Source organism: Leptosomus discolor, chromosome 8, assembly GCF_034619465.1.
Source record: "Leptosomus discolor isolate bLepDis1 chromosome 8, bLepDis1.hap2, whole genome shotgun sequence".
NCBI classification, from domain to species: domain Eukaryota; kingdom Metazoa; phylum Chordata; class Aves; order Leptosomiformes; family Leptosomidae; genus Leptosomus; species Leptosomus discolor.
This window is the reverse complement of record NC_141398.1, coordinates 58999339-59066329: the sequence shown is the minus strand read 5'-3', so window position 1 is coordinate 59066329 and position 66991 is coordinate 58999339. Positions and strand designations below refer to the sequence as shown.

Sequence of the window (66991 nt, the reverse complement as noted above, 5' to 3'; positions counted from 1 at the left end):
CCCGCCGCCGGTCCTCGCCGCTGGCGCTGCAAGAGAGAGGCGAGGGTTACGGGAAGCGACGGTGGGAGGAAGGAGAGCGAACTCGCTCGGCTTGCTAGAAGCACGCACCTATACGTACATATCTATAGGCGCCCGGGGTGCCTGGGCATAACAGGAAGCATGGCTGCTCGCTACCAAAACCCGCTGGTGATGTCACGGTGTTTTGGTGACTCAATCTCAGCCGCTGAGTTTCGGGAGGAACTTTTTGGGAGGGTGAAGGAGCCTGTGGTTGAGTGTGTATATGTGTGTGTGTGTGCGGGGGGGGGGGGGGGGGGGGTGTCACATCCCGGCTTCAATCCTGGGGGTCAGCGCTACGACTGTTTGGAGGGGAGAAGGTCACGAGCAGGAGGAATTAGGTGGTTGTTTACGAAGGCAACCAGCGTTTTCAGGAGAAAACCCCGAGCCCACGCGGAGGAAACCGAGAGATGCTGGGCCGCAGCACCGCCCCCCCCCCCCCCCCCCGGGACTGCCTCCCTCGGGGGCAGTTGGGGAACGCGCCGTCCCGCTCCGTTTGGGCATCCCCGACACCCCGAGAGCTTTCAGGTGGATAAAGCCCCACGTGGGACACGGCTTTTTTCATCAGCTGAACACGATTCTGGGTAAAAAAAAAAACAAAAACCACCTTACTGGGAAATTTGCATCCCTCCTGCCCGCAGCTGCTGGGAAAAGCTTATAGGGGTGAGGGTCAGCGACGCGTTTCGGCTCTTCCCAGCTCCGGGTGCCGGCAGAGCCGAGCAAACCCTCTGCTCCTCCTGCCCGAGCTCCGCCACGGCTTGACTTCGCTTTTCCAACCTGCCCTGAGGTTGCAGCCAGCAAGGGGAAGCGGGAACTCGCCATCGCCGATTTTAATTCTGCCTTTTTTTTTTATCAGCTCCCCACAGACACCCTGAACCGTGACACCCCCACGGGCGGGAGCGGAACCCCGCCGGCCCCCCACTTCACCGCTATTACTGCCTAAACACCCAAGAACCTGTTTTGAGGCGAGTTCTCTTTTTTCGGGGCACCTACCAGTGGCTTCCACCACCAGTCGCTCGAGTTGGGTTGGGCCGAGGAGACTCAGCCCCCCGGTGCAGGGAGGGGGGTGTCTCCTTTGGGACCCCCGTGGCCAAGCCCTTGAAGGACACGGCAGCCCCACCGCCACCGCCAAACCCCAGCGCCCCTTGCTCCCAGCGCCCGGCGAGAGGCTTGGGCGGAGAAATCCCCGTTCCAGCGCACGCCACCGCAGAGGATTTCTGGTGGCCGGTGCTGGGGCTTCAACTTTGCTCCCGTGCCAGCATCAGGCCCAGAAGTATTTGCATTCTTGATGAGTTCACGCTCCAAAAACCCCCCAGACACTCATGGCAAGTGTCACCGGAGCGGTGGCCGCGCTGCCCGGGCGGCGGAGCTACGGCAGAGGGGGGATGCGGGGCTGGGGGTGCACCGGGGAGGGGGCGGGGAGTGGGGCCAAAACTGGCTGCTGTGCTCCGAGGGGGGGGGGCACACACACTTACCCGGTCCTGAGAGCCGGAGGGACGACACCCGCCGTCTCATCCCACCTCCCCCGGCTGCTCTCGGAGGCAGGAGGGGAGCGGGAGGCTGGGTGTGCGTGGGGGCAAGGAGGGGGGTTCCCCACTGAGGACCAGCCGTGCCCTGGGAGGAGGTTGTGGCGAGAGGGCTTGGGTTTTTGCGAGGTTGGTTCCTAACCTGGGGAATCAGGTTAGCGGAATCCCGGCTCCTCCCATTCATCCCCCCCTCCCTCCAGCCCCATCCAAGCCCAGCAAAGCCCTTGGGTGATGAGGAGATGCTGCTTTACTCTCACCCCGCCGCACAATCCAGCCTGGTACTGAGAGAGAGAGGAGCAGGAACGATCCTGGCCTGCAACCGAAACCCCCGGACCACCGAGCACCCCTACAAGCAGTCAGAGTGGCTACCGAGTGCCTAGAAAGGCAAGTACCAGTTTGGTACGAGGGTCCCACACCAAGCTGGGGCAGGACCCATCGGCATCCCTGAGGTCCTAACGTGCAGAGAGCAGCGACGCTTCCACTTTCCCCTTCTCCAGCTTCCAGAAAGGGTCTTTTTCCCCCTCCTCTCTGACCTGCCAGCCCAAAAAATCAGCCCAGCACCAGGCAGAAGGTTGCCCAGGGTGAGAGCTCCGGGCTGGGTACCACCTTCCCGCTGCGAGGATGCCTGGGTGAAGGCTCTGCCTCCGCAGCAGCCGCCTTTGCCTGCTCTAAAAGCAGCCAGAGGTTTTTCACGTTTCGCCTCCTCCGCAATTAAGAGGGGAGGCCCCGAGACGGTTCCTTTTCAGACAGAGCTGAAAAGCAGCGGTTCACATCCAGGGCGCCGGCGTGCGGGGAATTAAACACCCCGTGGCTGCAGGCAGGAACGAAGGGAAAGCTTTGAACTTCGCCTGGGAGATGGGAAGGAACTCATCCCAGGAGCTTGGGAGGTCTCCGGCGAGATCAGAGCCCCACGGGTGAGACCAAGCCCTGCTGGGATGGGTGTAAAGGGGAGCAGGGAGGGGAAATGGGTGGGTTTGCTTCAGTTTCTGCTGTCCAGGTCCTGGCATCTTTGGGGAAAGTCACAAATATGGATAGGGTTGGTTTCCTTCCCAACCTGGCTCCTCTGATTTATCAAGTAACTGAGTTGTTGGAAAGCTTGAAGCTCAAGAGCTGGACAGACAGCACGGGGGAAAGGCAGCAGCCCCAGCTGCAGGCACGGGTCCTGGACACAGACACCAGGGCAGACGTTTGCAACCTGTGGCTCTAGTTTTGCCCCAGAAAAACAGACAAATTAAGTGATTCACGTGGGTTTTTCTTTGTTTTCCTGTTCAGCTGCAAACTCCAAGAGCTAGAGGATGAGGTCTGAGCCAGAGCACGGCAAGCCTGGTCCTCCCAGATCCCATCCCAACCTCAGTGCACGCGGCATCCCGCGGGGCTGGGGACCCCTCACCGGCTGCCCCGACGCTGCAGCGCAAATCCAGCCTGAGCCGCGTCGATTCCTCTCTCCAAAACTACCTGTTCGCTGCTGTTGGGGGGAGAACAAACGGCCCCAAACCCAAGAGGGCTGGAATTAGCCTGGTGGGGACCGGCAGCTGTTGCTAAAACCCTGAGCGACCGAAAGGGAGGGCTTGCTGCAGCAGGGAGGTAAACACAACCATCAGCTTGCTAAAATAACCGTGGTTAGCTCTGCGGGCTGCAGCACGGCTCCAGCTGGGGTGGCAGCACCCGACAGGCGCAAACACAGCATCACACACCCCTTCCTCTCCTCCCCACCGGGCTGGGAAGCAGAGACACCCTTGGGCAAGTTCACAGAGTGGGGGTTGGCCACCTCGAGGTGGCTGGGTACGGCCCGGAGCCCGTCCAGTGCGGAGGGCTGTTGGCTACTGGAGCGAGCCGCTGGATGAGTGGCAGATCGGAGTCCTGAGCAGCCCCAAGGGCCGGACATTTCCCTTCCCAGGGGCACTGCGAGGCCCCCCCCACGCAGCCTTGCCTCTGATCCGCATCCCTTCCCGGAGCTCCCGCTGCCCGGGGCGGGGGCCGTGATAAGCCCAGCATCGCATCAGGGCAACGGGTTAAACCCCACCGAGAGCCAGAAGACCAGAAGGAAGGAGAAGATGGGCTCATCAAGCTTCCTTGGTGGGTTGGTATGGAGCTGGCTGAGCTCTCCAGGGGAAAGCTTCTCCCTCCAGCCCAGGCAACCACCCTCCAATGCGGCCGGTGACTGGTTTCCAGTTCCAGAGCTGGGCTGCTCCTCTCCCCAGGCTCAGCGCTCCCCCAACCCTCCTGCCGAGGAAGGGCGGAGGGGGCTGAAGCAGCGAGGAGGACGGAGGGCAACTTCACTGGAAGGGGAAGGGTGAGCTCACGGCTTCCCAGACGCCAGAGGAGCCGCAGGGAGAGGGGTGTGTTTGGCAAACACCGGCCACGAGAAAAGCTTCGGCAGAGGAAAGCCCCGAGAGCTGCTCCGGCAGCGAAGGAGCTGCTCCTGCAAACCCCAGCTGGGCTGGGTTTAGAAAGGAAGGAGGGGAAGCAGCTTTCTGGGTCACAGAGTCCCCTGGCCTGCCAACGCAGGTGACACGTCATCCTGGCTCCGCGCTAACGGAGCGACGAGGCCGCCTGCTCCTCCCTTCTGGCCCGTGCAGGGGAACGGGCTGGTCCCGGCCAAGAAATTGCCCCCAAAGGGGGCTCGCTGAAGGTGGCAACCAGGCAGGAGATGCCAGGAAGGGAGAAGAAACCCCCTTCCCAGAACGCCACGCCGGGGAAGGCTCGCAGCCATCCGGGGCAGAGGAGCGGGACCCGGAGGGGCCGTCAGGTGTGGGAAGGGAGGAGGATGTCACGAGGAAGCCGCCGAAGATGCAGGCTCCGGGGAAAACTGGAGCAGCTCCAGCATTCCCCAAGCACAGGCTCTTGGCAGGACTGGCAGCCCGAAGAACCGCACAGGCAGAAAACACCCCCACGGAAAATCCATGGGGTGGTGGCGGCGGCGGCCGTGCCGAGCCAGCCAGGAGCTGCTGCGGCGGCGAGGAACCGGGGGCGGGGGCGGGGGGGGGGAATAGGAAGCGAAGCGTGAAGCGAGCACGTACCTGAAAGCCCAAAAGCAGAGCGTGCCGGGCTCTCCTGCCAGAGCAAACCCCCCTCCCTGCCGGGCATGGATTCAGCAGGCGTCTGGGAGGCCGTGGCTGGGAATTGGCTTAGGGACCTGGCCACGGCCGCCGCGCTTCTCGGCTCGCTGAGCTCCAGGATAATCTCGGCCCAGCTTTCCCTTTTATCCCTGGGTACAACCTCGATACGTATTTTCAATTAGGTCCATCTTTTAAGCTCCAGAGCGCACTTCTAGGAAGGGCGGCGTTGTTTCTCTTGGCCCTCAACGGGTTGATGCTGCGCAGAGCAGGACATGCCTGGCACCGGTCCTGCCCGCAGCCAGCTAAAGTGCTGCCGCGCTGCAGCCGGTGTGGCGCTGCCTGGAAGCACTCAAGGAGTTCCCCCGTTCCCCCCCCCCCAGCCCACCTACCGGGTGTTTGTTAAGAGCAGCACTCCCCCTTGGCCTCATCACAGCTCCGGCGGAGTTGCAAAGCGCCAGGCTCACCGGGAGCACGGATGGCTTTCGCCTTTCCTGGTGAAACACACACCCCCCCCCGCCACCACGAGCAACCTGCCTCCGTCCTCTGCGAAGCCACGTCTGCCGCCTTTCGCGGCCGAAAAGCCAAGGAAAACATGCGGCTAGGGTGTACTTTTGGATGAGAAGGCTGGGTTTAAAAATGTGGTCTAAAAGCGACAGTAAAAAAAAAAAAAAGAAGAAAAAACAACAAAAGAAATCGATGAAATCCTCAGCGGACACTTCAGCACAGTGAGATCGCTGCCTGCTGCGGGGCGCTGGGTAAAGCCAACGAGGAGTTTGCAGCGCAGCAGCACGATGGGGTGAGAGGTTTAACTCCAGTTGGGAGTCCAGGGAGCCTCCCGGGCAGGATGGAAAGGAAGCAGCTTGCCCAGCCTGGTTTGCCCGATCCGGACCACGTCCTACGGTGGGCGACCCAGCTCCGCTCCAGGAGCTGAATTCGACCCCCGCCAAAGCGGCAGAGCAGCTCGCAAACGCCCGCCGAGCGCCCTGGAGGCCGTTTCCCCAAGCTGCAGCCGACCGCAAGTCCACCCCACTAACAGCCTCCTCCATTAGCATCCGCCTGCTCTTTCCGTCTCGGCGATGCCCTCCGCCCCGAGAGGGTTCCCAAATAGCAGCAGAGTGCAGCGATTAGGCCTCCAGCCAGGCAGCAAAGAGACCCGGCTTTGCTTCCCGCATCTGTCACTGTCACCTCTTCCTCGGCGGGCATCTCTGCCGCTTCGGTACGAAATTCTCGAGGGCAGGGCTCCCCACATCTCTCTGCCCCCCCCGGGCTGCAGCTGGGTGGGGCGAAGAGGTTGCGGCTCCTCCGTCCCGTCAGCTCTAATGAGCCCAAACACATTCCAAGGGTTTTTTTTTCAGTCGTTTTCACGCCGAGGTAGGCTCAGGAACATCCCGTGAGCAGCTCAGCCGGCAGATGGGAGCGGGGAAAGGGGGGGAAAAACTCCTGCTTCACTTGCTGAATGAAGAAGAAAACACCTCCCCAAGCCCTCATATACGCAATCAGCCGTGAGCTCAGGGAGCACAGGGCACCAGTATGTTCCCCAGCAAGAGGCATCTCCCTTGTGGGCGCGAACAGCTGATCGAAGGCACCCCTGGGCTCTTGCCACCCGGCTGCCCTTTCCCACTCGTGAGGCCACACAAGCCAGGGGGAGCAGAAGCGGCTTCCACCGTGCCTCTAGCCCCAACGGGCCACCGATTTCTCTGAGCCATTTTAAGGCAGTCTCGTTTCTCGGGGAAAAAATCACGCCTACAGGCCCCCCCCCCCAAACTCTCTCCTCCCTTCTGGGTTTCTCAAACCAACCTGTACGTGGAGGTTTTGAGCATAGCTGGGAAGTGCCCTGGCTGGTGGCACACCTGGGGACGTGCCTCGTGGCTCTCAGGTCACTCTGATCCTTAGTTTCGAACTGAAGAGGTGCTTGAAGCAACACAAGGCTCTTCGCTCCCCCCCCTTGTGACTAAAGGATTCGGGGTGAGCACCCACGTGTGGATCCAGCAAAGAGCAGCGTGTGTCCTCCCACTCAGAAACCCAAGCACTTTGTTACTGGTATTTTCAGTTTGTGTATTGCTGTTTTGAAATATTAGGGTTGAGAGTGGGGAAAAAAAAAAAAAAAAGAGAATCCCACACGGCAATAATTTCTCATTTCCAAGTGCCTGAGGTCCTACGGATGAGGTAAAGACCTGGGAGTCAAAACGTCTGGGCAAGCAAATGCCAAATCTCCAAATTTTGTTGAATAGGGGAAAAAAACCCACCATCTTGCATGTCATTAACTGCTAAAAAACCAATCAAACAACAACAACAAAAAAGAGTAGGACACCCGCTCCCACTGCTGTCTTCCCAGCTATCACGAGGGCTCCAGCAGCGGAGACACAGATGCCTTCCCCACGATTTTTTCTCCCCAAAGTTTTAGAAGGAGTTACCTTGAATTCCTCCAGCGGATCCAACGGCTGGGCCGGCCAGGAAAGCAGCATTTGCTCCTGCAGGCGGGTTCAGTACATCAGCAGGGAAGGGGAAAACAGCCTTTGCTGAGCCTGGCAGCTTCCTCATTCTTTCACAGGAGGCCCGGCGGCTGCGGGCTGCCCCGGCTTTATGAAATCGCTGCCTTTTGTCCAGCCTTCAACGCAAACAGGCCAGGGGAGATAAGATCTGATCATCGCAGCGCTCGTCCTTTGTGCTTCAAGCCAGCCTGGGCTGCTACGGGTGGTAAAACACTCCCGCACGGGCCTCATTTAAAAGCAAAGAGAAGATAAAAAAGGGAAAAACAAAAGCATTAAAAAGCTGCTCGCCCTTCCAGCGAGCCGGTTAGTCACAGGGAGCGTTTCCATCAGGTTACAGACTGATGATATTTTGCTGTTTCAGCAGGGTGAGGGGGGGGGAGTATCGCAAATTTAGACCGTATTAGCACATAGACCATCAAAGCTTGATTATGACATCTTGTTATAAAGAATAATAAATACATTTCCTGCGGCTCAGGAGACACACCAGCTTACAGGGGCAGCGTGGGCTGACAATCTCGCCTACCTAATGTAACCCGGCTGGCCAAGATAACATCTGCCCCTGGAACAAGAGGTTAGATTTCGTGAGGCGTTTGTACCAAAGGAAGACAACAGTCCTCTTCCTGCAGCAGCCGCGATTTGCAGCGTTGATGTTTCCCGGTGTATCTTTTCCTACAGCTGTGGGTGGGTGGTTAAACAACGCGTTTGTCTCGCTGCTTGTCAGCTAGAGAGAGGTTTCCATTCCACAAGCGAACCCGTTTTCCCTTCCTGCAAGCCCATCTGACGCTTAGGGAAGGCTACGGATGAAGCGCCGGTCCCTTCCGTAAGGCCCATCGCACCTTCCCAGGGCCCAGCAGGGAGCCAAACCCAACTGCTGGCTTCCAACCTTCGGCTCCTCCTCGGACAGGGAGCTGAACCTCGGGGCCTCGTGGCGGGGCGGAAGCTGAACTGCAGGGAACTCCACAGCGGGGCCCAACGGGAGGCAGCCTGGTTCTGTTCGCCGCTCCAGGCGGGGATTTGAGCCTTACCCCAGACTTGAGCTTATTTAAACAGAGGCAGAAGCAGACCAAGAGGTTTTGACAATCCCTCACGTTTGAAAAGGAGAGCACTAAGCAAAAAGCAGGAACTTGGAAAGAGGTGGGTCATTTGGTGGACCATGTAAAAACATTTTTGGGTAGGAAGAGCAGGAAATCTAGAGAAACTGCTGCAGGTTGAGGCTACGTTTCAGTACGGTTTGAGCAGCGATCGTGAGGAGTGAGGCAACAAGACCTGCAAAGAACTGTACCAGTTAGATAGAAAGCTTCATTATTCTCAGGAACAAGCATTAATTAGAAAGACAGACAGAAGCTGAGCTAGACTGTATCGAGGCTCCTTGACTCTTATCGCTTGCCTTCGGCTTGGAGGGATAAAGTTTTATCCCTCCTGAAACGGATACCGTAGGAACCAGTTGAAAACGAGATCTGCTTATAAACCCCCCAAAAGTCTGCATAAAATTAATCAGGTATTTCACTCAACAGACACCAAACTGGTTTAGAACTGTCATTGAAACTCCTCTGTGGGCTTCCAGGCCTTTCTACAAATCATCAGGTGGCCGGTTTGACCTTGGGTTTCACATATTCGAGCAATAACCGTGGGTGCAGGCCCAAGGAGAGCGGGAATCGCCGCAGCATTTGGGAATACTGCTTCACCACGTCCTCTGCAGCTGTGTCGTGCTAAACCACTGCAAAACAGGTGACACGTGAGCACGGAACAGGGTCCTCAGCCGTCTGCATTTTACTGTGCCGGCAGCATGGCAGAAGAAACCGTTAACCTCACGTTTTATGTATTTCACCTTAAAATTTCTCGTCTGAGGACGAGACTGATTGGTTTTGATTTTTTTTTTGGAAAGGTGTTTCCATAAAGCACGACAAAGCAATCTCTCTAAAGATCAGAAAAGCTCAGTTAAAACTTCGCAATACGAACGGTCGGGCCAAGCAGAAGTAGTTCTGGTTTCGAAGGAACAGGAACGTTCACTACCACCGGGAAGGCGCCCACGAGGACAGCTGTAACTGACAGTTTGCAGCTTTTCCAAGGAATCTCACCAAAAAAAAAAAAAAATAAGGATTCAGCGGCTTACGGACACATCACGGCAATGTGACATGCCACTCCTTTTTTAATCAGTCAGCTTTCCACGCAAGGTACTGCATATTATTCTATTTACATTCAAAAATAGCGTTTTTTTTTGGTTTTTTGGGGTTTTTTTTGTCTCTTCAGTACACAGTGGGAATGCCCGTAAATTAGTCAGTAGAAACCCCTCTAACACAGGTGGAGGACAGCTTTGTTGATCTCTGGGTTTGTCCAGTCGTTCCGGATATCATCCAGGTGATTATCAAAATCTACCAGCGTCTCGTAGGACTTGCTGTCCAAGAGAGAGGCAGCGATTCTCTGGGCTTCGATCCAATCTTCACAAAAATCACTAGGACACAAAATAACCAGGAATAAATAGGAATCACAAAGAAAATCTCCACCGCCTCTGGAAATGAAGCCACGCTCTCTGCAGCGTCACGCCACCGCCCGGCTGTTCTCTCTGACGACAGGAATAAACAGCTTTAAAAATCGCTGTCAGCTACACCCGCTGCCCTGTGTCACTCCTCCCCACCAGAGCTTTGCCCTCAACCAGGCGACCTGTTTTTCCTGAAGACCCAGACGCAAATAAACTCCGAAGTTTACTCACACGTGCGGGTCTTTGCACCTCCACTTGTTCTCATGCAGCTCGTACACGTGAATGGCGGGCTCGACGCACTCCATCGTAAACCTGGCGTTGTCAACCTGGTTGCACGACAGAAAAACACCACCTCAGGCTCCTCCTCCAGACCCCCAAGTCTCCTCCAGACCCCAAGTAAAGAGCCGAAATAAAAAACAAAGCCAGCTTTCACAAACAGGGCGCCTCACACGGGACTCGCCCGCCGTTCTCCCTTCACACGAGCCAAATTTTACACGGTCGAAGCTTCACCGCAAGGAGGCAAAGCGCCGTTGGGTTCATAAAAGACGAGAGCTTGGGTCAGAGGAGGGGGTCTGAAGCCGTGAATGCGCTGCCCTCGCTCGAGCCTCGCCAGCAGAGGAGCCCCCTGCAGCTTTTGGGAGGGCAGAGCGCTAAGTGCGGGCTCTCCGCAGGCCGACTGAGAACTTCCCCGGCTACAGGTCATCGCGTCTCTTCCCCAGAGCGTTGGGAGGGAAAGAGAAACCGAGTTACTTCGCTGCTAAAGGGCGCAGAGACCGGCCAGTCCAGCGCCACAGTCGTAATATCCACAATACAGAAAGAAAAGGGGGGGGGGGGAAATGGAGTAATTTACCATTATGAGCGCTGTATCGTTAAAGCCCTCTGCAATTCTGGAGGCCACCTTCTCCGCCACCTGGGTGGGACTGCAGCAGGAGGTAAAAAGTAACCCCGTTAGAGCAACCACGACGCTTCAGGTGAAACCAGCAGGAAACTGGCTTGAAGAGAGGGGAAAACTACAAACAGGACCACGCTCTCAGGCGGATGCCACCCTCGAGGGAAGCCAGAAGGCCAAGAAAAGCCCAGCTCCTCCCTTCAGCGCAAGAGCTGGAGCTCAGCTGCGCTCAGGCAACGGCCAAAATGCTCCCTGACGTGGAATCCACGTCTCGCAGCCTCCCACCTCCTCCCACCAGACCAAAGACCGCAGCCTCCAGGTGTTGGAAAAAGAAACCCGAGTTCGCTTCCCCCCTAATCTGCATCTGAACCCACTCGCTGCCCAGCTTCTCTATCAGATAATCTTTTAAAGGGAAACCTTCACTGTGCTTCAAAGATGACAATCTCTACGTGATGCCTTCAGAAATGGAGTTTAAAAACCCACCCAAGCCGGCGAAACTCTTTCAAACCTCAAACCGAATAGACAAACTGTGTCTTCTCCTTAAAAAAGGGCTCCAGCAGGTTTATTTCCCTTGTAAGGCAGGGACAAATAACGCCCTTATCCCTGTTGAGATACCTTAGCAGTCACAAGGGTTACCTAAAAAAGATACCGAAGGATATCCACGGACAAAACCAGCTGGAATACAGGATAATGCTTCAAACAAACCCTTTGTATTTATTTCAAACGCACGTATGACGTACTCTCGTTAGTGCTGACACTGGATTTGCCTAACAGATACAGGGGAAAATATTTGATACACATCTCTAAACCCATGTCGTGGCAGCACAGGAAAGCCCCTTTATTGCTTACTGAGTACGTTGAGTTAGCCAGCAGGGAAGAAAAAATGACTAATCCTGGGGAAAACGAGTGAAAAAGAGATATTTCTGCTCGCCTGACATCGTCTTCCATCTCAAAAGCGTCCCTTTGCCACGCACCAAAACGCTTCAGTGAAACTCGGGAGACAATTAAGCAGTTTAGTAAGAATTAGGTCACTCCTGAAAGATTTTCCAAAAGATACTCGGAGTCATTCAAGCCTACAAGATACGCGCTGCGCCGCAAAAATAGCGGATTTTGGCGATTTCCCTGACAACTGTAATTAAACTGGTTGGCAGCCGTTCAAGGGCTGGCCTTTGAGAGGATCCACTAAAGTGAAGCGGTTCTGGAAAGACTGGGGTTTCTGCACCTGAACAAAGGCCGTATCCACCAGCGCCACGAAGACAATGTGAAACCAGACGCCAGTTGTCAAAGTGAATCAACACGCCTGATTTATGGGGATGATTTCTGCTGGCAGAGCACAAAGTACCACAGGAAAGAGCAAACAGAAGGAAATATTGCACCAACACACCTGGCATCTTTCACGCGTTCGTTTGCCTGGTAATATCCAGCTATCACGTAGCTATTCTCTTTGCACCAAGAGTCAATCTGAAAAAGGAATTGGAACAATTAAACCCAGGGGAAAAAAAAAAAAAGAAAAAGAAAAAAGAAAAAAAAAAAAACAACCCACAACCGAGGAAATCTCGTGTCTGTCCTGCAAATAAAACAGCAATCAAAGCACTACGGTATCTCTGCCAACTGCTGCTTTAAATATACACATATTTATCTATATTTACGGGCGCGCTCGCACACAGAGTTGGGCTGGTTTAACTAGAACAGAGAAAAACCAAGCTGAGGATTTGGAGAATGAGGGAAGCCATTAACCAAAAGAGCAAGAAGTGACCTCAGTCAAAGCCTGGCCTAAATTTGACTGACAGGACTAGCAAAGAGCTTCAGCAACGCTGAAGGGAGAGGAGCCTCGGTCCGTTTGTGGCTTTTTTCCGCCAGCGTTCACCCGACCGAGACACTTTACCAAACACCCGCCGTGGGGACGTGTGTCTGTCCCGGCATTGCAAAAAAAAAGAGCGTGTGGGTTTTAGTGCTAAAGTCCCATTTCCAGGCTAAAGCACCATTTCCAGGCTAAAGCACAACCTAAGCATTTTTCACCTTAATTAGCAAATAAAGCTCAAAGCAAAGGCCAGGCAGACAAAGCCCGTCCCGCTTCTCCTTTTAGCAACCCGCCCTGGGACAAAAAGGCTTTTGTGATAAAATTCTTTTATCTTTGAGAGTTCCCCTGCAAGGGTAACTATCCACTGGGGTAACTTCTCAAACCACGTGGGTGGATTCTCCCGTTTTCTCTTTGAAATCTGTCAATTAAAACTGCTTTTCTTATTAAAAAAAAAAAGCCTCTCCAGCTCGGTGACAAGAGAAGGGCTGGATGAAAGAACTATGGGGGGAAATTCTCTCATCTCTGTTACAGACGTGGTCAGCCCAGGCAGCTCCTCCTTGTTTAACACCTGTATGTAAATCAGTACATGTACAGATTTCTTTGCATCGATACACACAACTTTTGAGGACTACAGAAGTTTATGGAAGTGTTGGGGTTTTTCTTTTCAGGGCAGTTCCAGCGTGCACACGCTGTCCTTTCTGCTTTACGCCGGATCCGAGTTCCTCCTGCTGAGCCTGCCTTGCTTTGAACGTACAGCTACACGAGATGTTTCTCCTTATAATTGAGGAGATCAAGCCAGCGTGATACAGATCCCTGAAAGACAGAGGTGGAGAAAGCAGCTAGAACGTTCCTTCGCAGTCCCTAGAGAGCAAGCATCAAAAACCTCAACGGCTGCATTAAGAGGGAGTCCAAAAATACATCTGCTGCTGACCTGTCGCGTCCTCTAAGTCAAACCAATCTCATTTTTAGCAATAATTATGGCATTAGACTGCATAAACAAAAAAAAAATAAGAAAGCCATGTCAATAATCCCTCCTTTACAAGGGATGACACGGATTTATGTGATAAAAAAAAAAAAAGCCTGTGTAGCCCTGCTATAGCTGAGGGCCAACTGCTGTTTCAATTACAAACCCATTTCCAGGGCTTACGACGAGGGTTTTAATTGTCAGTGGCTTGAAAGCTTGGCATTAAAGCCAGAAGCCCAGCTACTACGATTAATAATAATTAAAAAAAAAAAAAAGTCTTCTCTATTTAAAAATCAAAACCCTGAGTTTTAAATCCATTTTTGCCATGTACTGAAAACAGTCTTTGAAAAAAAAAAGGGGAAAAGTACGATTTTTAAGTTCTCGCTTCCCCAAGTGGTAATTAAAACCTGCTTCCATCGGAAAAAAAGGGAAAAAAAAAGATATCTTTTTGGAATTAAAGCTGTTTCCAGCTGCAATTTCACTCTCTGACCACAGGCAGCCTCAGTGTCAATTAGCCCCCGGTTGGTTTTAGTCCCGTCTAGCCCTGACAAGCGCCAGCCAACGGGGGGGGGGACACACGACAAACCGTGTCTCGCTTCCACACGGTGCCCGTCACCCCTGAAAACCCAAAAATGGCCCATTCCCCTGATCTGCTGCGTCGGGGCAGGGGGTTTGGAAGAGCCCTGCGGAGGAGAAAGGCTGCAACCTGCTGCCACCTGACCACTGGCCCAGGCTGGAAGTGCTGCTGGGTTGGGTTGTTGGTTTGTTTTGGGGTTTTTTTTTGAGAAGATGCGGTTGCAAAACCACATCAATGAGCTGAGAAATCCAAAGGCATAAACCCCCGCCGTGTGAAACTGAATTCATTTTCTCTTTAATGACTCCGTTTTCGAGCGGGACTCCAAACTGACAAGCCAAAGTGCAAATGAAACGCTCTCTCCTCCAGAGCTACACCCCTTCGAGCGCTCCTGTGCGATTAATAAACCCCAAAACGTTGGTTCCTTGTGCCCAGGCGGCTGCTAAAGCCGTTTTTAGAAGTTACCTCAGGGAGAAGCCCCGTTTGAAAGTGCCTCCCCCTGTTTTCAGGCTCCAACTGGAGACTGCTGCTCCCCTTTCGCACTCTGGGACAACTCAGGGCAGAGAAGAGGAGCTGAAACTCGTGGGGTTGGTGCTCGAAACCCCTCACACGTACCACCAGGCCTCAGGCTTGGCCCAGAATCAGCAGTGATTGGGCTGGGAGAGCAGCAGATCCCCTCAAAACCCACCAAAGCTTCGAAATCCTTTAGAAACAGAGGCGCTTCGCTACAAAAATCGACTTCCAACCACGCTGCCCTCGCTGATTTACTCAGGAACCACGTGCTGCGCCGCACGGAAGGGGCGAGAGCGCCCTCCTTGTCCACCTGACAGCAATAAAATCCGATTTTCAGAGCCGCTGGGCCAGCATTTATGGACGCCTTTGCCTTTGTTTCCACAAAGAACAGGAGCAAAAGGCCTCGGGCTCTTGCCCAGCGCTGTGTTTTGAAGCTGCTGAGTATCTCAGGCGCGACTGCGCGCCACGACGCGATGTCACGAGTCCTCACTACGGTGGGGAACGCCAGGGGTTCCCGACCTGTAACTCTCTGTATCAAAACCCAAGAGCAAATGCGTAAGACACAGCCATTTCCTTGGTCCCATAAGGATTTGCTCGCTGTGGGTGTGGTAAGATACGTCAGATGTTGCAAGAAATGGGATTTCTTTCCTAATAATCTGATCCCGTAGCAAGAAAACTACACGGAAGGCCTGAAGTTCATGAAAACTCACCGCCAGCGACCCTGCAGAAGGACACCTAACCCTGAGTTAACAACAAACCCTACCCATACTTTAAAGGCATCATACAGGTTATTCTGTGCTTCACCAGCAACTTCCACTTGCTCATTCCCAGAAGAAAACCACACTACCCTCGCTCAAAAAAAGGTAAAGACAAGCCCTGCTTACGTCACAGCAGTTATCAGCAGCATTATGACATTTTCCCAAGCAGGAACGTGAGGAAAACTGTACACAGGTACCGACTGCGCCAGCAGGACATGTCTCTGTGTCCTTCCTACGCTGTTCCACTGGGGTAAATATATGTAAGACTGATAGATTTTGGGTGCTCCACAGCAGCACAGCAAACCTAAAGGGCCAGGGCTCAGGCTGGGCCCCCCCATCCCATCCCTCTGGCTGCATTTCATCCTGTCCAGGCTTCAGCAGGATCCCAACATTCCCATGGGGTCGCATCGAGTGGAGAAACAAAAAGGAATTTATTCACAAAGAAATATCTCTGGAGGAAGCAACCTACTAAAGGGAAGGGAATGTTTAGGCCAAGAAGCCTGGAAGCGGCAGAAATTGGCTATTTTCACAGGTATCAAAAAAAGGGAGGGATTTTCTTCTGCTAATAATGACGAGTCCAGAGCTCAAATCACACCCAGATCTCGCTTTAGTGGCGCCTACACCGACCGTGAAGGTGCCAAAGCACTTTCTGCCTCCAGATTTACTCCCTGCTATGACAAACCCCAAGCGGGTTCCGTCCCCTCTGCCCCCTGGTTTTGGCAAAGGGACTCTCCCCAAGCGCCAGGCGGAGCAGAGCCGTGGCCAGGGGCAGGAGCTGAGACTGGAAAGCACCAGCCCCACGGCCCCAGTGCTGCTCTCCTCCTGCCTGGGTGGTGACAGGGAGGGGGGAAACGGATCATTCCACGAGGATTCCCCTTCCACCGCAGTGGGGGAGGTCAGGGATATCGTGGCGAGGCTGCCCCCAGCTCCCTCACGGCTCACAACCCCCCCAGCGAGCTTGCAACGCACCAAGGGAGACTTCAAACCCAAGGCAGGCCTGCAGGATGAAGAGATGTCATGGGGTTTTGTTCCCTATTTAGGCTAATGGCTTCCACAAATGGGGAAAACGCACCAAAATGAATTCAGAAATACACTCTTACTGGGAGACGAGCGTGCCCTTTTCCAATTAGCTGCTCTGAAGTGCCTGAAAGGGAACCTGGGAAAAGCTCTTTCTGCTGTAGAATTGTCCTGGTTTGGGCTAAACCAGACCTAATTCTGTTTCAGTGCTTTAGCTTTTCAGTGAAGTCTCCTCTAACGGCACTTTCTGAAACAGCAGCCTGTTTTTCCAGACAGTGACTGCTCCCAGCAGTGCCAACCCCTTGGTGTCCCCAAACCTTTTGGGAGGGGAGAGGGGTGAACAGAGAAAAAGAAATTAGGCAAAACTACGAGGGTCTGTAGCTTTCTGCGCAGCGGGAAGCTGCACAGCAGACAGGCCTCGGGGGGTTTTCTGCTCTACTCATCCCACAGATTTGGCTGTCGCCAGCGTGGGGCTGGCAAAGCCACCCCAGTGCCCTGAGTTGTAACAAAGAACGGCGAACTAGCCTTGAGTTAGCCTTTAAAGATAAGAATGCAGCAGAATCCGGCAAGCGAAGGTCACCAGGTGGGATCCTCCAGTCAGGCTGTGGGGCTCAAGGAACACACGGGACTGAGCAGGAGAGACAGGGAGGGCAGCGAGCAAGAGCTGGTTCTGTGAACTGGAAAAGCCCCAGGATGGTGCAGGGCATGAGCCACAGGACAAGTTCAAAAGTTCGACCCTGAGGAAGACTCAGACCTTCATCCCCAACGACCACCAAGGACCCCCGATGGGGGCGTAACTTGGGCGGACTGAGGCAGGACTATAGGAGGAACTTATGTTCATGAATTCCTGGAAATAACTAGAATAACCCAGCCTTTTCTTAGAAATGTAATGAATAAACATGAAAGCTGTAAATATCAGGCAAGAATCCCGACGCTTGGGCGCGCAGGGATGGAAGGAGCCACCCCCCGTGCTGCCCGGCGCCGCAATAAAGGATCCCTGCTGGATAACACCGAGGTGTTAGGGAGTTTTCTCGGATTCAAAGTCCCCTTGTTGACTGAGGGTCACCACCACCACAAACTTCTCTGCACCGCGGCAGAGGAGCCGGCACTTCTGTACTGCAGCGCTGGGGAGCGCGGGGGATGGCTCCTCCTGATGTGCTTCAGGGTTACATCAAAAACTCAGCATTTTTATATCCTTTTTCTACAAAGTCACGATCTTTAACATATTTTAACATAAGCGTGCAAGTTGTGCCTGCTGTTAATTTTGACACTTATAATGACTGGCCCACCCTATTATATGATTTTATTAACATCGCTGTACTAATATAATCGTTGGTTATTTTACTGGTCAAGATCTTTGATATACAAATCAGGATGGGGAGGATGGGAGAGTCTTCACAGCAACATTCCTTTGTTTCTTTGGTTTCATCACACAAGATAACGAGCTGAAAACGTACGATTTCACCCCCTGTTTCTGCCTCCCTGTTCTGTGTTCTGGACAATTTCACACCTGCAGCAGCTCTAGCTTTGGCCACCTCTGCAAGGCCTGCATCTGCTGTCTCTGAGCATCGGTGAGGTTTTGGGTCTTTCTTACCATCGTGTAAATTAATTGAATCAGGAAATTAATACAAAACGTGAGTCATTCATTAAAGCAATTCAGTTGTTCATTAAAAGCAATTACTTATCAATGAAAAGGAATTATCGATTCAAAATTCAGACCTGATGACAACACCCTCAGCACCAGCTCTTCCTCACCCCAGCTGCACCCCCTGAGCTCAGCCAGGACTCGGAGACACCCCCCCCTCCCCCCGCCACCACCCCCACGCCACCAGCCCACCGCTCCCAGGCCTAGGGAAAAGACCGACGGCCTTACCAGGGTGAGGGCCACTTCCAGCATGGGGGCCAGGGCCAGGGTACCGTGGAAAAGCGGGATACAATCGACGAAGAGCGAAGGAGGCCCGGCCTGGTCACGGCGCGGGGCGCCCGCCGGCCGCTCGGCCACCAGCAGCCCGTTGACGGCGCAGTGCGGGTACTTGGCGCCGTGCAGCACCATCTTGCAGTAGGCCTGCGTGGTCAGCTTCATCCTGCCGCGGCAAACAACCCTCCCCCGCCACCGCCTACCGGCCCCCGGCCCGGTCCCACCGCCTCCCCTCAACCCGCCCGCCGCCAAGTGTCGCTAAACGCCGCCAAGCGCCTTAAGCGCTGTCGTAAAAACGCGAGCGACGGTCCGCCTGTATCCCGTCAACCCCCGCGGGGTAGAGGCCGCTCCCTCGCGGCTACTCGCTCGCCCGCGCCTTCCCAGCGTGCACCGCGCTTCCGCCCGGCGCCTCCTTCCGGTCGCAGCCCGGCGTAGAGGACGGTCGCCAGGTCGTTAGGCCGCGGCGGGCGGCGGGGACGGGGTGGGGGGTACCGGGTACCGGGGGGTCTCCAGCTCCCCGCCGCTGGTAGGGCGGGCCTTCCCCGCCTCCTCCACCCGCCACAGCGGGCGGGGCAGCGCGGGGTTGCGGCGAGGTGGTGGGAGATGGGGGGGGGGGGAAGCGCTGCGGCCTCCCCCTCCGCTTGATGGGGCCGCGGTGTCCTATCGCCTGTCGTGTCGGGGCGGGCGTGAGGTCTCCCCGCCGTGGGTGACACCGGCGGTGTCTCCCTGCGCCGGGAGGCCCACGCCAAGGTCACGCGTGGGCCGCGGGCTCCACTCTCACTTCGCCGTGGAGGGGGGCCGGGGGTTTTTTAGCTGAAATCGGAGAAACCCCGATCCTGGAGCGGGTTAAACCGGGCGTGCGGGGCTGTGGGAGAAACCGTTAGCTGGGCGTCAGCCTTGGACGGGCCGGCGTCGTTCGCTGCTGGAGAATTCCCTCAGCGGACGCGTTTAGCCTCGCCTGGGGCTCCTGCCTGGCGCCCGGTGATGATTTGTTCCCGAGCAAAAGCATCCCAGGAGGCTCCTTTGAAGAAAGGAATCCCTTTGGGCTCAAATACAGGAGGCTGCGGGGGGGGAAAAAGGCAGAGAGGAAAACTTATCTCACTTGGGGTATGTCCCTGATAAAGCCTGGAGTGGTTCTTTGTGATGCCCTTCGGGGAGGGGGCAGGAAACCTCTAGGCTGTTTTTTTCTTTGGTTTTTTTTTTTTGATAGACAGCTAGAAAACGGTGTTCTTACACTCTGACAGCGCCTCACCTGCTGCTGTTTTGTGCCGGCAGGATGTTGGCTTCGAGGGTGTTCAGCCTCGTTGGGAAGAGAGCCATTTCCACCTCCGTCTGCCTGAGAGCCCACGGGCACGGTAGGTGGCGGCTGCTGCTGCTTCTGTTTTTAGTGAGGGGGATGAAACAAGCGCTTCAAAGGAAACGCAAAAAGCTGCTGCCGGGGCTGGGCTAAGAATTGGGCTGGAGGAGGGGGGGGGGGGGGCGGTTGGTGCCTGGGCTGGTGGTGACAGGGGCTCTGAGCAGGCAGGGCCGGCAGGTGGCACCGCGGAGGCGCAGGCAGGGCCGAGGGCCAGGCAGAAATTGGGATGGGAAAGGTGTGGAGGGGCTCTGGGTGGTTGGTAGGGGAGGTGATCGCTGTGACAGCTGGAGACAGAGGTGGCTGAGACATTAAAAAAGTCATTTTGGATGTTGCTTTTTGCATAGATCCCCTTTCTGCTTCATTTTTACGCTCTTAAAATAGCACCTGCTGTAAGGCCTCTCTCTTTTCCCTCTTTCTCCCTGATGAAAGCCTCCTCCAGAAGGCTTTTTCCCTCCTGGATTCCTTAACTGTCATCACTTTTTTGACTGAGCTGTTGGGTTTGGGGTTGTTTTTTTTTTGTGTGTATTGTAACCAGTAAGAGCTGTTGGCATGGGGAAGCTTGACTGGGTGTCCCCTCTGTTCAGCTGGCGTCGTCAAAGCAGACGATTTCAGCCTCCCGGCCTACGTCGACCGTCGGGAGGTTCCCCTGCCCGACGTGGCCTTCGTCAGGGATCTCTCTGCTCAGCAGAAGGCGCTGAAAGAGAAGGAAAAGGCGTCCTGGACCGCTCTGTCCCTCGATGAGAAAGTGGAACGTAGGTGCAGGGGGGGGTTGAGTGACCTCACAGCCGGCAGTGACGCCGTCAAATCCGTTTCCCGTGTGTTATGGGTGACTTTGACCAGAAAACCCGGTGCCTGGCAGGGCAGCTGCCAAACCTTGCCCTTCCCCAGGGCTCTGCCAGCGCAGCCGTGAAGGAGCTTTGTGCTGGAGCTCCTGGGGGAGAGCGGTGGTTTGTGTCCCTGGCCCCCTCGGGGCTGTTGCAGGAAGTGCCTGAGGTCAAGTTCAGCGATTTCTTCCCCTTCCAGAAACCAAAATGTAATCCTGTTTGTTTCTGGAGTCCTGTTGGCTCTCAGCAAGCCAGGAGGAAAAATAAAATCTCATCACTACAACGCTTGTGGGTCCAGCTGAGTGACACAAACCCCGTGTGCCTGAGTGTTAGCGAGCACTGACCTTGGGGCTACCCAATTTCACGTGGCCAAAGCGCCGAGCGGGCGTTTGGACTCGCAAATAAAACAACATCAGCTTTTCCTGCTGGTGTGGGAGTGAGAACCTCACCTCTGCCCGGCGCTGCGCCCGCCCCTGCGGCGGCCAGGAGGTGTCAAACTTTTGGGAACCGCTCGAATCCTCGTAAACCTTCCCCAAATCTACCGCTCTCCCGCACTTCCAAATCTCGTGGGCCGCAGTGAGAAGCCTTTTGAGGCGCATCCCCGTCCAGATTATCCGTGCTGGGAAGCTTTGTGGTCGAAAACCAGCCTGGAGGGAGGGAAGGAGACCACCGTGCCCCCTGGCAGGCCTTTCCCTTCGGGGCAGCGTTGATCCCCTCCCTCTGGAGAGCGGCGTGTTGCCTGCGGGTCGTTTTCAGTAAAAGAAAATGATTTGATGCTTTTAATTTCTATTTTTTTTGGCAGTGTATCGTATCAAATTTAACGAGAGCTACGCGGAAATGAACAGGGGAACGAACGAGTGGAAGACCGTCCTCGGCGGGGTGCTGTTCTTCCTCGGGGTCACCGGGCTCATCCTCATCTGGCAGAAACATTACAGTAAGTAAACGACGTCACTCGTGAATTGAAGAGCGGGATCAAGCGATACCTGGTGGGGAACGGAGAGAATTCTGGCTGGGGGGGGGTCAGAGGAGCGGGTTGAGGAGCCGTTGGGTGGCCTCCTGGTGGTTGCTGTTTGTTGGACTCCGTTCTGGAGGCGTAGCTTCATGGAGATCGGCGTAAATATTCGGGCAGGTGACTCGTAGAAAGGTGGGGAGAGCTTTGGTGGGAGGAGAGGAAGGAGTGGGGACACACTGGTGGTCCTGGAGCTTCCCCTCCCTGTGAAACCTCCCGTGGCCAAAGCTTAGTGCCGCCTTGGTGGGAAACCTTTGGGTTTCTGCCGGGTTTGGCTTCCTTGAACACGATCCCATGCGGTTCAGCAAGCTACTCTGTCCGGAGGCTTCAGGCGCTCCTGGTGGGAGGGCAGGAGGGGGCCGTTGGGGGGCAGGAGGGGGCCGTTGGGGGGCGAGGAGGGGGCCGTTGGGGGGCAGGAGGGGGCCGTTGGGGGGCGAGGAGGGGGCCGTTGGGGGGCAGGAGGGGGCCGTTGGGGGCGAGGAGGGGGCCGTTGAGGGGCAGGAGGGGGCCGTTGGGGGGGCGAGGAGGGGGCCGTTGGGGGGCGAGGAGGGGGCCGTTGGGGGGCGAGGAGGGGGCCGTTGGGGGCCGTTGGGGGGCGAGGAGGGGGCCGTTGGGGGGCGAGGAGGGGGCCGTTGGGGGCCGTTGGGGGGCGAGGAGGGGGCCGTTGGGGGGCGAGGAGGGGGCCGTTGGGGGGCGAGGAGGGGGCCGTTGGGGGGCGAGGACGAGCCCGTTGGGGGGCAGGAGGGGGCCATTGTCTTGGTACAACCCTTCACTGGTGAACAGGGGGTCGACGTGTCACCGCGGCTGAGCTGAAGGGGGGGAGTGGCTGAGGCACCAGGGGGCTGTGCTGCCACCCAGAGGGACCTGGAGAGCTGGGGGGGGGGACGTGTAACGAACCACAACAAGGGCAAGTGTCCAGTCTTGCAGCTGGGGAAGACCAGCCCCGTGTCCCAGTCCAGGTTGGGGACTGAGCTGTTGGAGAGCAGCGTAGGGGAAAGGGACCCGGGGGTCCTGGCGGGCAGCAGGATGACCACGAGCCAGCAACGGGCCCTCGTGGCCAAGGAGGCCCGTGGCACCCTGGGGTGGATTAGAAGGGGATGGTCAGTAGGTGGAGAGAAGTTCTCCTTCCCCTCTGCTCTGCCCTGGGGAGACTCCATCTGGAATAGGGTGTCCAGTTCTGGGTGTCCCAGTTCCAGAAGGACGGGGAACCGCTGGGAAGAGTCCAGCGCAGAGCCACAGAGGGGATGGAGGGGGTGGAACATCTCCCTCAGGATGAAAGGCTGAGGGAGCTGGGGCTCTTGAGCTTGGAGAAGAGGAGACTGAGGGGTGACCTCATCAACGTTGATAAATATGCAAAAGGGGGGTGACCTTAATGTCCATAAATACGTAAAGGACGAGTGTCAGGAGGATGGAGCCGGGTTCTTCTCAGTGGTGGCCAGTGACGGGACAAGGGGTGACGGGTGCAAGCTGGAGCGTAGGAGGTTCCACATGAACATCAGGAAAAACTTCTTCCCTGGGAGGGTGACAGAGCCCCGGCACAGGCTGCCCAGAGACGGGGTGGGGGTCTCCTTCTCTGGAGACATCCAAAACCCTCCCTGGACACGTTCCTGTGTGACCTCCTCTGGCTGGTCCTGCCCTGGCAGGGGGGTTGGGCTGGATGATCCTTCGAGGTCCCTTCCCACCCTTGATGTTCTATGATTCTGCAAATGCTTCAGAGCTGGGATGGGGCGATGGGGGGGCAGGTCGGTGCGAAGGGGGAGGGCGTGGGCGTGCAGCGGGGGGACTAAAAGCTTTTCGCCGGTGACGCTGGGGCCTCGGTGTCCCCCCCGGGCTCCTCCCGCCCCGCAGTGTACGGCCCCATCCCGCACACCTTCTCCGACGACTGGCTGGCGGCGCAGACGAAGAGGATGTTGGACATGCGGATCAATCCCGTGGAGGGCATCTCTGCCCAGTGGGATTTTGAGAAGAACGAGTGGAAGAAGTGAAGCGGCTCCGCCGAACCTGGCGCCGCTTGAAGACGAAAACGATTCCATCACCCGTGCGTGACCTCGTGGCTTCTGTACTGGAACAACCTCTCCACCTACATAGATGCTAATAAATGTCTGAATAACTTGAATGTTTCCTTTTTCTTCATCTTTGGAGGCGTTTGTGGTGCTGGGAGGGCGGGTCGTGGGGTCAGGTAGTCCTCCAACCCCGGCTCGGCGCTCCAAAAGGCAGCGGTGCCGCTCAGACCACGCGGGTTTGGGAGGGAGAGCGAGAATGACTGGGTCTAATTCCGCCAAGAACAGGGTCAGGTGAAACCCCGAAGCACGGTTGGTGCCTTGGGGTGAGGTGATGGTGGTTGGTGCCTTGGGGTGAGCTGAAGGTGTTCACTGCTGCGTTTCGGGGGAACATCTGCGAGATTTTTGTTAAACACGGGTCTGAACGAGCTCTGGTTCGGGGTTTAATGCTTTTGGGGAGGGAGCTGGTGCCTTTGCTCTGCCTGTAGCTGCCAACCCGCAGGCAAACTTCTGCCTTGTGTTTAAAAACACCCCTGGGAAGACACGGGAACAAGCTTCGGCTTCACTTTGCTCTTGGCCCGATGACTGTCCCGGTTTTAAATCCACGCTGGTGTTTAGCAGCCGTGGTGGAAAGCCTGGGGGGGGGGGGTGTCTCAGCCTGCTGGGGGCTGGCCAGCCTTTCCCTCCCAGTCAGAGGAATTCAGGGAAGGTTTTTAAGGTGAGGTGGTCTGGTGGGAGTTCAGGGATGAGCTTCCCCTTCCTGCATCCGAAAGATCCCCGAGGTGGAATGTCTGGGGGTGTCACGAGGGGGGACAGAGCCGCAGACTGGCCGTGGCTGCGGGGTTTTCACTGGGCTCTGGCTTTTTCTCTGCTCTTCCCACGGCCCTGGCAGGCTGATAGCCCCGCTCTGCGAGGGGGATGGCGAGCTGCCGGTGCCTCTGCTTCGAAAAGGGATGTTGTGAAGCCTGGGCTGGAATCCCAGCGCTGCTTTGCAGCTCCTCCGACCTCCCTTCCTAGCGGGAGCGGGGGAGATGGGCTTATCCTCGGTGCTCCCCGTCGCGCGGGGGAACCTTCTGGTTTTCGAGGTAAGCGCCTAATTCCGAATTCTGCTCTCGTTCCCTCGGACTGGGAGGAACGAGGATGAATGGGAGAGAAATCCTGCAGAGTGCGGGGCTTGGACCAGCCCGTGGCATCCCAGAGCAGAGCCCGGCGAGCCTCGCTGGGACGAGGGAGTCCGTCCTCCTCTTCCCCCTCCCCAAAAGGCTACGAAAGCCCCGGGGAGAGAAACCTGAGCCTCGCCACGGGCTGGGATCCTTATTTCATCCTCCCCAGTCTGGCACCGGCCGCTCTCCTCCGTCCCCTTCGCCCAGGGGACCTGCCGGCGCAGCCTGTAGCTGGTACGTGAGCTGAGTTTGCCGGGGCTCTGCACGCTCCCCTCCTGGCTCACGTTCCCCCTTTGTCCTGCTCCTGCTGTCGGAGGCGGGGAAGACCTCACTCTCCGATCTGGGATTTTCGGGTGTTTATTTACAGATACCAAGAATCCACCTGAATCCTGATCCTGGGGAGAGGAAAACCCATGGGGACTGGCATGAGCAAGGTACTGGGGGGCTGGTGGGATGCTGGCCAGCGTGTCCTCCTTACGCAGGACCTTTCTCCTGCAGCCCAGGGGGATGCTCGTTCCCAGACCACCAAAATACCCTGAATACAACCGTTTGCCTCTCCCCTTTCTCGTTCCCCTCTGAAACTTCAAGCGCTTCAGAAAGGGAATTTGAAAGCAAACGGCGATCCCCGGGTTTCTACCCGAAGTGAGGAGCGAAGTGTCTGCAGGGGGTTAGGAAAGGAAGAGCTGGCTTCGGATGCTCGACCCTTGGGGGGGTAAGGCTGTGACATGAGCATCCTCAGGGCTGAGGAGGGTCCCTGCAGGGAAATTTCCTCCCCTGGCCACCCCCTGTGCCACAGCCATGTGAGAAATTTGGGGGTTTGCTGCTGCTTGTTGCTCAGCTGAACTCCGGAGCTGGCAGAGGGAGTTGGTTTCTGTTGGTATCCTTAAATAACCGCTTGGTATGTGCGTTCTCCAGTTTAAAATTAGACTCTGGGATGAAAACAGAGACCAGATCAGGGCAAATTCTCTCTGCGTGGCTCTGGTGTGATTCAGCACCGTGCTTTCACCCCCTGCAGACACAACCCGACCTGCAAAGTGGCTTTTCCAGCCTTCCCGGTGTCCCCAAACCCTCTTGGGGAGCCCGGGCTGCCTTTGCCAGGAGCTGGGTTGGTGCAGACACATTCGTGGTGGAGGATCTGGCTTTGACTGGGCTCGGCGTTCCCCTTTTAGTGGTAACAGCTTGTGCTGGGCTGGGCACAGACGTTTGCCAAATCCAGGTGTTTGTACCCCAGGAGTGGGCTGGGGTTCAGCTGGGTAGAGCTGGGCTGGCTGTCACCCTGAAACCCCTGCCTACCGCCTCTCAAACTGGGTGTTTTCTGCCAAACGGGTGCAAACAAGTCCAACTGGTCATCAGCTCTTCCTTTCTGTGCCCCTGGAAACCGCTCTGGTGGGCATAAATACCCTGAGCTGCCCCTTTTTCTCCTGCAGCAGCGAGTTGGGAGACCAAATTTGCGTACTTGATGGCACTTACTCCAACATCCTGGCCAGCAAATGATTATAAATAGCCTGTGCCTGTGCCTGTCCGTCCCCAGCTGGCAGAGGCCACCTTTGAAACTGTTTGCAAGAGGGGGTTGCTATAGAACAGCAAAACAAAACCGAGCTGCAGTGGGGAGAGGAAGGGAACCAGGAGGGGGTCCCCCCCTGGAGTCCCACCTTGAAGGAGGAGGCTGAGATGGGCTGAGCTGTTTTGGGAAGATCCAGCCCTCAGCGCTGCTTTTCTGGCAGCAGTAGGACCCCATGCAAGGCTTCTCCATCGATGGGGCTGATTTTTTCCCTGAGCTCTGCCCTCCTGGAGGGGTTTGGGCTGGTGGTTCGGCCTAACGGAGATGGTTCCCTGAGGGAGGTGCTTGGTTTCTCGTTGCCTGGGGAGCCTGGGGCTGGGTGTCCTGCTCCTGCTGGTGCCACACGTGCAGCTTGATGCTCCCGCCGCACGTGGTGCCCGGCGTCGCCTGAAATCTCTCTCCTTTTTGTCACCTCCCAGGTTGTCAAAGGCCTTTACCTCGGGAACATCCGCGGTGAGTGCCTTTCCCTCCTCCGCCTCCCCGTTGCGGTGGGATCCCTGGGCAGCCCGTGGGGCTGGAGGAGCCCCTCTCCTCAGGGGCTCCCTGTGCCTGCTCCTGGCTGGGGACCTCAGCATCTTCCAGAGAGCCAAAGCCCCCCAAAAGCCCTGTCTCCATGGCAAGTGGCCCCGGGCAGCTCCAGACTGGGAAAAGGATGTCTGTGGGGAGCTGTGCTCACCAGCCATGCCGGCGTACCAGGAAACCCCTGGCACGGCTGGAAACCTCCCCGTGTTTGCTGAGACAATATTTACAGTCCACCCACGCCTGGCTTTTTCCCTGGGACCTCTGGCCCCGTGGGGAGCAGGGTGAAGCTTGGGTTTCACCGAAGAACGAGGACACAACAGCCCTTTCCAAGCTAGCAGGATAATTTCTGGGTTTGGGGGTGGCTTTAGGAGCCTGCTGAATACCCCATCCGAGGGGGATTTTGCTTTGACGGAGGTGCCCCAGCTCCCTTCCTGCGTCGTGTGGGGTGAGCAACAGCAGGAGGGGGCTGGCATGGGGTGTCGAGGGGCTGAGGGTGATGGATGCGGGTTGCTGGTGGGTGCTTGACCCAGCAGATCTCCCAGGAGGGCAGGTGACACTGTGCCACTCCTGCTTCCAGACTCTGAGGACCGGGAAAACCTGCTGAGGAACGGGGTGACACACATCCTCTCTGTCCACAACAGCGCCAAGCCGGTGCTGGAGGTGAGCACCCGGGTGGGGGGACGTGGGGGACCCCCCTGGGGGAGTAGGGGCTGGGAAGGTGCAGGTGGGCTCCGCTTGGTCTTCTCCTGGCACGGGGTGGAGAGGGGAGAAGCGGTGCTGGATTTGCACCAGTTTGCACGGATTTGCACCAGTTTGCACGGATTTGCACCGTGCTATGTGGAATCGCACCCAAAAGGGCTCAGTGCTGACTTTCAGGGGTGTTTTGAGGAGCACGACCACCTCTTTGATGTTTTTTTAGGGTGAAGGTGCTGGGGGAGCAGAGGCTGGGAAGGTGCAGGTGGACACACGTGGTCTTCTCCTGGTCTGGGGCAGGGCAGGGGGGAGAAGCAGTGCTGGATTTGCACCAGTTTGCACCATGCAATACTGAATTGCAACCAAAAGGGCTCAGCGCTGGCTTTTGGGGGACAGGAACAGGGTGTTTTGGGGGGCACAACCACCTCCTTGATGTTTTTTTAGGGTGAAGGTGCTGGGGGAACAGGGGCTGGGAAGGTGCAGGTGGACACACGTGGTCTTCTCCTGGTGTGGGGCAGGGCGGGGGGGGGGAGAAGCAGTGCTGGATTTGCACCAGTTTGAGTGCAATTCAACATTGCACGGTGTGGAAGGGCTCAGCACTGGCTTCAGGGGATGGGGGAACGGGGTGTTTTGGGGGGCACAACCACCTCCTCAATGGTTTTTTAGGGTGAAGGTGCTGGGGGAACAGGGGCTGGGAAGATGCAGGTGGACACACGTGGTCTTCTCCTGGTGTGGGGCAGGGAGGGGAGAAGCAGTGCTGGATTTGCACCAGTTTGCACGGATCTACACCAGTTTGCACGGGTTTGCACTGTGCAATGTTGAATCGCACCCGAAAGGGCTCAGCCCTGGCTTTTGGGGGATGGGGGAACGGGGTGTTTTGGGGGGCACAACCACCTCCTCAATGGTTTTTTAGGGTGAAGGTGCTGGGGGAACAGGGGCTGGGAAGGTGCAGGTGGACACACGTGGTCTTCTCCTGGTGTGGGGCAGGGCAGGGGGGAGAAGCAGTGCTGGATTTGCACCAGTTTGCACCATGCAATACTGAATTGCAACCAAAAGGGCTCAGCGCTGGCTTTTGGGGGACAGGAACAGGGTGTTTTGGGGGGCACAACCACCTCCTTGATGGTTTTTTAGGGTGAAGGTGCTGGGGGAACAGGGACTGGGAAGATGCAGGTGGACACACGTGGTCTTCTCCTGGTGTGGGGCAGGGCGGGGGGGGGGGAGAAGCAGTGCTGGATTTGCACCAGTTTGAGTGCAATTCAACATTGCACGGTGTGAAAGGGCTCAGCACTGGCTTCAGGGGATGGGGGAACGGGGTGTTTTGGGGGGCACAACCACCTCCTCAATGGTTTTTTAGGGTGAAGGTGCTGGGGGAACAGGGGCTGGGAAGGTGCAGGTGGACGCACATGGTCTTCTCCTGGCGTGGGGCAGGGAGGGGAGAAGCAGTGCTGGATTTGCACCAGTTTGCACGGATTTGCACCAGTTTGTACGGGTTTGCACCGTGCAATGTGGAATTGCACCCAAAAGGGCTCAGCGCTGGCTTTTGGGGGACAGGGGAACAGGGTGTTTTGGGGGGCACAACCACCTCCTTGATGTTTTTTTAGGGTGAAGGTGCTGGGGGAACAGGGGCTGGGAAGGTGCAGGTGGACACACGTGGTCTTCTCCTGGTGTGGGGCAGGGCGGGGGGGGGGAGAAGCAGTGCTGGATTTGCACCAGTTTGAGTGCAATTCAACATTGCACGGTGTGAAAGGGCTCAGCACTGGCTTCAGGGGATGGGGCAATGGGGTGTTTTGGGGGGCACGACCACCTCCTTGATGGTTTTTTAGGGTGAAGGTGCTGGGGGAGCAGGGGCTGGGAAGGTGCAGGTGGACGCACATGGTCTTCTCCTGGTGTGGGGCAGGGAGGGGAGAAGCAGTGCTGGATTGGCACCAGTTTGCACAGATCTACACCAGTTTGTACGGGTTTGCACCGTGCAATGTGGAATTGCACCCAAAAGGGCTCAGCGCTGGCTTTTGGGGGATGGGGGAACGGGGTGTTTTGGGGGGCACAACCACCTCCTCAATGTTTTTTTAGGGTGAAGGTGCTGGGGGAACAGGGACTGGGAAGGTGCAGGTGGACGCACATGGTCTTCTCCTGGCGTGGAGCGGGGAGGGGAGAAGCAGTGCTGGATTTGCACCAGTTTGCACGGGTTTGCACCGTGCCATGTGGAATCGCACCCAAAAGGGCTCAGCCCTGGCTTTTGGGGGACAGGAAAACAGGGTGTTTTGGGGGGTACGACCACCTCCTTGATGTTTTTTTGGGGTGAAGTTATGCAGCCGCAGCGCTGGCGGGGCCGGGACCGGCCGGGGTGCCCGGTACTGCCGCGGGGAGAACCGCGAGAGGGCGGCGGCGGCCCGCGGATGGCAGCACCGGGGCCGCCTCCAGCCCCGACGGGGAGGGAGGGGGCTCAGAGCACCCCAGAGCACCCCCCTACCCCCCACCCATCTCCAGGACAGGGGTGCTGGGCCGCCCTGCCTTTGCCTGCCCGGTTGCCCCGCCACCCCGTCCACCCGCAGACCGCTTGGGTCGGGGGAAACTGAGGCAGGAGGGAGCTGCCCGGTGGGTTGATGCTGGGTCTTTCGTGCACAAATCCTGCCTGCACGGACCCTCCTTGCAGGAGGAGCAGCCCCTTGGAGGGGGGATGCTGGGGCCACGCGGCTCATCCTGCAGCCGACGGCCGCGTCCAACTTGTGCTTCGTTCATCCCGGCGTCGGACCCGCTGCCGGCTCCCAAATCCTGGGATGCTGCGGACTGCAAAGGGGGCTGCGTGGACCTTTCATCCTTTGGGGGGCCACGGTGGAGCCCCAGCGAAACGCCACCTCGAGCCTTTGGCCTCGCTGAGGCGTTGAGTAACGTGGAGCGGGGAGGAGGGGGGGGGAGAAAGAAGGAAGGAGGGCGCCTAAAATCGGTGCAGAGCAACGGCTGGAGAAGGGGCAGCAGCTGGGGGGGGGGTGATGGGGCTCGGGGCACGGCCAGACGGGGAGCAAACCGCCCGGCGAGCTTACAACACGGAGCAAGCTGGCGGAAAGGGGAACTGGAAAGGCATGGTGGGTTGAGCAACGTGTCAATCACGGCCCAGGGTTGGGAACCGCAAACCCCAGCGCCGTTCCCATGCGTGGCCCAGGTCCCCGAGGTGGGATGGGGGGCACCCAGCCCCGCCGGGAAGGGAAAGCCGCTGGGAGCCCCGCAGTTAATCCAGGAGCAGGGTGTGGGTCATGGTTTGGGGAAGGGCCGGGGTCGTTTTGGCGGCTCCCCCGGTTGGCACGGTGGCTTGGTGGCTCTCCTTGCCGCGGGGAGGTCGGGCTGGTGCGAGGCACGGCGTGGCGCAGCCAGGTTTTGGGGAGCCACCACCGATCAGGACTTATCCCCCCTCCAAACCTGCCGGTGTTTGCTTGCTGGTCCCCGTGCCCCTGCAGGGTGCACGGTCGCCTGCCAACCGCCGAGCTCCCGCCTGCGCCCGCCAACCCCTGGGGAGCCGCAGTTTGGCCGGGGGTGTGGATGAGGAACCCGCTGTCTCCATTTCCCCTCCCTACCCCGGCCTCTCCAGCAGCTCCTTCAGGTGGGCAGCAGCCAACTGGCACGCCAAGAAGAGCCGGCAAAGGGCCCATCGTCGTGCCACCTCGTCCCCATCCCGTGAGAGGCTGCGGGGTGGAGCTGGAGGGAGGGGGGATGGATGGGATGGGAGAGGAGACGCACGGCGAAGCCCACCCGTCCCCATCCTCGCCACGTGGGTCTTTACAGCGCAAAAATATTCCCACTCTGCCCCTTCTCTCCTGAAATAATCAGCTTTTTCCAGCCTCCCAACTTGCCCTGGGCTGGAGGGAAGCGAGGGTGGGCCCGTGGGGTTGGGCTGCATCAGCAGCGGTGCCGCGGGGAGATGATGGAGATGGGGTAATCCCCGGTGCTGGGCCGTTTCGGCTCTGACTGGCAGGATTTCCACCCATTTCACGAAGAAAAAAATAAAACAAGAAAAAAAAAAAAAAATCCCCTCAGATGAAAAGGATCTAATTTTAGCTCAGAACAGGGAGGATCGAGGAAGCGATGTTTTAAAGAAAGGAAAGTAATCTGACCTACGCCAACATGCGGCAGGATGATTTATTGTGTATTAAAAGGACGGGGAGGAAATAACTCATTGATGAGAGCGACTTCACCAGTGCCTGTTCGCACACGTCTTCCTGACGGGGCTTGGTGGTCGGGGCCCTGGGAGAGGGGTGGCTCAGTTTTGGGGGGGTTCCTGAGCAGTTCCCCACAGCCTGGCTTCTCCTCTGGGCCGAAATAGGGAGGGAAATAGCCTGGGGTGGGATGGATGTGCCACGCTGTGGTTCTGCCTAGGTGTGGGGAGCGGGGTGGTGGTACTCGAAAGCAGATTGTGGCTTTCCCCTCACCGAAGGGTCAGCGGGGGAGAGGGAAAAGAGAGAAGTGGGGAATTTGGTGTTTCTCAGCGGTATCTTATTATCGCCACCACCTTCGTATTGCAGGACATGACCTATCTCTGCATCTCGGCCTCGGATTCATCCAGTCAAAACCTGTAAGTCCTTTGCCATCCTTTTGCCTCCCAGCATCGCGTGTTGGCCGTTGTCGGTCGGTAAAAGCTCAGGTTCTGCAGGGTGAAGGTTCAGTTCGCTCGTGCTGTGAAAACTTTGTGTCGTTGCTGAGCTCGAAAAAAGCTGTGGTTCGTTCTCAGGCGGTAAATAGCATTTGTAGGGCTTTAAAATCTGTCCCTGTGTGTGTTTGCAGCCAGTACATTTAATTTTCCACCAAATTTCGGAATTATTCTACTGGGCAGCGTTGAAAATTGGGGCTTTTTTGGTGGGTTTAGACAGACAGGGGTTTGCATCCAGGCATTCTCCTTGGAAAGAGAAATAAAATATTTATTAAAACCAACGTTTTTGCAAAGCTTAGATACTTGTAAGTCTTTTGACAACATTCTTGAGAGGAAGGTGGTGAGAGACGCTGCAAGGAAGCCCCAGGCTTTCATGGGGCGCGGTGCTGGGGCGCGGTGGGTGCGGGTGCTGCTGGTACGGGGAGGGGTGGCAGCACCCCTGCTGCTGCTTTGGGTGGCAGGCACCCCGAAAATGGGCGACTCCGAGGGATTTTTCTCCCCAATCAAACCCTAAAAAAAAGGATCGAAACTTCACGCGCAGCGACCGAACCGAAGCCTGTTTGCGGAGGTGCCGGTTTTCCAGCATCCTTGGGAGCAGCCGTGCCCGGGGGTGTGATTCTGCTTGCTCATGCTCCCGCTGAGCGGAAAGAGAAGCTTTACAAGAAAACCCTGCCTCAGCAAGAACTGGGTTTTCTGGTTGTTATTTTTTTTTTCTCTTCTCTCATTTCTTTGCATTTGTGGCATGTCTACTGAAAGGAGAGAAAAAAAAAAAATAATAAGACTGGCTGCCGGAAGACTTATTCAAGGAACTGTTTTCTGCTTGTCAGTTTATGCCTTGGATTTCACAATCCTGGTGAACTTTGTCTCCTGCAGAGGAGATAATTTTGACTCAGGACCTCAGTGGCTCTCAGCGTTACCAGGCTCTGTGCCCCGATCCCACGCTTCAAGGCTGGAAAAAACAAGGGGAGAGCTTTCCTCTGGCTTGCTGCCTGGGGAAAACCCGCCCCGTGGAGTGGGTGAGGATGGACGGGGTGACCAAAGCGTTCACCTCCCTCCCTTTGGGATGGGTTGGGAGAGCGATGCTGTGTGCACGGAGCGGGCTGGAGGAGGGCAGCGAGGGTGCCGAGGGAGCTGCAGGCGACAGCATCGTGTCCTTGCAAGCAAGGTGCATCCCTGCTGGTCCCAGCCAAGCGGCTGAAGCGGAGGACCGGGAGCTGGAGAGCTTGGCCCTGTGTAGGCAACATGTGCAGGCCCTGGGGGATGCTGTCTGCTCTGTGAAGATGAGGAGGATGAGGAGAAAGCCCTCGGGAGAAGCTTTGGGCAGGGAAACGTCCCTCTGAATGGTGATACTCTCTTATGGGGGGTTGAGAAGGAGGCGAAATTGTAGCCCACGAGGAGCCATGGACTGACGTCTCCTTCCAGGGCTGAACAGCTCAATATTTTTCTTGATGCAGCTTCAGAGATTCCTCCATCTCTCCTCCTCTTCTTGGGCAGCGGAACCCCCTGCTAGTTCAGGGTACATCCTTGGTTGGTTTCTTAGAAGGCACCTGACCCTTCCAGGGAAGGGTGAAGAGCAGCATCCCCTTCGATCCCCTTTCCAGGGAAGGGTGAAGAGCCTCCCCTTTGACGGGTTAACAGGGACGGGGGAGGTTTTGGAGGCTTCTGCCTCGTCCCCGCGAGGAAGCCAGCTCTGAGCCCCACTGGGAGCGAGTCCTCGGTGAGGGGCACGGGGGGAATAACTCTGTGGTAGCTCGTGCCTTGGCTTCTGAGAAATCAGGAAGGCCGTGCAGGCGCACGCCCACCCCATCACGCGGAGGCAGAGGAAGTCCGGCGCCGGGGCAGAGGCGCTGCTGGCTCCCACACTCACTGCCGGGCGGCTCTGCCTCGGCTGTGCCAAGGGGACCCTCTTCTCCTCCCCGAAAAGCTGGGGCTGTTGTGCCGGGCAGTCAGGTCAGGGAGTCCATCAGCAACCCAAATTACCCAGAATCAGGTTTTCTGCCACAAAACTACCCCAAGGCTCAGCATGGCTGCGAGAGAGAGCAGGGATGGGCAGCGTTTATCGCAAATGTGGGCCAGAGAGCTGAATACCTGGCTCAGCGTGAGCTCTTGGAGATGCCTCCTGTCTTGGGGAGGGATTGGCAGCAGCTTCCACATCCCGTGCAGTGATGAGCAGGAGGGATGTGTCTCACTGGAGCCCGTGACCCTCTCACAAACACCCACCTCTGTCTCATCAGTACCTACAGAGTTATCTACCCTGTTTTCTAGGTCCCTAAGAAGCAGAGAAGCACCCTAGTGCATTGCAGCTGAGCTGCCAGAAAGCCCTGGCTCCCTGACCTGCCCCGTTTTGCTGTGGAACTCACTGGTTAGGGTTAACGCGCTCCCTCTGCCTTACTGGTAGTTACTGGTTATGCTTTCAGGAATGCAGGCAGCTATCTGGGGACAAGCCGGTGCTGTTGCTGGCAGCTAGATCTCCCTGGTATGGGCACCTCTCCGTGCCCTCCCTTGGGTGGGAAAAGGATGGAGAGGCTGCTTGGGATGAGGAGGGGGAGTTGCACCATTGTGGGACCTGCAGGCAAAACGCCTCAGGAGACAGCTTCTCCCTGCCTTTTTCCCCACCAGCATCTTTCCCTTGGAGGGAACTGGGTGGTTTTGGGCATCATTTGGGAATTAGGGGTGAGGCGATGGCTCAGGACAACCTCGGATGTGGGGATGTCCTTGTCTCTTGGGCACTAGATGGCACCTTGCCCTGGAGGCTGTCTCCCTGAGGTCCTCCTCGAGCTGCTTTGGCTGACGGCATCAACCCGTTCCTGATTCCTTGGGAAGCAGGAAATCCCCCGGAAAATCTCCCAGGTCATTTCCTTCCTGGCAGATGAAGATCAGCCCCTCCGCTTTCGCTGGGCAGAGGCAGGATCTCTGCTCCCACCCCGCGCTGGTGTCCCCAGGGTGGTGGGAAGTCCCAGGGAGGGGGACACGCAACCGCTGCTGCTGGTGTGGCCAGGTGCCTCGCAAGGGTGAGCAGCCCTCCCATCCTCACCTCCCTGCCGCTCTCCTTGCAGGCTGCAGCATTTTAAGGAGTGCATCAAGTTCATCCACGAGTGCCGGCTCGGTGGGGGAGGCTGCCTGGTCCATTGGTGAGCGCGCGCATCGGCCCTGGGGGAGGTGGGGATGGGCTCCCAGAAAGTGTCCTCGACGTCAAACGTCACTTGTGGTGGGGAGGAAGAAGAGGAGAAGGCAAGGAACAGTGGGAGAGCAACAGGGGAAGGTCCTCACGGCCGAGAGCCCTGGGGATGGGTGGTCCACGCACTGAAAACCTGAGCATCCAAAGAGGGGGGGACGAGGGGAAGCCACTTGGCCAAGCCCACCAGCGGCGCCCTCCTGCCCCTTACCCGCACCCAACCCATGGCTGAGGAACCCCATGAGCCCCCCAGTGAGAGCGGGTGGCCACGGGAAGATGCATCCCACGGGTGTTCCTCGCCGTGGGGTGGGAATACCTCTCCCTGACGCCGCTCTCTCGCGTCCCACCAGCCTGGCTGGGGTCTCCCGCAGCACCACCGTCCTGGTGGCTTACCTCATGACAGTGACCGAGCTCGGCTGGGAGGGCTGCCTGGCTGCCACCAGGGCCGTGCGGTCCTACGTCAGCCCCAACTTCGGCTTCCAGCAGCAGCTGCAGGAGTACGAGGTGACCTTGCTGCAGGAGGTACGTTCCCACGCCGCCGTCCCCTTATATACGTGGCTGCGGAGTTTGCAAGCAGGCACGGCTTGTTTGCATGCAGCTCTTTGCCTGAGCTGGCCTTTGTGCGTGCTATTTATTACCTGGGGATTTTGGGGTTTGCATGCCACAAAAAAAAAAAAAAAAAAAAGATAATAATAATCAAAAAAAAAAAAAAAAAAGAATTGCCCAGACGTTATGCGAGCGCACTTAAAAAAAGCTCTTTAAAACCCCCAGTGCTTTTCTCGAGAGGTCAGCGAGGACACAGCGGGAGGAATGGGCAAGCAGTAAGTTCCCCGGGAGCCCCAGTAAGGGCGCTGGGCCAGTTCCTGGGAATAGAGCGGGAGCCGGAGGCAGAAAGGGGGGAGAGGGAGGACAGCTCTTGTGAGCAGCTTGGGGATGTCTGGGCGTGCTTGGATCTGGCTGGGCTTCCTCTGACAGCTTTTAGAGGCGGGCAACGGCCAGGAGCAAGTGTTGGAGGAGAAATTCTCCTCTTTCCTCCCCAAAAATGGTGTGGAGGAGTAGGTTTTAGGAGAGCAGAAGCCCTGGCTGGGTGGGTTCCCGTCCCGTGCAAGGGAGGGATGATGCTTTAACTGAGCCGAGCTGGCTGCCAGCGGCTGGGAGCGACAGTGCCATGTTTACTCGGGAGAGCACTAGCTGCACACATCAGAGCTGCACTTTTGACCCAGAAAGCAAAGGGAAAGACCTTTAAAAGCCCAGCTTGCACCCAGCTCCCCGGCTGCCCTCCAGCCTCCCACACCGGACTCTGCTCCTCTGCCCGGCCCTGGGCTCCACAGCAAAGGACTGGGGTCCAAAACTGCCCCGGGAGGGCACAGGGGCCACAGCTGGCCCTCTGCAAGGAGAGAGTAACCCACAGCTCGCTGTATACAAGGCATCTCGCGGCCCAAGTCACCCCTAAACTCAGTTCCATCCCTGGAGGCGAAGCCCCTCCATCCGCTGTCGCCACAAACGTGGTGCAACGGCCCTGTGGCAAACAGCGGCGGGGCCCCAGTGGTCCCTCGGTCCGTGAGCCCTTCAAGGGGATTTCTCTCCTCCCAGGAGAGGGGCAGGGACAGCATGTGACATTGCCTCAAGTGTCAGCCCCTTCCCCGCTGCCGAGTTCCCTTCCCTGGGGTGCCGGAGGGAGCGGGCAAGTGCTGTGCCACGTGGGACGCAGCCCTGTCCCGTTATCACCCCGGCTTGCAAAAACGCTCCTGCAGCGGGGGCAGAAGATGGTCCGAGGGATTACAAAACACCCACAGCACTGGAGATTCCCTCCGGGGCTTCCCCTGGCTGGGCCAGCTCTCCCCAACCCTTCCCACACTCTGGTTGCGTCCCAGCACAGACCGTGACGCGGGGGTCGCTGCGCCCCCTGCTCCATCCGAGTTATTCCTCTTGCTCCCCAAAATCCAGGCTGGGCTCAGCAGGCACCAGACTTTCCTCCCTTTCCCTTGGATTCTGCTCTTTCACCACCTCGAAGCTTTGCCGGGGGCTTTGCAAGCATTTCCCTGAAAATACCAAAAGCAGAGCGAAGGGTGGAGGCGCTCGGATGGGTTTTTCTGAGCCGCGGGGGTTTGGCAAAAGCCGCCTTTTACTTGAAACGCGCCGTGTTCCCCACGGTCGCAGCATCGGGGAGGGAAGCTGTGGGTGGACTGCTGCTGGCACGGCCCCGGGGGCGAAGGCTGGGTGCTGGAGCAGGGAGTGCTCTGGCATTACTCACCCACAGCTGCATTTGAAGAAGGGGAAGAGCCAGGAGGGATGCTCCAACCCAGCCGGCGACGTCCCGCTCGTCCCTGCGCCCTCCGCCTATGCAAGAGGAAGGGACTTGCGGGCAGTCCCTGGATGTTTGGGGGTCCCGTGGGGTGGTGGGCGCTATAGGCACGTACCTACGTGGCCAGGAGCCCGTGGGACCCGATGCTGCCTGGGTCTTGTGCCTTGCTTCATGCCAAGCAGCAGCTGGCTTGCTTACCTTGGCTGTGGGAGGTCACACCTTGCTCCCGTTTGTGGCTTTGGGGTGATTTTCCACGTGTGTAGGTCGGGTGCAAGAGCCAGGGTGTTGTGACCTGAGCTTCAGCTCTTGCTGAGGATAGAAAAGAGGCTCAGTTTCCCCATTTAGCCCAGCTTTCATCCCGGCAGGCAGCAATCTGGAAACGCAGCGCTTGGGGGAAGACGTGGATACGGGCTGGGCAGGCAGCGCGGGAGGAAAAGCCCCATTTCTTGTTGGTTAAAACCTGCGAGGGACAGGTCGGTCCTTCTGGGGACCTCCTGGGGGCCTCCTCCCTAGGGCTGCGGGCGAGCATCCCTCGGCTGCCTCGATCCGGAACAGGGACCCTCCGACGGGACCCTCGGAGGTCAAAATGGGGAAGATGCTGCCTGGGACTGGCCAGGCGGCCCCTCGCCGCAGGAAGCACGCCCTGAGCGTGCAGCTGTGGTTTCGAGCTGGCAAAGGGCGCTTATCGGGGCTGGATGGATAAAGAAGGAAGGAAGGGACCAAGAGCAGCAGCAGGATGACGGGTAAGGTTAGAAAAGGAACTAAGTGAGCGCAGAGAAGATGACGTGGATGTGAGAGAGGGCACAGACGGGCGTTCAGGTGACGGACCTGTCACCCCCTTGCCCCAAGGTCCCCCTGTGGTGCTGGCACACCATGGCCCGGCTGCCTTTCCCCCGCCCTGGTGTTGTCCCATGTGGGATCAGTGCTCCTGGCCCCAGGAGAGAGGAGGAGAGCAGCGAGTTAGTGGTCAGCGCTGGAGGAAACGGGCTGTAACCACTTCTTGCTCTGGCTTTAAAAGGAAACGCCTGGCAGCAGCAGCAGGGTGATTCCCCCGGCTTCTCGCTGGCTCCTTCCCTCCTTTGCCGGATGGTGGGAGCCAGCTCCGAGGCTGAGCGGTGGGTGCTGAGCCTCGGTGGGTGCCGAGCCTCCGTGGCCAGACTGGTCTCCCCGTGGAGCTTCATCCTTCAAGATGGTTTTCATGGGAAGGATGTTCCCCCCATGAGTTGGGAACGGTTGGCATGGATGCTTGCTCCAAATCACGTCCAAAATCCTTTGGGACTCCCTTCCCAGGGGCTGTTTTCTAGCAACCAGCCTTGGTTCTTGGGGTCTGCCCAGAACGAGGGGTCTTCCTTCTTGCAGGCGGCGAGTGCGCAGCAGCCGTGGTGAGTCCCGCGGTCTGAGGGAGTGGATTTGGGAAATCCAGACATTCCCGGTGGAAATCCCCCAGCTGACTTTCCCTGGCTGCAGGAAGGGGAGATGCCACCGGGGTCAGTCTCAGACATTCTCCTCTTGCAGCTCGTGGTCCCCGTGGCAGGACAGGGCTGAGCTGTCCTGCATCCCACACCCTTGGTGTGAGCTCGGTGCCTCCTGGCCGTGGGGTGCTGCTGCGGCACCCGGGGAAGCTGGAGCTGTCGCAGGGGCATCTCTGGGGTGCTGAGGCTGGGCAGCTCATGGGGGCTGCCTGCCCTCTCCCTCTGGTTCCCCCAGCACCACCCCGTGCCCATCCCAGTGCTACCCCGTGCTCGGTGTCTGGACCTTTTGCGCCTGCAGGTTTCACGTTCCTGACTCTGCGCCCTCCATCCTTTTTGTAAGGGGTTTGGTATTGCTGGGATTGCTCCCACCGCTCATCCCAGTAAGTCCTGCTTGCTGGAGCAGCCGCTTCCCAGCTATTTTGGAAGATGGTGAAGCTCTGCCTGCTCCCTGCCAGCACCGGGCAGCTGGCACGGCGGGTCCTGGCAGACCTGCCCGTTCCTGCCCGCGCTCTCGGGCGCTGCAGTCCGGGCCCATCTGCCTGTTTCTCATCCCGGCAGTAGCGGGAAGCGTTTCTACGAACCGTCTCTCGCTTCCCAACCATCTCTGGACCTCCGCTTGCTGCCAGCTGGCCCCCGGCCACCTGCATGCTTCTGCCACCAGAACAGCCTTCGGGGGGGGGGGGGGACACGGGACAGGAGAGGCACCCCCCAACTGCTTGGTGGTGAGCAAGATGCTCTGCAAACAAACCTGCCTCAGCATGCAAGAGCTGACTTGGCCGTGCAGCTCGTGGCAGCGAGTGCAGCCTGTCCCCGGGGCTGCCACGGTGGGGAGAAAGCGTGGGGAAGCTTTTCTTACGGGAACCGGGGCACACGAGGAGCGGCAGCAGCTTCTCGGCAACGAGGAGTAAATAAAGCTGCTGTGCCGGCTGCGGCCGGGGTGAGAAGCTGAGGATGCTGCCGGATCTCCGGGTCCGCCTGGGGATGCGGGGAGCGCTCGGTTTGCGGGGGGACGCGCTGTTGTATCTCTCGTACGATGCGGTTGTGGCGTGTGAGCTCCTGAATCTGAGACCTTTCTGCTTGCTGGGGATCCCTCGGCCTCACCTGAGGTTGCGGCTGGGATGCAGCGGGCATCGCCCTCGCTCGGCTCGCTGCTTTCCACCGGAGTTCTTGCAAACCCCAGCTTTCAACCCGGGGGATATCTCAGCCCCCGGTGACCCTGACAATCTCTTTTTGGCTTTATCCTGGCAGTACCGCGCCTGGATCCGCCGCGAGTACGGCAGGAACCCGTTCAAGGACCAGGAGGAGCTGCAGCGCTTGCTAGCCCAGCAGGAGCAGAGGCAGAAGGAGCAGCAGCTGGGGAGCAGGGATTGCTCCTGGCTCCACTCTCCAGCTCCCACCTCCCCGCTCCCCTACCACGCAGGTGGCTCCAGCAGAAGCAGATGGATGAACAGATAAGCGGCCGGCTGCTGGCAGGCAGACGTTGGCCCTGGGGCTTGGAAAACTCAGTCTTCCCTTTGCCAAGCGCCCGCGGGCGTTCGTGTCTGTCTGGGGCAGCAAGAAGCCAGGGCCAGCCTCGGCCGCGGGCTCAAGGGTTGGAGCGAGGAGGGGTCAGGACTCACAGACCCTCCTCTTGGCTCTGTGTATACTTTTGGACGAGGCAGTTGATGGATGACAGTGTCTTGCTCCCATTCCCCAGTGGATTGCGGCCACTTTTCCATCACCCAAAGCAGCCGCAAGCCCCGTCCCTCTCTCCAGCAGCACCGTACCCGGGCGCTCCTCCAACAGGGCACGGCGATGCCAAGGCGGGATGAGACGGGGAGAGGGAACCTCCTCTTCTGCTCTGCAGTGAAGCTGGGGGCCGATGCAGCCCACGAGGCTGCCCCGAGGAGGGAGGGAGGGGTCCTGGGGGTGTGGGTGGGCTACCAAGCCCGGCTGCCACCCCGTGGGATGGGGAGAGGGGCTGGAGATGCCTCATCATGGACTTTCCTGGGCCGGGCTGTCCTTGGCAGATGGGCTGTCTGGCTTTTTTCTTAACCCACCCGTCCAGGGAGGGGGGAAATCCAGCGGTGCTGGAGGCTGCCTGTCCCCACAGCTTCCATCCCCGGAGCCGGAGCGGTTTTGGGTTTCCCCTGCCGCCCAATCTGAATGTCCTTGGTTGCAAAAGAAACCAGTCGCTGATTTGGATTCAGTCAACCCACAGCCCAACTTAACACTGTTCCTTTCCAACAGCCTTTTTAACGTGGAAAGGCCTCGACCCTCTCCCTTTTTTCATCCCGAACCCACACACATTTCCGAAGCACGGGCTTCCTTTTGCCAGGATTCCCCGCATCCATCCTACAAAGGAGGGTCCAACTCCTCGACACAGCCCTTCTACATTTAAACCTTCACATCCTCCTTGCCAGCTTGGCCTTTTGCTATGAAGACCTTACTTGGCTTCTCAAAAATATCTGTTCTATGATCCCTTCTGAGAAAAAAAAAAAATAAAGCACATTTAAAATATTTCTAGGGATTCCCTTGATGAAAATTTCTGGGTACTGGGAGTGTGACAGCACTGGGGGTGACTCACCCGGCTCTTAATAAAGAGGAGAGTGATTAAAACCATGAGGATGGCTGGTCTTGATTTGTGGTGTTCCTGGTGGGAATGGAGGGGTGGACTGACATGACCGCTCCGCTGCCATGTCCTCTTTTCCTATTTTCTCGGTGAGAATCACGAGCAAAATTAAAAGTTTGAAAGACTCAATGTTTAGCCATAACGTATAGAATTCCAGGAAAAATATTATGGGGGGTTTTCCCTGGTTTTTTAGGTTGAGAAAATGTCCCTTTGGCTGTTATTCTACATGAAGGTACGCCACGGTTTGTGCCTGCCGCACGCTCTGCGTGGGAAAGAGCCCTGAGCCATGAATGAGGTCAAGGACCATAAACGCCGTCGACGGCGTGGACTGGAGGGAAGCTGAGCAAACTGGGTCGGTACTGGATTGAATGCCTCTTGCTATCATTTTAGGAAGCAGAAAAATGGAACTGGCACGCAGGAAAGAAAAAGAGAAGAAAGTTGGTTTCTGGTGTTAATAGGAAGTCATCGGAGATATGTGATAAGCAGAGATTAGGTTTGCAGTAGGTGCGATAACCGCGCTGCTGTCCCGGCACCTGCCCCAGCCTGGATGGCCGTGTCCCTTCCCATCCCATCACCGGCCATCCCAATACTCCAACAATCCCCAAAAATCTGTGGCACCAAAGCAGCCGTTACCCCAGGAAAAATCCCCCGGAGTCAGGGAATCGCAAGGGATGCTTCCCGTAAGCTGCAGCATCACCTACCCCTGGCCTCACAGCAACAGCCGTACCCCAATTACCATCTCCTAAGCCAAATTTCCCCCAAATTTGAGGGGTATCCCAGGCAAATATATATATATTTTTCCACTCTGGCCTGCCTCAGCACGACCTGTGGTGGCTTTAGGACTTCTGGGCATGGAAGGCAAGGCCTGAAATGGGTAAAACTGGGCCGATTTCCACTTCTTTTGACGTGAAGAGCACCGCACGCTTCGCTGCTCAGCTCTCCCACGCCGCATCCCCCCTCCCAAAATCCCAGCCGCTCTGGCGTGGGGGAAACCTCCCTGCTGAAGTGGGAACGGGCTTCCCGGGGTGTTGCTCACACACGGGGAAATAGTCGGCAAGAAATTCCTGGCCGTGCCGCCGTGTTTCACATTTTCCCTTGCCAACCTCTGGCAGGGCCGCAGGGCGTCTCGCTCCCATCTCGGCCCGGTGCAGCCAAAAACACCCTTTTAAGGGGGTTGTTATTATTTTATCCTTGTCCCACCGGGATCCCCCTCGCTCCAGGGAACGGAGATTTTGCCTTTCCAGGCTTCCCATGAAAGCATGGAGGCAAAACCAAGCCAGGCGTGGTGGAATCACCCCGCTCGTAGCAAGGTTGCTCTTCATCTCCAGCTTGTTGGGCTCCAGGAGGGACGAGGGGCTGGAAAAGCTTGTTTATACGAACCCCCTTTAAAATACCCCAAATTTGCCAGAACTTTTCCAAAAGAAACAATTTTGGACTGCGGGTCTCCAGCCGGTGTTGGGAAGCAGGAGCGGTGTGGTGGGGGCTGGAGATGCAACCTCCTCCCTGGTGAAAAAATAGAAATATCCCTCCTGATTGCAAAGGAGGGTTTTGGCTCTCCCCGAATCTCCCAGGGGGGATCCGATTGGGATCAGTCGGGTGTTTAAAAACAAGAGCTATTCCAGCCGTTATTTATTAGCAATGACAGGTTGTGCACCTTAGGTCATTATTTTTACGATACCATCTGTGCAGCTCCATACATTTCCCGTTCCTCTGTATTCCCCACATGGGAGTAATTAGGGTTTTCTTCCCAGAAATGTGAGTGTAATCTGGTAATCCCAAAAAAAAACCCCCGCTGAAGTCAGGCTGCAGATGGTTCTTCGTGCTCGGCTATGGCCAGCGGCTGGGCTGGGGGCATTGGGGCTGGGCTGGGGCTGCTGGGCACGGCCAGGGCACCGATCCCGGCTGGGGGGCAGCGGGAGGGGCTGATTCAGGGGCTGGGATGGATCCAGGAGGGAACTGGGAACTGCCTGACAATGGACTGGTGTGGGACTGGGGAGGGAGTGATTTGGGAGTGGGGAGAGTGGTCTGGGATTGCAGATGGACTGATCTGGGACTGGGGAGGGAGTGATTTGGGACAGGGGAGACTGGTCTGGGACTGGGGAGACTGGTCTGGGATTGCAAATGGACTGGTCCAGGACTGGGGAGGGACTGATTCGGGACTGGGGAGACTGGTCTGAGACCAGGGATGGACCCATTTGGTACTGGGGAGACTGGTCTGGGACAGCGGATGGACCGATCTGGGGCTAGGGAGACTGGTTTGGGACTGTGGAAGGATTGATCTGGGACTGGGGATGGACTGATTTGGGACTGGGGAGACTGGTCTGGGACAGGGGATGGACCCATTTGGTACTGGGGAGACTGGTCTGGGACAGCGGATGGACCGATCTGGGGCTAGGGAGACTGGTTTGGGACTGTGGAAGGATTGATCTGGGACTGGGGATGGACTGATTTGGGACTGGGGAGACTGGTCTGGGACAGGGGATGGACCGATTTGGGACTGGGGAGACTGGTCTGGGACAGGGGATGGACCGATTTGGGGCCAGGGAGACTGGTCTGGGACAGGGGATGGACCGATTTGGGGCTAGGGAGACTGATCTGGAACCGTGGAGGGACTGATCTGGGACTGGGGATGGACTGATTTGGGACTGGGGAGACTGGTGTGGAACTGGGGAGGGATTGATTTGGGGCTTGGAAGACTGGTTTGGGGCTGTGGAGGGACCGATCTGGGATCGGGGATGGACCAATTTGGGACTGGGGAGTCTGGTCTGGGACTGAGGATGGACTGCTTTGGGTCTGGGGGAGACTGGTCTGGGACTGGGGATGGATCGATTTAGGCCTGGGGACACTGGTCTGGGACTGTGGAGGGACTGGTCTGGGACCTGGGATGGACCAGTTTGGGACTGGGGAGACTGGTCTGGGGCCAGGGCCGGACTGATCCCAGGGAGGCTGAGCTCAGCCTGGGGATGCACCGAGCCGGCACCGGGGATGGACCCGCCTGGGCGGTTCCCCCCTGGCCCCTCCCCCTCCCCCCCCCCCCCCCCCCCGCTGATTTCCCGGAAAAGCGCGCGCTTCAGAGAAAGCGCCGCCGGCCGCGCGCGCCCCACTGGGCGGCTTCCCATTGGCCCACCGGAGGCAAAGGCGCCTCCCCATTGGGCAGAGCCGTGCCTGGGCTCGGTTAGCTATTGGCGGAGGAGCGCGGGGGCGTGGGCATTGGCGGGCCCGCCCTCTCCCCGGCCTGCTATAAAAGGCGGGCGCGGGGGGGCGGTGCGGCTTAAGCGGCGCGGCGCGGCGCGGAGCGGGCGGCAGGTACCGGCGGCGGCTCCGCGCTGCTTGCGGGGGGGCTGGGGACGGGGCTTGGGGGGGGGGGTGTGCTGGGGCTACGGGACCAACCCAGCCCCGCACCCACGGCCGCGGGGGTGCGAGGACTGCACCCACTTGATGCTGGGGGTTGCGGGAGGTGCTGCCCCTTGTTCCTCCAGGGTGGGTTGGGGGGCAGCTTGGTGGTGGGGTCGGGAGAGCGATGGGCTGGGGGGGGGGGGGGGGGTGTGGTGTGTGGTGGTGGTGCCGCCTCTGCCAGCCGAGTTTTCTGGCTGCTTGTGCCTCCTGGTATGGGGTGAGTGCGTGGCTTGCTGCGTGGGGAGAGCTCCTGGTCTGTGTCCTGCAGGTGGTGGCTAGTGGCAACCTGAAGGGCTTGCCCAGGTTGTGCGGAGAGACAACGAAGCTCTGGCCTCTGCCAGGGTTGGGAGCAAGTTTTCTAGAAAACAGACTGGTTTAGAAGCGAGTCCCGTTTCAGCAAGTGGTTCTGAAGGCTCTTCATCTTGGTATAACTCTTGGTGTTTGGTGTGGGAGTCTGCAGAGAGGCTGTGGGTATCCCTGGAGGAACGGGGCTTTGGGGCATCCAGCCCTGGAGGGGTAGCTGGGATCCAGGGCTGTGCCGTCGGCGTTGGTTTTGGCCAGTGGCGTCAGCGATCGCCATCCCTAAAAACAGAGGCTGTGCTGTGGATGGTCAGGGATGATTGTGTGTCCTACTGCGCAGCGGTAGGGTGATGGAGAAGGGACAGAAGTTGGTGGCACTGAGCTGGTGCGAGCCCATGGCAAAGCAGGGACCACCGGCTCTCGGGCTGAGCTGGGAGCATCCTCATCTTCTCCCCAAAAGCTTCTTGTGGGCAGTACATTAAAAAAAAAGGATGAGGGTGAGGCAGTTCTGTAAAAATTTGGAGGAGAGATGTGAGCCCAAGAGGCCTGGAGGGCTGATCCTGGGACTACTGGTCACTTCTGACAAGCCACCAACTCCCGAAGTCCCTGCAGGTCTTGCTGTGGAGGTGACAGGGGATGCCAAAAGGGTTGAGCCTGGCACTTTGCTTCCAGCTGGGCAGGAGAAGCTTTCTCATGGGTCCTCCATGAAGTCACCCAGCGGTTTTGGTTAAAAATTACCCGAGGTCCCCAGCAAGGGTTGCTCAACTTCACTGCGCTTCATCCTGGCGTCGGTCCTCTGTTTGAGAGGATTGGTTGTGTGTCCCCCATCCCCATGGTGACTCTGGGTGCTGCCCAGAACCAGTGCCTGCTCCCCACATAGGCATCTCTGGGGCGGACCTTTGTGCCAAGACCAGGCTGGGACAGCGCTTGGCTCCCATCTCCCGCAGACACTAACGGGCATCTGCTCCGGGATGGCCTGTCCAGTGTCACTTGCTCAGGTGACAACACAACTGGGTGCTTTAATCTCCATCTGTCTACTTCTGATGGGACTTACCAGCAAAAAAAAAGGAGTAAGCAGAGCACCAAGCCAGCTTGTTTCTGTGAGGAGCGCTGTGGTTGATAGAGCTTGAGGAAGAATTTGTAGTAACTTACAGAAAAATGTCATTTTTTTTAATTATAAAAGAAACGGGGGGATTTTAATGTACAGAGCTTGGCACGTGGGACCTGCAGAGCTGCCAAAAGCTGCTTGGCTCCGTGCTGGTGAACCAGAGCACGGCACCATCCCTGGTTACCCCAGTTGTGGTGGGACGGTGCTGGGGGAGCTAACGGGGCTTGGACCTCTCGCTCCATCCAGGATGTGTGACCGCAATGGTGGGAGGCGGCTCCGGCAGTGGCTGATTGAGCAGATCGACAGTGAGCTGTACCCCGGGCTCATCTGGGAGAACGAGGAGAAAACGATGTTCCGCATCCCGTGGAAACACGCTGGGAAGCAGGATTACAACCAGGAGGTGGATGCTTCTATCTTCAAGGTAGAGACGGATGGTTAATGCCTTTTCTTGATGGTTCCTGGGCTCTGTGACACTGGTTTTTCCCTTGCTGACAGTCCCACTGGTGGGAGATGTCCATGCTCTCCATAGGTTTTGCATCTCTGACCCTTGCAGGAGATGCTTCACCCCACAATTGGTCTCCCTGACTCTTTTAGGGGGACTTGTTCCTTTTTGCCAAATGTTGGTACCAGTTTCACATTTGTTTTCAGGCTGTTGGAATCCTGGTCTGAGAAGGAGCTGGATGTGCTCCTTTTGCCCTGCTCTAAACTTTTTATCAGGCTATTGATAAAAGGCTGGATTTACCAAAAAAAACCCCACAATGACTTTGCAGAAGGGAAGGAAGTTTTGGATTTCACTGAAGTGGGGGGGAGGTGGGGATTTCCAGTTTTGGGGAAAAACTGGAAAATTCCCTCCCGAACTGTAAAGGTCAAGCTCTTCCCTAGGAATGCCCATCCCTCTGCCCCTGCTTCCAAATATCTGTGAGCAAGTTCACTTTCAGGGCAGTGACTGCTGGGTAGCAGCTGGTTTGGGAGCACTGAGTTGTGAGGATGGCACTGAATTCAGGTGTCTGAAGATATTTATAGATCTATAAAATAAATAGGTATTAAAACATGTATTATTTTTTAAAGATCCATATCCCTTAGTAGTGAAATGTATTCTACCACCAAATGCACAAATGACATTCTATCTTAAAAAGAAACCAGCTTTCATTTTTCAGTCAGGAGCTGGAAAAATGAGGTATATTTTGATTTTTTTTAATTGGGGTGTTACCAGGTTATTGGGAACACCGCTGCTTCAGCAGTGATTCCTCTCATCCTCAGCCCCTCCTGCCCTGTTCACGCAAAGTTGAAGCCGCGTGTTACGACCTCGACCTCTGCTTTTTAAAACCTGGGTGCTACCCCCCTTCCTGCACCCAGGAGCATCGCTGGGGCGGGTGGTGCTGCTGCTCTGCACCCAGAGACCCGTCCCCACGTGCGGCAGCTGCGCACGTGGCCGCAGTCTAGGAGCGAAACGGCGAATACGCGTGGGATGGTTGAGAGGGTGCGAGGGGCGGGGAGAGCAAGCTGCAAAAGGCTCTCTGCAGCCTCAGCTCCTTTGCCCCTGCAGTTGAGGGGATTTGCAGAGCTCCCACGGTGGATTATTTCTCTTTTGTTGTTGTTTTGTTATAGGCCTGGGCTGTTTTCAAAGGCAAGTTTAAAGAAGGTGACAAAGCAGAGCCGGCCACGTGGAAGACGCGGCTGCGCTGCGCTTTGAACAAGAGCCCTGACTTTGAGGAGGTGACAGACAGGTCCCAGCTGGACATCTCTGAGCCTTACAAGGTCTACAGGATCGTACCAGAGGAGGAACAGAAATGTGAGTGCCCCAATAAGGGACTGACCCACCCCCCCCTGCGGTGCAGGTTGGTCCTGTGAGTAACCACAGACTTGTGCTGCTGACCTACATCTGAGCGGAGCTTCCTGGCTAGACTCTGGTCTTGGGCCGTGATGCTTTGCTTGTCCTGCTTAGCAGAAAGTGTCCCCTGTGTCACCACAGTGGCAGGAGGGAAGGATAAGCATTTTTTTCCTCTCCCTGCAAACAGCTGCTTAGGAAATAGGGGATAACCGCAGCGCCGTGGAAGCGGCCATCCTGTCAGGATGTTGTAAAGGCAAATCCAAAATCCTTCCCCCCATTTGGAGAGGCACTTGAGCCCCAGCACCTGCCCTGGGTGGGTGGCAGGGAGCTGCAATAAATCCCTTCTCTCCTGCCAGCAGTGATTAGAGTAGCAGTAATTTCACAGAAGCGGTTGCTGCTGCGATGTCCGGTGCGGCGCGGGTTATGCTAAATATATTTCTATTTGTGGTTGGGGGGGGGTGTGTGTGTGCTTTTTCCTTTTTTTTAAGTCAAAAAACCTGTGAAAAAGAAAGTCTCGCTGTCAGGAAATCTACCTTTAGCATCTTGGTCTCCTCCGGCCGCGTTCACACGGGGGGGCTCGCCGCCGCTATGCAAATGGGCAGCGCAGGTTCCCACCGGCGGTTCTCGGGGTGGCTGGCAGAGAAAAGGAGAAGCGACAGCAGCAGCCCTGGTCTCTGGGGTGCTCCAAAAAAAAAAACACCCCCAACCCTCTCCTCTGCTCTAGCTCTGTCTCTGCTAGCGGCCAGAGTTTTGATTTGGTTTGCTGCCGGTCACCGTGCGCTGGGGCGATGGGGTGCGGACTGGTTTTTGGGCCTGAAAAAGAGCTCTGGGGGGAGCTGGAGGGGGGCTGCGAGCCCCCCGTGGGGTGCTGTGGTTCTTCGTTTCGTAACTTTCACGGGGTGAAGGGTTTCTAAAACCCAGTGGTGAGATGAGCCGCGGCTGGGAGGTGTGTGTCCTCACTGCATCCCGGCCTCTCCTTCCAGGCAAAGCGGGCATTGCCAACGGGAGCAGCCTGAATGACGTCACGGAGATGGACTGCAGTTCCTCTGCCATCGAGGACCTCATTAAAGAGGTAAGCCCTCACCACGGCGGCAGCTCGCCTTGGCCAGAAGGGGACGGGTGGTGTGGGAATTGCCTGATAAAGCGTTGCCTTCCTAAAATACAACCTGCAAAGCCTTGGGAATCCGCTTGGGAACCAGCTGCTCTGGTGTGAGCCGGTGCCAGGACGCTGGTGCTGAGGAAGGGCTCGTGCTTTTGGTTTGCAACTGGGCGGGTGAGACCTTTGCTGGGGGACAGAGGCTATTTCGCAGCTCTGTGGCCCTTCTCCGTGGTGTCACCTTGGGCTGCATCTGCTCACCGGCTCTCAAAGGTGTTATTTGAGCGTACAGCCCAAGGAATGCCGAGCTTGCTCTTTCTAACCAAAAAAATTCATTGGTATCCCGTTGGCATGGCTGTTTGGACCCTCTCCAAGCGCTGCAAGCGTCTTGGTGTGGGGCAGCGGCTGCCCAAGGCATCAAACCTCCTCTGATCTTCGTCTCTGGTCTCACACAGCCCCCTTGTGTAGATGAATACCTGGGGATCATCAAGAGAAGCCCCTCACCCCCCCAGGAGACCTGCAGAAACCCCCCAATACCCGACTGGTGGGTACAGCAGCCCAGCCCTGGTAAGTAGCTGACTGTGTGTGTGGTGTTTAATGGGACTGAGCTTTTTTTGGGGGGAAGGGGGGGGCAGAAAAAACTTACTGTACAGCAATGAGTAGTGGATGACAATTGTATTTTATCTTCCTTATTAAGGATGTTTAAAATACTAGTGATGAATGCTGTGCTTGGTACCAGGCACCCAACAGCGTGCATTGCACAGGGTTAAATCCACCTGGGAGTATTTGCTGGCATCTCCCCTGTGGAAGTTGGGAAGCCTGATGTGCCTGGGAGAGAAAACTGGGAGGGTGGTGGTGGGGAAATCAAGGTTTGGGAGCCGGGCCAGCAGCCACAGCTCAGCTTTCTCTCTGCCTGCAGCGATGCCCCTGGTGAACGGATACTCTGGCTACGAGCAGCATCATTCGGGTAAGGCAGCTCCCCTGCTCCGGACTGTGGCCATCAAAAGCCCCTCTGGGGCTTGGCTTTGGGTGTGCAGTGGCTGAAGGTGGCTCTGAGTCCCCTCCCTGCTTTGGGGGGAGGCTTTGCTCTGGGTTTGGGAGGCGGCGTGGTCTCCTGAGCATCCTGCCTGGTGGCCTGTGGCCACGGCCCTGGCGAGCAGGGCTGCTGTGGGATGCTGGGATCCGCCATGCCTTTGGTGTGGGGAGGTCTGCCTGCAGCAAGGGAGGTGTGGAGCGAAGGTGGGAGGAGGGGGGATCGCTACTGGGAGCTCTTGCTTGCTGATCAGTGCTGCTACCAGGCTGAGTGCTGGAGGAGATGGCCTCTGGCAAGCAGGAGGTCTCTTCCATCAAGTGAAACTTGCTCCCCGGGGAATTTTGGTGCTCTCATGGGGGTTTGGGCATTGCAGCGAAGAGCAGGTGGGGTTTGTCTTCTGATGGGTGGTGTATGTGCCCATCCCCTCCCAGCTTACTCCCAGATGGTGATCAGCTTCTACTACGGCGGGAGGCTGGTGGGCCATATCACCACCTCGTGCACCGAGGGCTGCCGGATCTCGCTCAGCCAGCCCTCCAGCCACGGCGAGAAGCTCTACGCCCCAGATGCCCTGGAGCACGTGCGGTTCCCCTCGGCCGACACCATCCAGAACGACCGCCAGAAGCAGATCACCAGGAAGCTCTTTGGGCATCTGGAGAAGGGTGTCCTGCTGCACAGCAACAAGCAGGGCATCTTCATCAAGAGGCTGTGCCAGGGCAGGGTCTTCTGGAGCGGGAACACCATGGTCTACAAGGACAGGCCCAACAAACTGGACCGGGATGAGGTGGTGAAGATCTTTGACACCAACTTGTTCTTCAGAGGTTTGTAGGAGCATTTCCCTCTTTCTCTTCATCCACTTGGTGGGGTTGAAAGGGTGGAGCCCTTGGCCTTGGAGCACTTTGGAGCCATCACTGTCCACCACTGATGGCTTACCCAAGTGCTCTAGGCGAGTAGCTGATGTTACCAGTTCTAGGAAGGAATAAGCTGGTGTTTCGTGTCGCTGAGCAAATTCCTCCTAGTTGGCGGCTTTGCGCAACAAAGCTGGCTTCTCTTGAGCCCACAGCTTTCTTCCATGGCGGGGTGCTTGGTCCCAGAACTGCGTAGCAAAGGCTGGCATCTTCCAACGGTTCCCCTTTCCTTGCAGAGCTGCAGCAGTATTACAACCAGGGCCGCTTCCCAGACAGCAGAGTCATGCTGTGCTTCGGAGAGGAGTTCCCAGATGCGGTGCCGCTGCGGTGTAAGCTCATCCTTGTCCAGGTACGGAGGGCTGCCCTTTGGAGCTCTGCTGCTGCATTTCCCACCTTGTCTGGACCATATTGCCCTTTTTGTCCCGGCACAAGTAGGGCTCTAGCTTTGACCTACAGAGATACAGGTCGTTTGGGTGCCTGAATTGGTGGGGTGGCAGGTATGGCGTGAACATCAGCTTCTTCACAGCCTCCTGAGAGGTGCTTGGGCTGCTGTTTGTCAGACTCCTTGATCTGGGTGGATCGTATTTGCAAACAAAGCTCCCAAATGCTGAAAGCCTTTCTAAACTGCTAGGAAATCTGTTCTCTTCCTCCTGTTCCTGCCTATTGGCACTGGGACCTCTGCCCTCTCCTGTGGGAAAGAGGGGAATAAATCCCTGGAATAGTTGAGTTGAGGGACAGCTTCAACAGCCAACAGATGTGGTGAACAATCATGGTGGACAGCAGTGGGGTTGGGAAACCTTCAGGAGGGTGAAGGAGGGAGGGCATGGGATGAGAAGGGCAGGCCCCATGGCTCTGGCCAGAAACTTCTCCCTGGAGAAGCTGAAGCAATTCTAGGAACTCCAAGCCTTGGGGCAATGTATAGGGTGTTCCTGGAGCCTGCACCCGGTGTGGGGGACCTCCTTGGGCCAACAAGGCTGTGGCAGCAGGGACATGGCATGGAGGGCACAGAGAGGGTGTAGCATCCAGCCTTGAGCAAGCAGAGACCCACCAAGTCTGTGAGGGCCTGGAGGGGATTAAAAAAGTTTAGAGACTGGTCCTGTGTCTCCCTGCATAACTTGGGGAGTTGTCACCTCTTCTTGCCTTGGGTGTCTGCACCAGAGGATCATTCTGCATGTGCTAGGGTGTCCCCCCAGCCTGTCCTCACCTCCCTGTAGCTCTGTTGGGAGAGGAGCTCTTGTGACTGCTCCTTTTCTCCTGGAGGTGCTTGTGCCAAGTTGGCTTTTGGAGTTGGTCCCGTTGGCGTGGCTGGACGTGGCCACCTGGGTCTGTTTGGCACAACTGCTCTGTGTTTCTCCCACCCCGTACCCTGCTGCCTGGGCTGGTGGCTGCAGGTGGTGGGAGATGCCCAAAGAGGTTCCTCTTCGTTCAGTGTCTTCATGACTCTTCTTTTTTTGCATAGGTGGAGCAGCTGTATGTCAGGCAGGTGGTGGAGGAGGCTGGGAAGACCTGCAGCAGCAACCCCATGCTCCCCATAGCTGAGGAGACGCAGCATGACCAGGTGTACAGGATCTTCCAGGACATCTGTGCGACGCACCAGCGGCCGCTCTTCAGAGAAAACCAACAGATTGCAGTCTGAGCCGCCTCCTCCGCAGACCTAGCGTGGTGGTTTGGGTTGATCTAGATCCAATTTGGTCCCGTTAGTGCCTAAATTCCCCTTTTGGAAAGTTGGGTTTTGTTCTTTGCTGTTTCCAGTCCAGAGTCTGCATAAACACAGCAGTAAAAATTCCCGTGAGAAAGTAGGTTGGGTGCTCAGCATCCATCCTGCAAACATTTTACTGATAAAAATGACTTTTATACCAAGCTGGGTAGTCCTGTACCATTGTCTATAGCTAATGGCAGGGGGAGGAGGGAGCATCTGAGCCGTGCAGGGAGGTCAGGGCTGGCTTTGCTTTGTGTTGCCTTTGTTGATGGCAGTCAAGTGGAACCGAAAATCAACAGCTATAACGACCTGCAACTTGTACCTCGCTGAGAACAGCGATGTGGTAGGAGGTGACTGTTGGAAAAGCCTTAAAATGCTCAAATGTAGGAAATTCTTTCCAGAGATCAGCTTTTTCCCCCCCAAAGAGTCCTGCTGATGGAAGACAGGGTATGCCTTCCAAGAAGAACCTTCTCAAATTCCTCTTTATTTTTGCTATGAGGTTTATAGGTTTGTAATACCAAAGTATTTTGAGATTTGGAAACCAATGCAGAGATTATGTGTGTAAATGTTGAATATAAGAACTTAGGAATCTTAATTTTTCCTAACCAGAGACAGAGTTTATATAAATATACAATATCTTTAATTTTAAAGATTGCAGTGTAGTGTGAATAGTTTGGCTTCACCCTCCCAAACGCACATGTTGGTCTCTCCCAAGCGTGACCAGGCAGCAGCATCCATGTGTAAATCCTCATTAACATGCTTTGCGTGTGCACCCAGCACCGGGGAGCTGCTTGGGCGTGGGGCTTGTGCCTTGCAGCTGACACAGACCAGGACCGCGCACGTGTGCGTGCTACTAAGCTGCCTATTTATTTTATGCCTGAGGTTTATTAATTTTTTGGTAATTTTTTTATCTTCCTGCAATTAAAGTGCTATATTTTGTATTTCTCTTGTAATGTGGTTTTTGGTGGCGATGAGTGGGGTGGTGTATCTCTGGTGGGGGGAGCCTGGTGACTCTTGACTTGCTCTTGCCCTGGTCTTTCCTGCGGTGGGGGCTGTGTTAAGCCTCTGCTGTTGTCTCTCTCCTGCTCCATAACTGCCTGGTTGCATCTCTGGGGCAGGAGAGGCATAAGCTGAGATGCTGTAATGTGATGGAGGGTGGAAAAGGGTGTCACTTGTCGGGTCTTGATTCAAGGGAGCGTGGAGATGGGTTCCTGCCCATCTGCCACTGCACTGATGTGGGCTGTGATGCTCCAAAGTCATGGGAACGCTTATTTATGGTCCTGCTCAAAGCCATACTGTAGTCCCTTCCTCCTTCGTTGCCTGGTGCAGCCATTCTCTTGCTGTCTTCTCCAACCACCTTTCTCATGGGGCCCAGTCTAGTGGAGGTGGGAGGTATTTGGGGAGAACAAGAGGTGAAAAGAGAGCATCTGCCTTGGTCAAAGTCAATGTTGCGGCAGGGGAGGCCGAGCATCCGCACCCTCACCTGCCTTCACTTCAAGCCTGTGTTTGGGGTAGCACCTCAAGAGGTTCTGGAAGGGTGCAAAGACCATGTTTGATCTGCCACCTTGCCCCCTGTGAAGGACAAGCACCACCAGCAACTTCCCTGTAGCAGTCTCTGCCATGTGCCCTGGGTCAGCCCTGCCAGGGGGTACAGGCAGGGAAGCACCAGCCTTCGTGGGGTGATGCTGTTACCCAAGGTATTGGGGGATGTAGGCCCTTGTGAAGGGGATGCCTGGAACTCTGAGCAGCTGGAGGCTGAGGCTCCTTGGGAGATGCTGAGGGGGTGGATGCAAAGCTGTGCTCCCTGCTTGGCTATCGGAGCAGATCAGCCCTTTTTTCTGCTGCTCTGCCTTTTTCCGTTGATGATAGAGACCTTCCCAAGCATGAGCGTGCGGTCAGGGCACAACTAAGACCTGAGGACCCTGAGGTGGGGTGGGTTGACTGCAGCTCATCTCTGTGCTGGGAGTTGCTCTGACTGCAGGATTGCTGTTTTGGGGTGAGCAACTCAGCCTTCCCAATGAAGCCTCCCTAAAATAATTAAGCATTCAGCTCTTGGGGGACTTAAAGTTGACCTGATCGTGTTCTCTCCAGGGTGAGCCGTTACAGCCTCTGTCCCAAAGAGCAGGGAGGTGCACAGTGGACAACACACAACTTCTAGCACCCAAAAAGTGCTCTGAGGTGAGAGACCCAGCTGAAACTTTATGATTAGACATCAGGATCAATCTCTTTAGGCTATGAGCACCCTTCTATGGCCAAGTTGTTCTCTCTGCCCAGCTGGGTTGGTGGGATGCTGTAGTCGGGTCTGTGCCCCTGTGCATGTCCCCTGCAGGCGTTGCGGCGTGGGGCTTTGGTGCTTGTGAGCGGAGATGGCTGCACACCCAGAATTTTTGAAGATACACCAGGATCCGAAGTGCAACGAAGTCCCCAGCTCCTGTAAGCCCTTAGGGGTGCGTGGTCATGGAGGGGGGGTTGCACCTTGCAGGTGTGCTGTCACCATTCACCTGCAGCTTTTCCCTGCTCCTTCTGAGGACCATCACGGTGTCCCCCCTCGGGGTTTAATCCTATTCTGGTCCTTGGTGCTCAGAGCGTGAGGAAGACTCGGCTTCCCACGGGTGAGGTGCCTGGCGGGGGGAGGTGGGAGCAAAGCACCCGCTGCGGTCTGCGCTGGAACAACACGTGCCCACTTGTGAAACACATGATGGGCCACGGGCTGGGATCCCATAAACACCACTTGCGGTTTCCCCAGATGTCCTGGTGCGAGTCCTTCCTCAGAAACCACCATCTTGAGCTCGCTTGGAACCACCTGCCACGTACTCAGGGCTCTTTCAATTTCCACCCCAAGACCGCGGAAGGGCGGTGGGGAGCAGAGGTACCTTTCGTTGGACCAGACTGCCCTGTTTATTTTTAGGGTCACCATCGCGCCTCAGAAACCAGAGCTCAGTTTGGGACTGCGCCGTGCCTCGCTTCATGAAGCCAGCAGCGTGGCTCCTGTCCTGAACGGCTTCCAAGCCACGTTCGAGAGGGGACAACTGGTGGGTGTGGAGGGACTGGGAAGGAAACTGCAGGACGGGGTCTTACGGCAGAGTTGCGGTGCAAGAAGGATAACGCGGTGGGGTGTGAGACTGCGGGCAGGGGTCCCCTTTTGGCTCAGGTCTCCGGTGGGACTCGCCGTAGCGTTGGGTTCGTGCTTAAAGCCTGGCCCAAGCTGGACTTCCCCACCCTGAAATCCAACACGAGAGGAGCCTCCGAGGCTGATGCCGACTCACAGACAAAGGACCAGCAGACGGGAGGAGGTTTCGAGGCAACTGTGCCAGATTGCACTGCGGGATGCTCTGGCCCAGACTCCTGGTGGCCTTTGTTACAGCCAGGAGGAATTTCTACAAATCTCATAATATTCCTGCCAACCTCTTGGCTAGGCAGTCAGGGTGCTGCCGTTCCCACCACCCTGGCTGGGCAGCTGGTGCTGCTGGTGTCTGGGAGCATCCTGACCCGGAGGCAGGTCTTGCATCCCGGGGATCTATCCCCGCACGTCTCCTGGCCCCCGGCAGCTCTGGTGAGCTGCTCGGTGCAGCTGTGCCGAGTCTTAGTGGTTTTGGGTGACTGGGGACTCAAATACTTTCGTTGGTTTCTGTTCACTTGGGTTCTTCTCTATGGCCTCACTGAAGTGAAACCTCGGTGCCTGGTGTAGGCTCTTCTTTGTCAGCGGCTCATCTGTTGGCAAGTCGGAACAGTGGCCTGTGTCTTCAGCTGAAGGACGCACCCCCCAAATCCTGAGGATGCAGTACCCACCGCATAGAGCATCCCTGGCCCAGGCTGCATCCGCTCCTCTGAACGATCCTCACTGGTGTAGCAGGGTCATGGGTAGCATGAACGAGAAGCTCAAAGGCTGTCCTCCCCAAAATGCTTGCCCAAGCGTGGTTTCCTACGCCTTGATCCTGCGTTTGAGTTGGAGCAGTAGTGCCATCAAGCTCCCACCTGATGTGGAAGTATTTCCTTGCTTCCCAGGAGGCCCAACCCGGGTACCAGGTCCTGCTGCTCTTGCAGAGAGGGCTGCGATCCCTGCGGCCATGGGAAGGTACTTTCTGGGAGATGCCCATGCTCAACTCCTGCCTTGAGGAGCGGAAGGGCAGAGCAAGAGTTTCACATGAGAAGGAGAGAGGAGCTTGGTTTCCATGGAGGAAGACTGACCTTTCCTTGCAGGAGATACATGGTTCTCCTCAAGCGTGTTTGGGAAGCAGCAGTGCACTTACCTAATCCTCATATCAACCAGTGCAGACAATGTGGGGGAATTTTCTGTATCAACCCCTTCTCTAAGGTCTTCCACCATAAAAACTTCTACTCCATGGTCTGCACTGGAACGTTCTGATTTCTGGTGCTGCAGAGGACTTGATAAACACTGCAGCCCCCACCTGGTGTTTTGATCACCGACTTGGGGTGCTATTTGAATTCAAAGCCGACCTTACTCCTGAGACTTGGCTGGACTCATGGCTGGAAGGTAGTTGTGCCACTGGGAAGCATTTTCCTTGGGAGAAAACGAGCCTAGTTACATCCTACAGTGTTATCCCTAATGTGCTTTAGTAGCTTCCCATGATGTGCCCCTCAACAAATGCAAAAAGGACCACTGCATGTGACTTCAGGAGCAGAATTCAGTGTCTATGAGGACAACATAGCTTCTACCCATCCCTCCTACATGCTTGAAGTACAGCTTGAGGAGCTACCTGGTGACAAATTTCCTGCATGCAGAACAGGCTTGCTGGGCTGGGGAGAAGGTAGGTGAGGTTTGGTCCAGCTAAAACTCCTGACATGTAGCCCATCTCAACCTGGAGAAAGAGGAAAAGCTCTTCAGGCATCTCCATCCAGCTCTGGAGGCCAAGTGCTCTGCACAGAGACGACCACAATTCAATTGCAGGTCCCAGCTCACAGTTGAACTGCTCAGGAATACAGCAGAAACCAGCTACAGCTGCTTCCTCCAACCTGCTGCTGCTTGGCGTGGGCCCCCACCGGCCCCTATAGGCGTTAGAAAAGAAACAGTCACTTTTTATTTCTAGACACCAGGGTTTCCAACTGGTTTGATTGCTCAATGCCCCGTTTCAGCACAGCAGCCCATCCACGACGAGCATCTCTGGGCTCTTCCTGCGAGCGTGTTGTAATATGGGAAGCACCCTTCTTCGCATGGTCATCAGCGGCAGGACATCTCCTCCCTGCCCTCAGGAAGGAAGGAGAGCTGCACGGGAGGCTCCTACCTCCCTCTCCAAGGGGTTTGTACCTCCTTGGATGGTCTTACCACCAAGGACACCTCAGTGATGCCTTGTGAAAGAAGCCTGGCAGGACAACCCACCTAGAGTTGCCTTTGGTAGACCTCAGAGGACTTGCACTGTTGTGTGGCTGCTCAGTGCTCCAACTGGCACTATGTGGCACTTCCACTTCATGCTTGCTTTGGGTGGTCACCCTACATGGCTGGTGGGACTTGGTTCACGTGTCAAACCACAGCTCTCATAAAGTCAGACCTGTGCAGGCAATGGGAGGGGAGGGATGATCTGAAGGCATCTCATCAGCCCTGGGTATCTCAGCTCTGTCAGGGCTGGCCAAAAAGAAGGGAGAGGAGGCAGTGGGAAGAGCTGAGGGTGAGGAGGCTGAAGTTGCAGGATCTGAGCCTAGGGATGCAGCCAGCCTGCTGATTTCCTCAAGCTAGATTTAGCTGCAGAAAGGTCTCACACAGAGGAAAGGAGATCCCAGATGCCAGCAAGTGTGCCAGCCATTTATTTTTCTGAATCCCTTTTTGACAGATGACCTCTTCCTCCTGCAAGTCTTTGCTGTAACAACCAGATACAAGGTCATGAAAACAGGCTCCACCTAAGCCACAGCTGCAAAAATACACAGGGATTAGAAGAAATACATTGATACTTGTTTTGTTTTGTCAGACCTTTGGGTTTATTATGACACCACGTCTGTGAAACCAAGGTCCAGGCTGAAATCCCCTCCCTTCCCCCCGAGTTTGCATGAGCCTAGATGTTGTGTCCTGCTCTGAGCCTATTTTCAGTGCATGCGATTCGTTTGCCAATAACTCAAAAACCCCAATTGAAGTGGCTGGAACCATAAAATAGCTTTTTGCTTGAGTGACAACCCACCCAGATACCAGGTAACCTGGGCCTTTGTTGCTCTTCAGAGCAGGAACGTGGAAGAACATCATCTCAGCCCTAAAATGCTTATGAAAATGGGAAGAAGGAAAAGGGCATTTCAGGCAGTTGCACAAAAGGATCTTTGTAATGTGGACATTAAAAAAATACTCCAAGCTGGAGAAACATTCCTTTTCCTTCTTAATGCCTGGCCCAAGCTGGACCCCCCCTGTCCAAATACAACGTATTTGGGTGTTTGGAAGAGTTGCTCCAGCTCTCGCTGAGGGTTTAATTCACATGGCTTATGTCAAGCTTCCTTACCTTTGCTGGAAAGGCTGAGAACTGCGAATGATAACATGATTTTGAATTTTGGAGCAAGTAGGTTGTGGATTTCGATGGCATCGATCACCGACGTGCTATGGTTCCTGGTTCTTCTTCTGACGGGCTTCAGAAGGAGTTTTGCCCCAGTTCACCTCCTCCATCTCCACTGCAATGAGCCAAGAAAAAAAAGGTGCTGGGGGATGGTGCGTGGGTGGGGGAACTGCTGCTGCGGATCCTGCGCTACTTTCACACATCTACTCTGTCCTGCTGCAAGACTGGTTGCCGCTGAGCCGAACTGTGAGCTCAGCTGCCTTAAGGAAGAGAAAACAGTAGCCCCTATCTTGTAACTCGAGGCCGAGGGAGAGCAGATGGGACAGTCTCCGTCACACCGGAGAGCAAGGCGTGTGGATGGGACTTCTCCTGTCTGCCCTCCACCGCAAGCCGAGTGCTGCGAGATGCAGCTGTGCCGTGCAGATGCTCGCAGGGCCGTTGCATTTGGAGGGGGAGAGGTGCACGGAGCCATTTCTATCACCCAGCTGGAGGGGGAGGCCAGCGATGGCCCTTAAACAGCAGTCACCAGGCAGCTTCCAGCTGATCTGAACGTGGCACTTGGATCTGGCCGTGATTGTGTCTACCTCTTAGCTTGGTGCTGAGCTCCAGCTCAGAAACTGGAGCTGTAATTCAGTGACGACCCGTTTGCTCGCTGAGGCCATAAATAAACACACATTTCCTTGACATCCAATGCTTTGGTGCGCTGGAGCCGGGTCTCCATCCTCGCCACGGTGCAGCGGCCGTGTCCAGAGGCCACCAAACATCACCTTGGTCTCTCCACGCCGGCAAAGTCACCTCCGCTTGGGTAATCCAAGGATGCCCTTCTCCTCGTTCAACCCTGCTCTCCTCCCACACCAAACAAAGCCCCGTTCCCTGCCTAACCTTACACCTTAGGACAATGCTGTGCAAATCCACCCTGGGACCCGAAACTTCTTGAGGCTCCCAGCAAGGTTCCTACCAAAAATCAGCGTTTCCCCATTTTTTGCACAGCGATGGCAGAGCAGGTCCCCATCAGCCAGGGGAGGCATGGGGTGGTGGGGGAGACTGAGGTATGTGGAAGCAGCACGGTGGTTCGAAACAAGTGATTCCCTTGTCTGGATCTTTCTGTTCTGTATTTCTCTCGAGAAGTAACCACTTCTCCCCAAGATGAATCTGGCTCATGGACAAGACCGCAGGGCACAAAAGGCAGGGTGTCTGCAGGTTGGTCTTCCCAGCGAGCAGGCTAGAAAACGGGGAGAGGGATCAATCTGGGGAATGTTTTTACACCACTGCCCCAGGAAAAAACAGTCTGTTTTTATTTTGGAGGAGGGTCCGGACACGTCTTTTGTAAAAATCCCAAATATTTAGAATTTGCTGGTTTGCTTTGCTGCTTCTGCCCAGGTTTCTGCTCTGGGGTTTTTCTCTGTTTGCTCCTGAATGTTCACCACCACTGTGACCTCCCATCTTTCCTTGGGGTGCCGCTGAGGTCTGGAGGAGGCCCGCTGCACGAAGAGATGGGCAAAGCCTCGCCGGTCTGCCTCCTGGGGCAGTGTGCTTTCAGGTGGAGAAGGGAAGGGGCCACTTGATTGCACTTCAGGCAAGGAAGGAAAAGGCGGTGGGAAATGTTTCCTTGCGGTGTCACCGGCAAGGGCAAGAAGAGCCTGGAGGAAGGAGTCTTGTGGTTGGGAAGGTGGGGAAGGTGGGCTGTGGTGTTCACCACCAAGCAGGGAAGGGAAAGAGAGGGATGAGGATGGATGGAGGGAGGGGAAGATTCATTACTGGTGCAGCGAAGGAGGATCTGGCAGAAGGAAGTCCACGGAGGAGGGTGGACATCTGCTGTACCGATGCCTACCACGTGTCCACCCAGCCTAGGTCCTACACCCAACAGCACTCAGTAGATCACTGGCAGAGGAAGGAGCAAGCCTGGCAGATGAATCTCGCTGTGCTGAACTGAAAAAAACAGTGGCTGAGGGGCAGCCTGGACCACAGGTGGTGTCTGCAACGTATGGGTCTTCCCTGTGGATGTCTTTAATGCCCTCAACTGACTCATGGCTGTGGTGACCAGCCCCTACAAAGCAATGACCGAGAGGTGGACTTTGCAAAGAGGGGAGAGGAGAGAGTGGGTTATCCCCGTTGGGCAGGATACGGCTCCTGGAAGAGGGGGAATCTCCTGGGTTCCTCCTGGTGAGCCTGAGAGCATCTCCGGTGCACGGCACTGCCTCGATTCCTCTTTCCTGGCCACAGCAAGTGAGAGGGCTGAGTCTCCTTTTGTGGGGCTGAGATGGGGCAGGAGGCCAGCATCAGGCCAAGCCCAGGGGGGGGAAACGAACCCGTTGTGCCCAGCCTGTATGGCTCTGCTTTCGGGGTGGATGTGGGAAACTCTCGGTCTTTACAAGAGACTGGAAATTCTGGTATAATTATAGCCTCGCCGTGGGTTGTGCGAAACCAAGGGGCTTTACAGGTTGCAGTCAAAGTCACGGTGTGCAACTCCCCCAGGAGAAACACCGAGCCCCAGCTGAGCCGTGGTGCGGAGCGGGGCAGGATCGGTGCGAGCCCTCCGGGACTGCTCTCAGCCACCCCTGGAAACTCCTTTCTCTGGCTGTGTCTGCCTGGGGACCGTGTCCTCTGATGAAATATATAGTAGTGACAGTTTTCACGGAGGACAATGGTTTGGGGTGTTTAGAAAAAGTGCTGGAAGATGCGTTCCAGGGTGGTTGTGGATGGAGGAGCCCATCTTATCCATTTTCCCCCTTTCAGCCTTTCTGGGTGAAGCTTCTTTTTACCCCGAGGATGAGCCACGAAGCCAAGAGATGTCAGTGCCGGAGGGTGTTGAGTAGCAGGCAGGCAGGCAGGCAGGCATCTGTCTGGGCTGGTTTGCTGGCACCCATCCTAGCCTGGAGCTCTTATTGCCGTGAGTCTGCAACTGCCGTTCCATGCAGGGGCCTGACGCTGCAGGCTTGCAGCCCTCGGGCATAAAGCAGGAGCGTGAAAGCAAAAGCTTGCCTTGGTTTTGCCTTGTTCAGAAATTATTTTGTATTTCTAGTAAAGTGACAACCTCAGTTGTGGCTGCTGGAGGAAAAGGGGTTGCTGTATCCATCCCTGCATGGGCTGCCGTGTCTTTTCTGGTCCTCCAACCTAACTTGGGCTCTTGAGTAGTTGAAACACTTAAGCACGATAGAGGAAAACTGAGGATTTCACCCTAGTTTTCGTGAAACTGATAATTTATAGCAGCCTAGCTCTAAAGTGAGAAATTATAGAGATGCTAGAAATGATGCCTGCGGAGCATTTTTGCCCGGCAGCATCAACCCCAAGCGCAGCACCGACAAAAGCCTCGCCTGCGCGCGACGGTTTATTTGCCGAAGGCTGAATCATCCAGAGCCGCTGGCGCCGGTGATCGCCTTGCACCGCCACGACTTCGTTCATCTCCAAACAGCCAGGAGTCATTCACCAGGAGCTGATGCATCACGACCTGGTCCTTGAGGTATCGTGTGCCTTATCATCCCCGGAGGACGATCGGCAGAGGTAAGGCTGGAAATGAGCCCGGTGAATTCGATAATTCGCTCTCGATCTGCGTGGCCGTCGCTGATGGACGCTGAGGTCTTGCCAGAGATGTGATCTGATGTTCAAGGCAGGGCCAGATCTTAAAATAGGAGGATGGGAATGAATTGTAATGTGGTTTGGGTTTTTTTCTCTTTCACTGGCACGCTGTAAATGTTCACGTCCAGCCTGAGCCATCAGCTGAGCGCGACGAGGTAATCCTGGCTTTCCGGGAACTGTGCCCGTGGTGGCCCGTGGGCCCATTGCTCTACCCTTCACCCCAATCTGAGCTGACTTTAGCACACCTCTCTTTTTTTCTTGACATGAGAAATATTCGTCAGTCGATCATATCTCTCCTATTCCTTTCTTTTCTGCAATGTTAGCCATTTTATTTTTTTTTTTCTGGCCAAAAGAGGAGGCTGGCAGAGTCAGAGCCGCTTTCGGCCAACCCTTCTGCCCCGTACATCCCATCAGCTTTTCTCAGGGTGGATTTGGGACAGACCCAATTCTCGCCCAAACCAGCATCTTTCCATCACATGCTTCAGCTTCTGAGGCTGCAGGTGCAGCTATTTCAGCTGGCTCTGAAATAGCCCCCGCTGCCTCCAAAGGACAAGGGCTTAAGCTTTGAAAATCCACAAAGCTGCAAAAAAAAAAAAAAATTAAAAAAAAAAATCTCCAGCCCCTTCCCCCTCCCCCGACATCGAGAGCTGCTCTCAGTTTTATACCTTGGCAAACCCTGGAGTTTCACTGAAACGAGCTGCGAAAATGCCTGTAACCTCTGCCCTTTTTGCAGCTATTTATTGTGTGCTTTTGTTACAGCCTCCTCCTCTATCTCGACTTAAAGAAGGATTCTAGCTTAAGACCAGATTTTGAAAAGCAAATAGATAAAAATTAAACAAATGGGCTCCTGTGCACAAAGCCCATACGCACAGAAGAGCAAAATGCACTAAATAAATGTTTATTCTGCTCGACCCAGCTCTTGTCCTGCTCCCTAAAGAGGCAAGGACGACTTTTCCTGCTGGGGTGAGCCACATCCCTGGGATAAGATCAGTTCTCTCTGATGGCAAACCAAGCCTTAGGTCTGAATTTGGACTCTGGCCTCTGTTGGGAATTAATTAATCTGCATCGCGCTGCTCTTACCAAGATTTCAGCGCTTTGGTTTCCCGCCATAGGATGCAGAGCCTGGGGGTGCCCCTGCTTTAAAAATCAAAATTTCCTCCTGAAAATTCTGGCAGAAAAAGTGACTCGACGAGAGCCGGCGACTGACGGTGATGGAGTCGGTCCCGGGCTGGCAGCCTCGGGGCTCATTTACATCCGACCGAGCGAGAAGTCAGGCGTGAGCTGCTTTCCTGTCAGCGCCTGGCTCAACCCAAACCTCCCCGTTTGCTTCGTCTTTCTTAGGGCTGGCAGCGAGACCTCGGAGGGCAAAAAGCCCTGTCAGCTGTCACCTCTTTTCCTCGTGGGTGGATTCACTGGTGTCTAGCAATGGGGTTCAGCACGAGCTTTGGCCTCTCCTTCATCACCTCTATCGTCGTAGCGCTATTTCCAGGGGGTTTGCTGGAACGGAACATTTTCGAGGCTGCTGAAATCAGTCCTTCAGCTTCTCCTTCATCACCCCTATTGTCAGAGTTGCTCATTCCAGGAGGTTCGCAGGAACGGAGCGTTTCTGAGGCTGCTGGTGTCAGGCAGAGCTGAGGCACCGGGGTAGATGCGCAGACACGATCACCCGCATCCCCCGCCGTGGGAAACAGAGCTGCAAACCCCCAGGGCTCGCCGGGCAGAGACCACTCCTCCTTCTTTCCCCACGTTGTCACCCAGCTCGTACCTGTTCCCGCTGTTATTTCTGGCCGCCGAGCTTCCGCGGCCTTCGAGGGGCTCCCGGTGCCGCGGGCGGCGTGACGGCGAGGAAGCACCTGCGAGCTCTCTGCTCAGGAAGCCGACAGCATCCCTTGGCCTCGGTGGGCGCTGGGCTCCCACATGTTCTGTCCCCCTGCCCCGGGACTCCGTGCACGGGACCCCAAAGAGACCCCCATCTTGCTTGCTCAGCCCTGCAGGAGATCTCCCTCCTCCCGGGAGGCTGCCTGGTTTTGGGGCGCCTCCAGCAGCAGCTCGCTGTCTCCCCAGTGGTAACCTCGAAAGAATTTAACAGTGATTAAGTGGTCGGTGGCCACTGGCAGTGACAAGGGTATTCCCAGGACCCTCGGGGGGCTCTGGGAACCTCTCCAGGACCAGTCAGATAAATTGTCCCTGCTCAGTGGGGTTGGTGCAACGCATCGGCCGTGCCAAGCTGCACCCGTCGTGGTGCCCCACTGCGGGTCCCTCTCCTCCCAGGGGAGTTAGAGGGGCTCTAAGAAGGGAGGCCAGCCTGGGCGCCAGGGTTGCAACTCGTGGGCTTGCTGCAAAACTCCTTCGTGGATGGCTCTGTGGGTCCCCAGTGTCAGGGGAGTGTTGCAGCTCGCCCCGTGCCATTGCACGTGGAGGGGATGCCTGCAAAAAAAGATAATTGCACTGCACCCTGGAGCAGGCTGGTTGCTTAAGGCTGCTGGGGTTAGGGCTGCTTTTTTTGTCGCCGTCTCTCTCCTGCAAGGGCTGGATGGCTCAGAAGTGGCAAAAATGTAGCTGGAGAGGAAATCGAGGGTTTGCAGCCTCATCCGTCTGTCTGCGTGCACAGCACCCCTGTTTGCATGGGTGAGGAGGGAGGCAAGAGGCTGTATTAGGATGGCAAACTGGGTGTCCGCTCCGGGACATAGTCTCCCATCAGATGCAGGCTAAGAGTGATCAAAGGGTTCATACATCTTTGTCCATTTGAAATCTGGAATAAAAAGCGAGGATGACTCTCTCCTCTGATTTCTCTTCAGTTCTGCAATCTTCAAACTCTGCCCATCCCCAGCAAAACTCAAAAAGGCAGCTTGCCCACACGTCGATCTTTGGGCCTGAAGGGAATAAAAGCGCTCTGGTGGAGGGGAGCTCGCGTTCCAGCTGCGATGCTCTTCGCTGGGAGCGTGGATTCCCTTGGCCTGACCCTGGGATGCCGCAGGCAGCCGTGCCCTGCGCTTCTGCAGCCCTGGCCACGGGTGGGGGAGATGAGCCTGGGGACAGCAGGACCAACCTATGTGCTTAATAGAATTAGCAGTTAGTGGAGAAGCTTCCCGTGCATCCCACATTTTGCTCATTCAATAAATACCGCACCAGACAAGCTGCAGGGCTGAGGAGGGTTTTTTCTGCCATATTGAGTATGCCAGGGAATGAGAGAGAGATAGTTTCATTCTGCCGCTCTTATTAATGCCATCGGGCTCCTCATCCTTTTTCCTTCAGCATTTTTTGGTGCAGGAGTTTGCAGGGTGGGACGACATATTAACTCTTTTGCTCCTGCCCCGTCCTTGTGCCTGGCCGAGGTGGTGATTCAGAGCCGGGCATCGGGACGGACATCCCCTTAAGGAAAAAGGAGGAGTTTGACAGGGATAAGCAATAAAAAGAGGGAGAAAACCAGGTCAGAGACAAATCCAGGCCTCGGGGGGGTTTGCAAAATAGCTGGAAATCTCACAAGGCCAAGCTGCGTCTCATGAGATTTCTGATACTTCCCACTTCGAGCTGGGCCAGAAATACCACAAGAACAACGCTGCGTCATCATTCTCGGCGCTGGCTTTGCTCTTCCCACACTCCCGGCTTGGATTGTCCTCCCAAACCTCCTCCAGGCTACGGATCCGCCGGTGCTGGCCGCAGATCCCAGGGCAGCATCGCTGTACGGCGCCCGGTGCAGACGGCGTCCGGCTCTTCCTATTGAGACCCATGAGTCGAGAAGGAAGATATATTTGGTCAAGAAATCAAATGACTCATCTGTGGATCCAAAGAACTATTTTGGGACAGAGTGTGTACCTCCCTGGTGTAGTCCGGCTCGCCGCCGCCGGCTTGCTGGGGAGCCTAAACTACCCCAGGTAGGTGGGTGCAGAAGGGATGTTGCACCCCCCAGCCTCCCGAATCCCCCTGGATTACGAACCCCAGAGCCCCTCGGTGGCCAGGGATGTTGTGCAATCCCACTGTACACGTTTCAGTTCGGTCCTTACCCTTTCCGCCCTCCGGCCGGGTTTGTTGTACAGAGGAAGCTTGTTAGGAGCCTCGACAAACAGACAGGAAACCGAGTCTTTCGCTGCGCGTACACATTGTCTGCCAGGGGCTAATTTGGAACAGAAAAAAGACCTTATTTATTTCTTTTATTTATAAAACCTGCGCCTTGTGCTTTGAAG

At 56.4% G+C, this 66991-nt stretch overlaps 4 protein-coding genes across 6 annotated transcripts; 3 read left to right on the top strand and 1 right to left on the bottom strand.

Moving 5' to 3' along the window:
- Nucleotides 1-9231: 9231 nt before the first annotated feature.
- EMC8 (ER membrane protein complex subunit 8) lies at nt 9232-18209 on the bottom strand. Its single transcript, XM_086468988.1, has 5 exons — nt 18000-18209; nt 11884-11960; nt 10461-10530; nt 9842-9936; nt 9232-9583 (listed from the first exon to the last, which is right to left on the bottom strand). The coding sequence occupies exons 1-5, from the start codon at nt 18207-18209 to the stop codon at nt 9424-9426; spliced, it is 612 nt and encodes a 203-aa protein (XP_086325114.1). The 3' UTR covers nt 9232-9423.
- A 254-nt stretch (nt 18210-18463) lies between these two features.
- On the top strand, nt 18464-23350 carry COX4I1 (cytochrome c oxidase subunit 4I1). Of its 2 annotated transcripts, none has more exons than XM_086469167.1 (5): nt 18464-18493; nt 19320-19399; nt 19986-20153; nt 21028-21159; nt 23083-23350. In XM_086469167.1, exons 2-5 carry the CDS (start codon nt 19321-19323, stop codon nt 23217-23219), a joined length of 516 nt encoding a protein of 171 aa, XP_086325293.1. In that variant the 5' UTR covers nt 18464-18493; nt 19320; the 3' UTR covers nt 23220-23350. The 2 variants fall into 2 exon arrangements, with proteins under 2 accessions (XP_086325293.1, XP_086325291.1); XM_086469165.1 differs by having other exon boundaries at nt 18477-18493; nt 19289-19399.
- A 1460-nt stretch (nt 23351-24810) lies between these two features.
- Nucleotides 24811-40219, top strand: LOC104344313 (dual specificity protein phosphatase 22-A). The gene is made up of 7 exons (XM_086469474.1): nt 24811-24831; nt 26378-26411; nt 27058-27140; nt 31688-31737; nt 34869-34943; nt 35338-35509; nt 40013-40219. Exons 1-7 carry the CDS (start codon nt 24811-24813, stop codon nt 40217-40219), a joined length of 642 nt encoding a protein of 213 aa, XP_086325600.1.
- Nucleotides 40220-41405: 1186 nt separating this feature from the next.
- IRF8 (interferon regulatory factor 8) lies at nt 41406-53619 on the top strand. Of its 2 annotated transcripts, none has more exons than XM_086469171.1 (9): nt 41406-41413; nt 46426-46600; nt 47788-47971; nt 48994-49082; nt 49562-49673; nt 50026-50073; nt 50571-50957; nt 51281-51393; nt 52504-53619. In XM_086469171.1, exons 1-9 carry the CDS (start codon nt 41406-41408, stop codon nt 52678-52680), a joined length of 1293 nt encoding a protein of 430 aa, XP_086325297.1. In that variant the 3' UTR covers nt 52681-53619. The 2 variants fall into 2 exon arrangements, with proteins under 2 accessions (XP_086325297.1, XP_086325296.1); XM_086469170.1 differs by lacking the exon at nt 41406-41413 and adding an exon at nt 44671-44681.
- The last annotated feature ends 13372 nt before the right edge of the window (nt 53620-66991 follow it).

Excerpts from the sequence above, each read along its gene's own strand:
- EMC8 (XM_086468988.1), bottom strand. The coding sequence starts at position 18,209 with ATGAAGCTGACCACGCAGGCCTACTGCAAGATGGTGCTGCACGGCGCC. Across the intron at positions 10,531-11,883 it reads GAACGCGTGAAAGATGCCAG|TCCCACCCAGGTGGCGGAGA; the intron begins GTGTGTTGGTGC and ends CTCCTGCTGCAG. Across the intron at positions 9,584-9,841 it reads AGGTGCAAAGACCCGCACGT|TGATTTTTGTGAAGATTGGA; the intron begins GTGAGTAAACTT and ends TTTGTGTCCTAG.
- COX4I1 (XM_086469167.1), top strand. The coding sequence starts at position 19,321 with ATGTTGGCTTCGAGGGTGTTCAGCCTCGTTGGGAAGAGAGCCATTTCC. Across the intron at positions 20,154-21,027 it reads CCTCGATGAGAAAGTGGAAC|TGTATCGTATCAAATTTAAC; the intron begins GTAGGTGCAGGG and ends TTTTTTTGGCAG. Across the intron at positions 21,160-23,082 it reads CATCTGGCAGAAACATTACA|TGTACGGCCCCATCCCGCAC; the intron begins GTAAGTAAACGA and ends CCCGCCCCGCAG.
- LOC104344313 (XM_086469474.1), top strand. The coding sequence starts at position 24,811 with ATGGGGACTGGCATGAGCAAG. Across the intron at positions 26,412-27,057 it reads TTACCTCGGGAACATCCGCG|ACTCTGAGGACCGGGAAAAC; the intron begins GTGAGTGCCTTT and ends TCCTGCTTCCAG. Across the intron at positions 35,510-40,012 it reads AGGTGACCTTGCTGCAGGAG|TACCGCGCCTGGATCCGCCG; the intron begins GTACGTTCCCAC and ends TTATCCTGGCAG.
- IRF8 (XM_086469171.1), top strand. Across the intron at positions 49,674-50,025 it reads GGTACAGCAGCCCAGCCCTG|CGATGCCCCTGGTGAACGGA; the intron begins GTAAGTAGCTGA and ends CTCTGCCTGCAG. Across the intron at positions 50,074-50,570 it reads CTACGAGCAGCATCATTCGG|CTTACTCCCAGATGGTGATC; the intron begins GTAAGGCAGCTC and ends ATCCCCTCCCAG.